The sequence below is a fragment of the Anabrus simplex genome, chromosome 1 (genome assembly GCF_040414725.1).
Source record: "Anabrus simplex isolate iqAnaSimp1 chromosome 1, ASM4041472v1, whole genome shotgun sequence".
Lineage (NCBI taxonomy): Eukaryota > Metazoa > Arthropoda > Insecta > Orthoptera > Tettigoniidae > Anabrus > Anabrus simplex.
Genome location: NC_090265.1, coordinates 611,701,222 through 611,773,310, shown reverse-complemented (window position 1 = coordinate 611,773,310; position 72,089 = coordinate 611,701,222).

Here is a 72,089-nt window from a genome sequence, read left to right as displayed (position 1 = left end):
AAACATGGAAGATTGCGTAGGGCACGTAGTACAAGTGCTGGCAGTATCTACGTTCAAGACACGTTAAAAATATTTAAAGGATAACGCTCTAAAAAAGAACTTCAATGAAAAGTGCTTATTGCCAGTGTAATGGATTGCATGGTTTTATTAACAGGGGCAGTGTCCTACACTTCATACCGAAACTACCTTGATACTTTGGTGACATAACATATGTGGTGGAATCTTACGTGGCCCGATGATAACGCGGCGCAGTTGTAGATCCGTGCCTTACCGACCACTTGTTTGGAACATTACTCACAGTTTTTTGCTTGCCGTTCTACTTCTCGCTTGCCCAAAATTGGGAATGGTCAATCCAACATGCAGCGATTAGTATAATTTTAATACTGCTGGTATGTGCTATTGAGCCAGCCCCGTGGTGTAGGGGTAGCAAGCCTACCTCTTACCCGGAGGCCCCGGGTTCGATTCCCGGCCAGGTGAGGGATTTTACCTGGACCTGAGGGCTGGGGCGAGGTCCACTCAGCCTACGTGATTAGAATTGAGGAGCTATCTGACGGTGAGATAGCGGCCCCGGTCTAGAAAACCAAGAATAACGGCCGAGGGAATTCGTCGTGCTGACCACACGACACCTAGTAATCTGCAGGCCTTCAAGCTGAGCAGCGGTCGCTTGGTAGGCCAAGGCCCTTCAAGGGCTGTAGTGACATGGGGTTTGGTTTGGTTTGGTTTGTGCAATTGAGGGATCTTCTCGTAGGTCGTCGGTTATATCACTAAAATTTCAATGTAGGTTTCAGCATAAAGGGTATCATACTTCTCCTGTAAGAAACATTATTTTTACTTTTTACAATTTCCCTTCCGTCGCGCCGGCACAGATATTCTAATGGCGAGGAAAGGATAGGATAGGATAGGATAGGATAGGATAGGATAGGATAGGATAGGATAGGATAGGATAGGATAGGATAGGATAGGATAGGATAGGATAGGATAGGATAGGGCTGGGAGTTGGAAGTGACCGTGGTCATAATTAAGGTACAGTGTGAAAATGGTAAACCACGGAAAATCATCTGCCGAGCTGCCGACAGTGTGGTTCGAACCCACTATCTCCCGCATGCAAGCTGATAAGTAAGAAACAGACGAACGAATACATATATATGTATGTGTGTGAGTACATAATTAATGTTTGCTGCTAGTTTAACGTCAGGCTAACGCATCGAAAGTTTTCGGCGACGGAGTGGTGGAAAACGACTGGGATTAAGGTACAGACACAGCATTTGCTGATGTGTTCATGGGAACACACTATCTCCCGAATGCAAACTTACATATATTCATTCGTTTTCAATCAATCACTACTGATCTAAATTTATGGCAGTCGCCCAGGCGGCGGATTCCCTATCTGTGGTTTTCCTAGCCTTTTCTTAAATGATTGCAAAGAAATTGGAAATTTTTGAACATCTCCCTTGGTAAGTTATTCCAATCCCTATCTCCCCTTCCTATAAACGAATATTTGCCCCAATTTGTCATCTTGAATTCCAACTTTATCTTTATTTCTTTGCCATACATTTAGTTATCATTTGTATTGTTGTGTCAAGAGATGTGCTTATTCCTAAGGACAATGTTTCAATGCAATGTATGCCAAGTAAGCCCTACCTGGCTAATTGTCATTAATATTGACATTTATTGATCCAGACAGCAACGACTCAGATTAATCTATGTTAATGATATATATATTTGCTTTGTACCACGTTCATTGCAGGTCCCCTTGCCTATTGTCAACTAATGGATTCACATCAATCGAGCATCATTTGTCGATCAATAAAACATTTCTAACTCCAAAATATCTCAAAAATATTATTTAACACTTTCTCCAGGTTAGAGTTAAAAGATATTTTGGGCTTAACTTTCACATCCACAAATAAGTTGGAAAGAAGATTCCCAGTGATTGAAAAAGTGTATACGCCAGCGTATTTAACACAGATTTATTACTGAGCCCTAATTTTGAACCACTCCTCCACACTACAAATTGACTTAGATTTTTTAGCAATATTAGAGGCGTCAAGAATATTTCTCATATCAATTTATAACTGTCTGTTATACCTGGAATTAACTCATTAATTCATATCTATCTTAATATTTTGACCTTCTTCTATACATCGCTTTAAATTCCATGTGTACCGGGGGTACACCTCCACGCCGCTAATTCAAACATTGCGCCAGTTGAAACTCCTCTACTGGAGGAAGCCTGAACTTTAACAACCATGTTAATTCTAAAGTTTCTCAGAAGATGTCGCTATTGTAAATTTTGAAAAGTTCTGAACTGTGTCTTTTTCGATTTATATTTGTTTGCTCTGTAGTAAGTGTGAACATTCTCTTCTAGATGGCACTACTTAAGAACTACAATTGTGCAGCCTAGTGCGAAATGAAGGAACTTTTTTTGAAGAAATTTTGTAGTCATAAGTTTGTTCTTTGTTAAATTTCTTTCAGTTATTTTTTGGGTTGGCAGTATAACACTACTCTTTCCGCTTGTTTTGAATTTAGCCAATCCTGAATTTCTCTAATTAAATTTTGACCAATAACGTATGTCTTCTCCGATATGGAGATGTTGCTTTATGCTACCCAATAAAATTGAGGGGGTGTGGGTTCTCATTCTTGAAAGGTCTCGAATGTTCCACGAGGGTATTTAAACTGCTGATTTTCTGGTCTCCGGGCCACTTCAGTAACATCTATCGTAGTGTGATTATGTAGCAGGGGGCGGGAAGCGCCTCTTTCTTCAGGCAGCAGTTCATCCATCAGGCAATGGCCTTTTAATAACTTCTTTGCTCGCTAGCTCTGCAGTTTAACCCTCGGGGCAGGTTCGAAACTTTTATCATGTAACTTTCCTTTAAAATGTAAAAGACACTTGGTATAAATTCTGTCTCTAACTACAAATTGGGATAGAGAGTGCCTAACCCTCTCGAGCTCCCACTCATATCGTTTTGAGGTGACTACTGTTTTCATAACAGTTTCCCTTCTCTTCGTAATGTAATAAAGTTTTCCTATCGTGTCACCTCCGTAGTATGGGATTAGCCCTTGCATAAGCGGCCTAGTGCCAAACAGGTTTAAAAAAAAAGTGTATTAGGAGTGCAAGTTACGCCTCCACTCAAGTTGGTATTTTGGGGCCATGTAATTGTCCTGTTTCTTTACTGAACAGGCCTCAGTAGGTTGGGTATTTTTACCCCTGTTCTTGTGTGCCTGGAGGGCAGCTTGAAGGTTGAGTTTGGTGTGGCCTTTGAATAGGCTTGAACTTTGTGAGCAGGTTGCCCTTTCTTAAATTTGGTTTCTGTGTGCCTCGAGCAGGCTTAACTGGGTATTTGGGAGCTAGTGCTCCTTGGCATGATTGGGGTTTTCTGCCCCTTTGTTGATCTTGGTACATAGGTAAAGTTGGGCTCATTGCTCAAGGATTGCGTGTCTGGGGGCTCGAAGCCCAAATCCATTACCAAATTGCAATTGTACTTTCTTAATTTGTTGATATGCTACTGTGTACCTGTCATACTTGTTATTTCTTGATCTTTAAAATTTAACAAAGGTTATATTTTCTTTTCAATTAACTTCAATTTCGTAAGTTGAGACCTATTCATCCCAGCACCTTCTTTCACCTCTGCTGTTCCACAGATACCGCGGAACACCATGTATCACTACAGGTTTTTCACATTACAAGCACGACTACATGTAAAATATATATGATGACACATTCCATGTTAACCCGACAAAATTAATTAAAAGCTCAGCCCATAGATTACGTAAGAGGGGTCCATTTCTCTACCACCAGGCATTTTAGGTGGCGTCCATTAAAATGATTACTAGGGCTCGGAACTTGAGAATCTATTAATCGCCTACAAAAAGATCTATAAAAAGACCTATATCAATATAAAAAAGGACCTAATAGCTGTCAAAAAGGACTCAAAATGCGATCTAAATTAATACCTTTAGCTTTAATTATATATTTAATGAAATAATGTTACCTTTTAAAATTAAAATGCTAGTGGTATGCAACATAGAGTGCAAAAGTGAATGAGTGAAATACTTCTTTTAGGCAATATAAATTTTTAGACTAACATAATTGAAGAAAGTAAGTAATTCCAAGATTGTTAAAAAGTACTTGCAGGATTTAGAATGAAATATTTTTCCACTCAGAATGAATTCAGAGAACCCGAAATGGGCATTCTGGAGAAAGAAATTGAAATTAAGTTAGTATAACTGGAATCATATTTGGCTTTTAGATTAACCAAACTAGGGTTACAGAAATCGGAGTTCGGAAACCTTACCTCAGTTGGCTTTGCAGTATATCACAGTAGGAATCTTCACGTTCTTAGGTGTAAAGGACCGAGAAACATCGAGAAACTTCGAGAAACTTCTCCCTTCATCAACGGATGTTAAAGGTTCATACCTGAAGCAAGCGAGATCACCCTCTTCAAAAACACATCAAAATTTTCTCCTTTCAATATTTCACTTCTTCTGCAATAATTTGATACCTCTTGTTTTCAAGCACTAGTTTCATTTCTCATTTAATTTCAAGTATATGTGTTTACTAAAGCAAAAATGTTTAAGAGGTAATGGATGAACTAATGACCAATCGAATTGAGAATGGGCAGTAAAAATGTAGTCTAAAGACAGTGAAGATGCAAAAAAAAATCCGTTAAGATCTACAAAGGCTAAAAAAAGACCTCTAAGTCCAAAAAGCCGACAGAAGCAAAGAGAAAAGGACAAGTAAATCCCACCGTTTTCTGGTCTGCAATGATCGAGAATGAATTGATATTATGCTGGTCCTCGTCTTCGGACACTCGGAAAAATATATCTATACTTTTCCTCAGCTTCTGAGCCCTAATGATTACACACGATCGCCAAGGCCATACGGTTATATAATATAATATAATATAATATAATATAATATAATATAAAAAAACTTAACATGTTACAGAAGTGAAAAATGGTATTTTTTATCTCTATTAAACATAAAGAAACGTGTATTTTTAATTTCCGGAAATACCACTCGGGTGGAAGGGGTGGGGGGTAAAAGTGACTGAAAATGGTGTTGAATTCTTTTAATTAGCCTACTGATATCTCAAAAATGAAGATGTTACAGACGTGAAATTTGATATTTACAATCTGCTTTAAAAGTAAAGAAACACGTATTCTCGGAAAATCCTTTGAAGGCGGGGGGGGGGGGGGTGAAAGAATTGAAAAATTAATTGACTTAATTCTATGAGAATACATACATCTAATAAATATAAAGTTGTTACAGACGTGAAAATTCGTATTTGGATCTCCTTTAAAAACAAAGAAAAACGCATTTGTTGGGGAAACCATCTTGGAGGGCGGGAGTGTAAAGGAGTTGAATTCCTTTGATGAGGACACAAATCAAAAACTCTGAAGAAGTTAGAGTCGTGATAATTGGTATTTAGAAGATCCTTTACTATTAAAGAAACAAGTATTTTTTGAGGGGAAAATTCACTTCGGGGGGAGGGGGGAGTATTGTGAAATGAAGTGAAAAAAGTAAATTATATCTCAAAACTGAAGGTAATAGACGTGAACATTGGTGTTTGGAATCTCACTTAAACATAAAGAAACAAGCATTATTTTAATATTTTTTTTGGGGGGGGGGGTGGCGGTAAATAAACTTAACGGCGGTGGGGTGTAGAAGGAGGTGTATCCAATTGATTTTACTGTTATTAATGTACTTATAAGTATCCTCCGTTGCTCAGGCGGCAGCGCGCCGGCCTCTCACAGCTGGGTGCCGTGGTTCAAATCCTGGTCACTCCATGTGACATTCGTGCTGGACAAAACGGAGGCGGGACAGGTTTTTCTCCGGATACTCCGGTTTTCCCTGTCATCAGCCATTACAGCAACACATAATAGTAATAATAAAAAAAATAATAATAGTATTCCGGACCGTCGTCAAATGTGCGGACCACGCTGGTAACGGCTCCTGGACAAATGACTAAGAATGCAGTCCGGCCGCGGGTTCAGTGCCGCCAAGGCACCCAATATGACACCACGCCGGATCTCCTGAAGGATTTTATCCATATTAAAAATGATTATAGGAAAAGATGGCAAAGATTTACGGATCCAACTGACCGGGAGGAATACCTGAGCCTAGCCCGGGAAGTACGAAATCAATTGCTGGAAAGGAAGATTGAAAAATGGGAGGAAACGTGCCGTGAAATAATAGAAAACCAGTCAGATCGAGAATTTTGGTGGATTCTCGCAGAAAACGAGTCAGTTCGCGAATTTCGGCGGATTATATATCTAAAACAATAAGCATTCAATTATAAATTTCAGTATAATACCGTAGCGAAGCACGGGTATCTTGCTAATATAATATAATATAATATAATATAATATAATATAATATAATATAATATAATATAATATAATATAATATAATATAATATAATATAATATAATATAATATAATATAATATAATATAATATTATTATCATCATTGGAGCCTCCGTGGCTGAGACGGCAGTGATCGGCCTCTCATCGCTGGGTTCCGTGGTTCAAATCCCGATCACTTAATGTGAAATTTGTGCTGGACCAAGCGGAGGCGGGACAGGTTTTTCTCCTGGTACTCCGGTTTTATCTGTCATAATTCATTCCAGCAACACTCTCCAATATCATTTAATTTTATCTGTCATTCATTAATAATTGCCCCAGAGGAGTGAAACAGGCTTCAGCAGCCGGCACAATTCCTATCCTCGTCGCTAGATGGGGGCTTCATTCATTCCATTCCTGACGCGCTCAAATGGCCGGAAACAGGCTGTGAATTTCCATTTTCGTTATTATTATTATTATTATTATTATTATTATTATTATTATTATTATTATTATTTCTCGTGTAAGTCCACTTTTAAGTTTCGAAAATATCAGTCAGTTTCTGACATTGGCCGACAGAGAACAATCAAGATTTTGAAAAGTCATTTCTGTAGCAATACAGGATGTAACAAACTTCCAGGATACATTGATCACAAGTAAAATAAATAAAAAATACGCTATATGGACGTGGCTCCAGAAGCTTTTTATTTCCATGTTATAACTCGTTTCATCCAAATCTACATAGTACATTAATCGTGGCAAACACACAGGAACAGAACGTACCAGCATAGCACGTGAAACCTTCTTAGATGAAATGTTCAAAAATTCCCTCCGTTGGTACTGACACATGCATCAAACCATCCCAGTCGAACCAAGGACATCAAGAGGGACCTAATCTGCAGGCTTTCGGGAAGAACAGGAGTCGCCTAGAAATTCAATGTCCATCAGGGCTGTAGTGCCATGGGGTTTCTTTGTTCGCTAGTAAATTTTAACTACATTCAATTTTTATGGTACGTTCAGAAAGGGAGTGACTTTATAAAATGGCTACAGGAAACTAACGTTGAAACTTGTTAAACATCCAACCAGAAGAACAATCACTCAATTTATTTAGAAGATCATGTTTCTGTGTTTGAGAGAAACATTAAATATAAACCGAATGAGTAAATTTATAATACTAATATAGTTGTTCTGTTATTGGACATTATAAATTTTTCCAGCTAACTCATTCTTGATTGCCAGCGTTTCGCCCCAGTATGCTAAGTTGGGCTCATCAGTTGGTAAACAGCACACCTACCAAGTCGCATGGCTACTTGGAGCCACCGGCAGTGCTATTTACCAACTGATGAGCCCAACTTAGCACACTGGGGCGAAACGCTGGCAACCAGGAATGAGTTAGCTGGAAAATTTATAATGTCCAATAATTATTAATCGAGTTGTACAGATTACATTGTAGCATTCAGGAACACAAGTTGCTAATACAAATGCAATTATCTGAAGTTCTCCAATTCATTGTATTAATTTGTAGAAATGATTCGATCCTGCACGTCACAGATACATTGCCTACAAAATATGACAGATTAATTAAAATCCTCTCAACTGCAAGCTCATAACTGTCTTTCCCCAAAAATGTATTTCAACCTCAGCCAGTGGTTGCCTTTTTTTCCTTTTTTTAAATTCAGATGTACGTAACTTCCATGTCGATACACACTACGAACGAGATCTAAGTTTCGATATGCTATCACTGTCGTATTACAACGAGACATTATATCGGCGTGTACGCTTACAGGATAGATCATCGCTTGTGATTAAAATTAATTGAAAATACCGACAGTTAACCAGTTGCGATGTTGAAGGAAAACTTTGCCATCACTTCAACAACAGTCTCTGTCATACTTTTGTCCTGAATTAGGGGCATTGTTCTACTCCAATGTGTCTCAAACATTTTGACAATTCAGAATGAAAACCGATTTCACAACGATTCGATCCCACAAACCATAAACAGAAAGTATAACCAACTTCACTACTCATTGATCAGCCCAGAAAATATTATTATTATTATTATTATTATTATTATTATTATTATTATTATTATTATTATTATTATTATTCCGGGGTATTTGTGGATCACAGAGGTGAAAGAAGATGCCGGGGTGAATGGGTCTAACTACAATGTCAAGAATTGAATTTAAAACTTAAACTGAAAGTTATATTTTTGATAAACCACAAACTCAACATTTTTTCACTTAGTGAAACAACCATGACATTTCAGGGTACAGATAGCAATTTAGAAACAAGACTTAGAAAAAAACCAAGATTCAGAACCTTAACACTTTGGGCTTTAAGCCCCTAGTTTTACATTTGCTGAGGTACAAGCTCAAAATTTACCAAACAGCACCGATTTATACCAGGGCAGAAGTCCCCTAATTCAAAGAGCACTTGCACCCAACATTACAAAGTCTAGCCTTCAAGAGGATGGGCTTCAAGAGCTAACCGGCTCTCAGTTTCTCCAAGCCTACTCAAGGCAACGTAGCATGAAAAATAATCTCTGGCCTTACAAGGCACTATTTACAAATAAAAATCGAATTATACAGAGGAATCTAGTACCCAACCTGCAGGGCCTTAGTGAAAAAGAACAGGTTAAATAAACGGCCCGAGTACAATTGAATGGAGTCGAAGACCGCACTCCCAAAAAAAATTTGAACCTATAGGGCGCTTGGCCGACGAAGCAGGGGCTATTCCCAAACTACTCGGGCAGCACGAATTGAAATAACTTTAATACATTGCGGAAATGAAAGGTTACAAAAACGTGGCACCTCAAACCAAGATGAAAGGGAGCTCGAGAGGGTATATCACTCTCTATCCCCGATCTACAGATAACGTTTTATGAAGTTTTTACATTAGCCGGCTGAAAGTTACATTTTTAGGGAAACTGGGTTACATAGTTAATGATTCGGACTTTTCCCCTCAGGTTAAACTGCGGAGCTATCAAGAAATAAAGATGTGGCCATTACCTTGTCGACTGCTGGCTGATGAAGGAGGCCTCCCGCCTCCTGCTTTGACACACACACTTAGTAATCTGACGATCAATTGGCCAAGAAACGTGAAAATCCGCAGTTTATAAACCCTCGGGGAAAGTTCGAGACCATTCCAGATAAAACTCTCACGTTTATTAGGTACTTTCAAAGTTACACACAAACACGAAGAAGAAGAAGAAGAAGAAGACGAAGACAGTGATTGGTCGAAAATTAATTACAGAAATAGGGATTGGCAGGATTCAAAACTGACAGAAGGAAAAATAAATATTGCCAACCCAAAAATAAATGAACATCAATTAGAAAAAAATTATGAATACCAAACTTCTTTAAATCAAAAGTTCTTTCACTTCGCACCAGGATGCATGAGCATAGTTTTTAGTAGTGACATCTATGGAAGAATGTCAACACTTCTTGATGAATGGCAAACAAAACAAGTAGAAATACAGTCAGTTCAGGAAACTTCACCATAACAAAATTATATCAGATTTCTGTGGTGACATCTTCTGAGTAAAGTTTTAAGTTGATCTAGTTTAAATTTCCCACTTTCACCAGTAGAGGAGGTTTTTAGGCGCTAGATTTAAATTCGCGGCGTTGGGGTGTACCTCTCGGTACAATTATTATTATTTCTCACGTCAGGTAAGGTATGGGATGGATGTTTTCTACCACCCCAATCCACATGGTGGAGATATGGAACTAGTTTGCTTACAGAGTCTTCTTTCTTTCTTAATCCCGGGTTGGTTTTTCTCTCGGACTCAGCAAGGGATCCCACCTCTACCGCCTCAAGGGCAGTGTCCTGGAGTGAGAAATGTTGGGTTGGGATACAACTGGGGAGGAGAACCAGTACCTCGCCCAGGCGGTCGTGCCTGTTGTGATGAACAAGGGTCTGGTGTGAGGGGATAGGAATATTGTAAGGGATAGATAAGGAATAGAGAAGGAAGCGGCCGTTGCCTTAAGTGAGGAACCATCCCGGAATTTCCCTGGAGGAGAATTGGGAAATCACGGAAAACCACTTCGAGGATAGCTGAGGTGGGAATCGGACCCACCTCTACTCGGTTGACCTTCCAAGGCTGAGTGGACCCCGTTCCAGCAATCTTACCTCTTTCAAATTCCACGGCAGCCCGGGAATCGGACCCGGGCCTCCGGAGGTGACAGCTAATCACGTTAACCTGTAAACCACAGAGGCGGGCTGCTTATAAAGTACATAAATGAATTACATTTATATTGTTTGAATTCGGGAGATAGTGGGTTCGAACGACACTTTCGGCAGCCCTGAAGATGATTTCCCATGGTTTCCTACTTTCTTAGCAGGCAAATGCTGGGGCAGTAAATTAAATCCACAGTTCTTTCTTTTCCACTCCTAGGTCGTTCCCATCCCACCGTTGCCACAAGCGAGCGACGTACAGCAGATTATAATAATAAAAATCTTTAAACAATTATTTATTGTCGATGAAATACTAGGACTAGCAAAAATAGACTCGAATGATCTCTCTTATGTGGAGGCCTTCTGAATTATTCAGATTGAAAAGTGTCTGTTGTAACAGTCTTCCATGTTCTTATTTTATTTCAAACTCTAAAAGTGGAATACACAAAGTTTTATAAAAATCATGGTTGAATTTCAGTATTGAACTACAGGCACCGAAATGTAGATCACTTACTGGCCAATAGGATATAAGGTTCTTACCATTTTTACTGAAAAAAATGTATACAAACCAGCTGCGCCACTGCGATTGCGTACTGAAAGGAAATCGGACATATTTTCTGAAGGACTATTTGGAAATATCCCGGTGACAATGTATCCTGTCACTGAATTATGTTTTGATGTACTGTATAAATGCGGCCTGAAAAGTAGGTTTATTATCTTGAACGTAAATTACTGTAGAGAAAGTTCTGTACTTACGTTGTGCCATTAAATTTTTTCAGCGTTAATCCTAAAAAACGGTTTCCGGAAGGTTAATTTTTTATACAACTGCATGGGAAAAATATGAAGATAAGCAGTTCTTCTTTATCGTCTTCCTGGTATTTTTGCCAACTTATTGGTGTCGATAAATAATTTGGTTTATTTTTACGGGCAGATGCCTTATCTGCCACCAGGGTGGAGGGATGTATACATTAGTTCGAGTTTCTTTGGTGGTCGGTAATGTGGCGCGTTTTATGTAGATGAAAGTGAACTGACAAACACTCAGTCCCTGAACAAAGACATTCAAAGTTCCCAGTTAAAATTCCCGCCCACTGGGGAATCCAACCGGATACAGTCTGAACCGAAGGCCAGTACGCTGACCACTTAATCAACTGGACAATAAAACGTATGCATTTATGATGGAATAAAATTAATTCTGCTGGGCTGAGTGGCTCAGACGGCAGCAGCGCTGGCCTTCTGAGCCTAAACTGAAGGCTTCGTTCCCGACTCAGTCCGGTGGTATTTGAAAGTGCTCAGATATGCCAGCCTTGTGTCGATTCACATATAATTATTGACGTGGGATGAAATTCCGGGACGTCGGCCGTAGATGTAGCTACTTTATCATATATCAAAATGATAGTAGTAATTTACGAATACATTTTCCTCCAAAATAACATCTTATCTATTCAGGTACAAAATAATAAGCAGTAGAAAATCATCTTTATTTTGTCTCCCAAACAGATTGTATAATTAGAAGTTATTTAGTAACCTTCTCCTAGCCAGCTATGGATGTTATACTTCGATGTATGAAGTATCATACTAGTCGATTTCCTTGGAGGAAGATGATGCAATGAAGGATATTGACAAAGCTGACTCTTGGGATGTTGTTCATTTGTGTGTATAGACAGAAATAAACATTGCATTTAATCTGTGTGTTCGAAAGACTGAAAAGCTTTTAAGTTCCATTTCTCTTGGGTTTGTTCTTCTGCCTTTAGACGATGGTGATGAGGGTTGCCAGCATAATGTATGCAGAAATGATGAAGGGGAGTAGGGAGAGATGTCTTGAAGCAGAAAATGGAAGCAAAATACACAATGCACTGAACTTACACACGCTGTTACAGAAAACGACAGTGAGCAACCACTACCTGCAAAGAGTCCACGTCACTGATTATTCAAAATAATTTCATTTTTTTTTTCATCTTCACCTTCTCAATCGTACATTAATCGTTTGCATGTCATTCGTAATTACAAGACTATGTAGCTGAACTTGCTACAAATTGTCGTGTGAAGCTGAAAATTTTACGACCGGGCGAGTGGGCCGTGCGGTTAGGGGCGCGCGGCTTTGAGCTTGCGTCCGGGAGATAGTGGGTCCGATTCCCACTGTCGGCAGCTCTGAAGATAGTTTTCCGTCGTTTCCCATTTTCATGAGGCAAATGCTGGGGCTGTACCTTAATTAAGGCCATGGCCGTTTCCATCCCGTTCCTAGGCCTTTCCTATCCCATCGTCGCCATAAGACCTATCTGTGTCGGTGCGACGTAAAGCGACTAGCAAAATTCTGCGCGTGGAAAAGTACACAAGTGAAACGGAAAGAAGGCTCCTCGGTAAAAATTGAAATAAGACGAAGCAGAACGGCCAGGGCGATACCCATCTTATATGGTCATACATGGTGGTCGGAAACAACATGAACCGGGTATATGAACTTACATGATTTCTAAAGCAGAATTTGTTGAAATATTTAATTCCTTCACAGTGTTAGACTTAAGAGAAGAGCAGCATCAGCATAAGCTATAATAAGTCTTCAATGTTGGTCATACTGACATTGTTTTTAATAATTCGATATCTCACGCCGTTGTGATTTTATCAGCTGTGAATTCGAATGGGATTTGTGAGGCGATGTTGCCGACTCTGCACGTTGCTTACGACTAGCTCGAAAAAAAATCGAAAAAGGAAAACTTCTCCAGGGGAGGAATTTGAACACGGACAGGATCGCGCCATAGTAAGTGCGCTATGGTGACACCGATTAAAACTCTCCGTGTGTGTGTGTTTGCTGCCGAGTTCTCGGTATGGTTCCCAAGCCGATCTTAAGCCACGTGGAGATTTTGCATCACCGTCTCGTAATGCTCATTTGAGTTCTAATTGGCTAACTTCAGCAGCTGAGTAAACTGAAAACGGCTCGAGATCGAATTATTTATTTCAAATTATATATCAGTATGACCAACGCTATAACGCTCATATACCCGTTTCACGTTGCTCCCGACAACCCTGTATAACTAAATTATTTTATTTTCCCCAGTCAAACCTGGATGAGAATTGTACTCTACAGAGTTGGTTCGCACTCCCATTTTGATTGTTCTGATATTTTTCATCAAAGCCTGTGATTACAGGATGGCATATTTCGTACACACTGTAAAGACTTCAATGTTAAAAGATAGGAAATAACTGAATTCTTTCCAAGAATTCAGAAATTGTACTTAACAAAACTGCAACTGCGAATTGCATTAGGTTTTATCGTTAACTACTTCCCCTACCACGACATTAAAGAGATATAAAAGATTTCATGTTCTCGTACGTGTTATAATCACCAGAACCACTGGAGCATTTGATATAAACTATGGCCTATATATTAAGTGCGATTATACTTTGTTTAAAAAATGAAAATTTATTGAAATGCATTGAGCCGTTTGTACATGATTCGCAAACAAACACATATACTCGTTGCATTTCCCGCGTTTGCTTCACGAAAAACGTAGATAAAGAAAAATTCCTTAATTTCTCTAAGTTAAATGGAATGTTAATTTATTCGCATATATCACGCATCCCAGGAAAGAACAAGATAAGTTAAAAAAAAAGTTCTCGGGGAAAAAATTACCGTTTCTTAAACAATATGAAATCGCCGATTAACCAAATGTTGTTAAACCATTCTGCGTCATATGAAACAGCTTTCTAAACAATGGCTTCGGTTTGATTTTGTTTAGTTAAGAATATTAATGAAGTATGTGTTTTGGAACGTGAATGAAAGTGACTTGACCGGGCGAGTTGGCCGTGTTGTTAGGGCCATGTAGCTGTGAGCTTGCATCAGGGAGATAGTGAGTTTGAACCCCACTGTCGGCAGCCCTGAAGATGGTTTTCCGTGGTTTCCCATTTTCACATCAGGCAAATGCTGGGGTTGTACGTTAATTAAAGCCACGGCCGCTTCCTTGCCACTCCTAGATTTTTTCCTATCCCATCGTCGCCATAAAGCCTATCTGCGTCGGTGCGGACGTAAAGCCAATTGTGAAAAGGAAAAAAAAGTGACGTCCTATATTCACCAGGCATTATTTTCCGCTGTCGAACAATCAAAACTAAAGTGGTATAAGTCACATTTGTATATTGTTAGTTGGTAAGATTTAAGTTATCTTTAACAAAGGCAGCTGTGCAAGATCACTACCAGTTATTCCTTTACAAGGTAAACAAGACAATAACGTCCACGTCCATAACAACATCAGAAAATATACTACACACAAGACAAACTGACTTAACTGGTTGATTGAAGCCACTTTTATTAACAATACTCAGAATATGAACAAGATAACTCAGCTTATCTGGTTCTTGTCCGTAATTGTTCTGTATTCTTAAATAATCTGGACCGGGCCAGTTGGCCGTGCGGTTAAGGTCGCGCAGCTGTGAGCTTGCATCCGGGAGGTAGTGGGTTCTAACCCCACTGTCGGCAGCCCTGAACATGGTTTTCCGTGGTTTCCCATTTTTACACCAGGCAAATGCTGGGGTTGTACCTTAATTATGGCCACGGCCGCTTCCTTCCCACTCCTAGCCATTTCCTGTCCCATCGTCACCATAAGGCCTCACTATGTCGGTGCGACGTAAAGGAAATTCTAAAATAATAATAATAATAATATTGAAGTACAATTTGGCTGTTTCTTCAGTATTATGGCGAAATATTGAGGACAAAGGATAGAGAGCATTGACCTAGTAGGTACCCGTAAAATATAAAAAATAAAAAATTACGTGCCTGGTTTTCCCCCGGGATGAATGATTTTATCTCGAAAGCAGTAACATAAAATACGAACTTCGTTCATTTCACTACACACCACGAAGGGCTCGATATACATTCTGTTTAGGGGAATATAATAATCATTTTCATTTCCGTGTTGATTATCTAGTTTAGCTGAAATACCGGGATGTTCCACCAATCAACAAAATAAAGGTACTATATCATAATATTTTAATGAATGAGTACTAGTTCGAAGACGAACACGATTTTAGTGGAACACATCATTTTTGTTATATTACTTATATCATGTGCGTTTGCGAATAATGTTCTTAGCTAATTTGTCATATCAGAAACTTACGACCTTCAAAACTTACAATATTAATATACCGGGCAAGTTGGCCTTGCGGTTACGGGCGCGCAGCTGTGAGCTTGCATCCGAAGACAGTGTGTTCGAACCCCACTGTAGGCAGCTCTGAAGATGGTTTTCTGTGTTTTCCCATTTTCACACCAGACGAATGCTGGGGCTCTACCTTAATTAAGGCCATGGCCGCTTCCTTCCCATTCCTAGGCCTTTTCTATCCCATCGTCGCTATAAGACCTGTCTGTGCCGGTGCGACGTAAAGCAAATAGCAAAAATAAAATTAATACCCAGTTTGACCGGTTCATAGAGACGATATCCGCAAGTATTTTAACAGGCTCTAAACGTCAAAGTGTAACCACGTATGAGTGTATACACCCCATTAGCCTGATGATTACGAAAAAGTGTGATAAACAGTTGCTCAACTTATATCTCAAATTTTGACTTATATCACAGGCCAAGTACCATTTTACTATTTTTCACCGAACACTCGGTAGAATTTTAGTCATGCAATTCTCACCGTGTTTTGGAATTGAACTTATTCAATCGATTAATCACATAGTTTCACAGTATATTTTTGACACTAAGCATGTTCATTTTAAAGACTAATACCATTTTAGTGAAATGTATAATATTTAAAGTTACATCATGTGTATTCTTTTGCGAGGGGTGTTTCTAAATTATTAATTCACGTATTTGTGAGCCGAAGATGGTTCCAAGTTGAGCCGAAAGTAATACTCAATCATTAAAATACTATAATACTACCTTTACTCTGTTGATTGGTGAAACAACCTGGTAATATTTCTGCTAAACTAGGGGAATATCCTTACAAGTTAAAAAATGAGAAGTAATTTGCGATTGCACTGTTCAAGCGTTTTTGGTAATAATCCCCGAGGTGGCAGACAATTGTGGTTGGAGCAGAAGCGTTAAAAAAAAGTGTTACTTTAAATTAAACGGGAGGTGTGGTGCAGTCTCGGAGGAGCTGTACGGCTTGGTGACCACAAGGTTGTTGAGAAGTTGGCCCGAGTGGACGCCAGGGACAGCCTAGTCGGCAACGTGTATGAATGTTAGATACAATAAAGCTTGTCGCTCCTCTGCTCATGAGCAACACGAATTAACAATGCAAAAGCATTTGGGAGTTCAACATAACAGATGAACTTCAAAAATACAAGTGTCGTCTTAACTGATGGTAGTAAGTACGAATTTCAGAAGAATCAAAAGCAAGAAAGATTGGAGTGTTATCTGGTTGTTAATTGTGTCCTGTGATCAGAAGCTATGAGACACCACAAGTGTGCGTAGAACCACATGACTTTCCGTTTCGAAGATCCTACATAAATTGGATGGGTTTCGAAGAACGGCGCCTTAATTTCGGGGAAGGTGGGAGGGGAAAGGACTTTAGGTGTTATTTAAGTATTTGTCTTTCTTTCTTTCTTTCTTTCTTTCTTTCTTCCTTTCTTTCTGTCTTTTCTTTTGTTTCTTTCTTAGTCCGTTTACTTCCCAGGATTGGTTTTCCCCTCTGACTCAGAGAGTTATCCCACCTCTACCGCCTCAAGGACAGTGTCCTGGAACCTGAGACTTTGGGTCGGGGGATACAACACGGGAATAATATTAATTTCGTGTGGCTATTTCTAGCCGAGTGCAGCCCTTGTAAGGCAGACCCTCCGATGAGGAAAACTCGTGTCCTCACCCCGAGATGGCGCAGCTCTTTTCAGGCACACCCCCATTGGAGGTGAGCTGCATGTACCATTTGGACCACATACCAGCCCTCCTGCCAGTCTTAAATTTCTGGCAGTACCGGGAACCGAACCCAGGCCTCCGAGTACGGCAGCTAATAACACTAACCGTTACGCTACGAAGGTGGACAACACGGGAAAGATGATGATGATGATGCTTGTTTTTTAAAGGGGCCTAAAATCTAGGTCATCGGCCCCTGATGGTACAAAATGAGACGAATGCAATGAAAAAATAAAATCCAAAATCCTCCAATGAACAGAATTCAAAGCGCGAGGACGAAAAATGAACGGATGGATATGAATTTAAAACAATCAGTGGAGCCGACCCGCAATGCCTCAGTCTCTGAAACTGACGGAAAACAATAGTAATACTGACCAAGGGACTGCTTCTATAGCTTAATACTGAATCGGTGATGCTTGCATGCTAAAAGGGTCCAAAATATAGGTTATCGACCTCTCATAATGGTACTTATAGCTTGGAACGTAGAACCACGGTATTTGTCATGGTGCGGTACTAATCAAAAGTATCGTAGACTCGCGGTATCCCACACATTATGGTACTACTGACAGGTTATGAAATTCGCACATGTAATACAGACCTATGGTATTCCGCACATAGCGGTACCATTTACAGGCAACGCAAACCTATGGTTTTCATCACATAAGTGTACTGACCACAAGGACACGTACTATCCCGTGGTGTTCCTTATATAGTGGGTACTAATCATAGGCAAGCCAGAACCCTGGTGTCGCCCATACAGTGCTACTAATTACAGGTACCGTAAAAGCATGACCGTGCGGTGCTCCTGCGTGATACTAATCCCAAACCTATTTGGTACCTAACATAGTGGTACTACGCGCAAGTAATAGCGACCCATGGTGTTCCCCGCGTGGTGGTACAAATCACAAGTAGCTTCATGGTTTTAATCCAATCATCCCTTGGTCGCCCCTGTTAGTCGCCTCATACGACAGGCAGAGGATACCGTGGTTGTATTCTTCGTCTGCGTCCCCCACCCACAGGGGGTTGTGTGTTTGTTCCGCGAGAGGTAGCCTATTTTGTTTTCCTCAAGTCCGCCGGCAAGCCGGTTAGGACCTCCCTATCCGCCACCTGGGACGCGCCACGTGGGAGTATCACCTCTCCCCCTGCTACGCCAGCGTAGTAGGTTCTTGGACACGGGAAAGAGGACCAGTACCTCGCCCAGACGGCATCACCTATGCTGAACAGGGGCCTTGTGGGTGATGGGAAGATTGGAAAGAATAGGCAAGGAAGAGGAAAGGAAGCGGCCGTGGCCTTAAGTTACGTACCATGCAGACATTTTCCTGGAGAAAAAGTGATAAACCATGGAAAACCCTGTCTAGGATAGCTGAGATGGGAATCGAACCCGTCCCTACTTAGCTAGCCTCCTGAGGCTGAGCGGAACGCGTTCCAGTCCTGGTACCACTGTTCAAATTTCGTGGCAGAGTCGGCAATTGAACCCGGACTTCAGGGTTGGCACATAATCACACTAACCACTACACCACAGAGGTCGTCTTCTGGCATTTGTTTGGTGTAAATATAGGATACCCGTAAACCCGATAACCGATCGTATTGTGTTGGATGTAGAACGCCGCCTAGCAGAGGCAGTAACGATTGCTGAGTTACACTCCCCGTCAAGAATTCGAAGAATTTGCAAAGGATACTTTCACTTCTAAAACGTCACATCTTCCAAATACAAAGGTAGTCGGGAATAAAGCTAATCACTCTATATCACGTACCGTGACCATAGACAGTTAAAGTATTTACCTTCCACTCATTCATGGGCTTTCATGTCCAGTACAAGAATGGTTTGGCTTTGATTTCATGTGATGGTTATAATAGTGTGTGTATTTTGACTATAGTTATTATGAACGTAGTTGCCCCTGGGCTTCAGAAGGTGTACTAACTTAGTGGAGAGTGCAAAAATTTGGAAAAATCCACATAAAATTAGAGTATTATGTTGTACGTTTTAAAGTGAAAGTTATCAAAACTAGTATTCCATTGGTTGAACAGGAATATCTCATGCTACTAAGGAATGAACTGAAGTAAAAATTTGTGTCAAATTTACCTATGGGAAAATCAGATGATCATAAATTTGTCTTCTGTATCTCTTGGTCATGACCATCCGTCAACGGTTGCCAATTTGAAATGACCGCCTGCCTTAAGACACCGTCTGCACGGTTGCTATGTTACACTTCCGTCACACATTTTGTTACATGACACTATTCCGTTACAAACTTTCTCGGATGAACCCCATTTCTAAGAGATATTTCTGTCAGAATTTCAAAACATTTTTCTTCAATCTTTATAATATGCAAATGTTACGAAAAACCGACCGATGCTTTCGAGATACCCTAACTCCCTCCTTCATTTAAGAATATTTTAATGATTTGCACCCTGTGTTTCTTTTCAGTTATCCACCTACTCAGAAGCCGACATCATGCCAATTATTTCGGAAGATTTGATTTGATTCCTCCACAAACAGATAAGAACAAAGCCGACGGACGATATTGTTCATTGTCTCCTTCGACGATGTGTATAAAGTATGTGACCGAAATCTGAAATGATCAGAGAGAAAAATATTTTTTATTGTACATACATAGTATAGTTATTGCGTTTGCGGCCACAACGTTTCACTGTGGTTTGCTGCGCTGGATAGGTTATACCACAGGGTGGTGCTATTACAGTTCTTCGCTCGCCCCAGCCTGAGGCAGTTGCATGCATACAGTTTAAGCAGATCTACAGTTTCTGTTGTGAAGGGTAGCTGTATTCGAGCGGTGGAACGCTAACAAACAGACAAACGTCACATTCTGTCAAAGATCAGGAAAATCTGCTAGTGGAAAATGTTGATGAAGTAGCCGTGATGTACGAAACAGCGGCAACACAATTCAAAAGTTAAAGTTGTGTTTGAAGTTGGGTTTTGATTGAAAGAGTATTGTGCACATGACGTTCATCCCACAAGGAGCAACTACAAATAGGAAGAGCTATAAGAGATAATTCAATCTTCATGTGATTCAATTCGTCGTAAGCGTCCTGAGCTTTGTTGTAGATAGAACCGGTGTGTGTCGCACAACAACGTCTTTGCAATTCACACTGTGCTCATCCAGGAGGAAATGGCAAGAAAACAGGTCACTGTTTTCTGAAGCCTCCATACTTACCTGATCTAGCCCTATATGATTTCTTTCTTTTCTCCACGTGAATTTCATTTCGCCAAGGAGATCATTACTGACATACAGTATGTACAGTCGTACAAGACCATCCTGCCAATACTTTTCAGCAGTGTTTCCAACATCTGCAGCAAAGTTGTCAGAATTGCATAGCAGACAAGGAGACTATTTTTAGAGACGACGTGAGGTTATGTAAGTGTACGTTATGCTGTGTGCCTACTTACACTCCTAGACGCCAGTCCAAGAATGTATTGGCTGTGGTAGTAGATGAAGGATCATTGAAGTGCAGGAATGTTGGGTTTATGTTTGCTTTTGGTGGAGAGTGTACTTTAATTGCTCCGATAGAAACGACACATCCAAAGATAATTACGACTGTATATCTGCCTATTGGGTTGAATATTGATTAACACTGGGAGAATCCCGGAGGCCTGATCTGGTAATATAGTTGTAGGCGATCAAAAATGACCAAGCCTAATGTCGCCTGCCAAGCTCTGAGCATATTTTGCGAAATTAATTGGAGTTTAATTAGCAATTGGGTCCGCCTACATTGTGACAGTTCATTAGAACTGTTGTTAGGGTTCCGTCCGACGCAGGGGAAACCAAATGAGTGCCTCTTCTCTTACGAACTGTCTAGTGTTTAATATTTTATTTTCTACCCAGATGACCCGTTGTCGCTTCCTGACCCAAGGTTGGTTGATTAAAATCTTCAAATGAGATGAAAAAGGGGTACGTTTATGACAACTCTGAAGTGAAGATAGAATCGAATACCTCTTTCAACAAGACCAGAAATTAATTAGTTGGAAACTTAAAACCAATAACGAAACAAGATTTTGAAAAAGGTTTCTTATTTATCGCGTTCATATTGAGAAGACTGTACTTAACATGGGGGACACAGCCACTTTCTCCCTAATAAAAAATTTAAAAAAGAACCAAACCAAACCCCATGGCGCAATATTCCCCATTACCCAAGACCCACCAAGAGACTGCTGCTGAGGCCGAAGTCCTGCAGATTACGAGGTGCCATTTGGTCAGCACGACGAATCCTCTCGGCCAATATTCTTGGCTTTCTAGACCGGACTTCTCTTCCAGTACCAACTCTGAATAATTTCAAATACCAATATAGGCAACATAACCACAAAAGGTTATCAGGAAAGGGTTTTGTTTCTCTTCGAGAACCTACTCAAGTACATCTGTTGCCATTTCTTGATTGATGCAGAATTTTTGCAACTCTCTGCACATTGCCTACAATAAAATTCAGCTTCTACTGAAGTCAGCCTTATTTATGGCTGTGACAGTTACCGAGGTATATTTTGTGCTGAGTAATGACATTCAGATAAAGTCGAATGTGTTTGGATAAAATATTAACTTTTACTGATAAGGTCGGTTGTACAGCAAAAATCAATGCTTTCTCACTTAGTAAGGAAACTAATAGCAAATTAACTGGTCTTACGAGCACACAGTACATACTAACCAAAACTGAATTTCACGCTGAATATTTTTTTCTGTATCAAGATTACATTTGATGATGATGAGTATGATGATGATGATAGTTTTTTAAAGGGGTCTATCAACTGGGCCATCGGCCCTTAATGATACGAGTTACAACGAAATGAAACAATAATTAAAACTCCATCATGTATCCACTAAATAGAATCTAAAACGAATGATGAAAAAATGACCATTAATACAAAACAATCAGTGGATCCGATGCATAATGCCTTATTTTCTGGGATGATGCTTATTTGCAAAAGGGGGTCCAAAATCCAGGTCACCGGCCCCTCATACTAGTACTAATCACTGGTAAAGCAGAACCATGATGTTTATCCTATAGTAGTACTTATCACATGTAACGAAGTATCAAGGTGTTCCTCCCATGGTGGTACTAATCACAGGTAATGTAGACCCAAGCTATGTCACACATAACGGCACTACTCACAGGCAACACAGACCCATGGAGTTCTTCATATAATGGCACTACTCCCATAGAAATCCTCCCCCAATGATACTTATCACTGACCCAGCTGGAGGCAGTAGCAGCACGTGTTCCTCTAGTAGTAGTGATTATTGCCCTAAGACGGAGCACAACCAAGCACATGTACTACTAATCGCAATAAAGTCAACCCATGGTATTCATCGCGTAATAGTACTAGTCACAGATTGTCTCATGGTTCCAAAAGCATCATCCCTTGATCACCCCTTTTATTCGTCTCTTACGACAGGCAGAGGGCTGTGGGTTTATTCGTCGTCTGCGTCCCTCACCCACAAGGAGTAAGATAATTTCTACTTTCCTCCTCTTTCGCCTTCATAAACTGGGGCCAAAACAAACGTTTTAATAACACAAATGTTGGTTTTTTTTTTGCTAGGGGCTTTACGTCGCACCGACACAGATAGGTCTTATGGCGACGATGGGATAGGAAAGGCCTAGGAGTTAGAAGGAAGCGGCCGTGGCCTTAATTAAGGTACAGCCCCAGCATTTGCCTGGTGTGAAAATGGGAAACCACGGAAAACCATCTTCAGGGCTGCCGATAGTGGGATTCGAACCTACTATCTCCCGGATGCAAGCTCACAGCCACAAATGTTTTATTGATCATTTTTCAATCTAATGCATACATGGAATGAATACTTCCAACAATGGCGATAAAATGGGGGAATGTAAGAAATAGAAGTAAAATTGTTGCCGTGATCATTTTCGTCACAAAAGTTTTTAAAAAAAAGTCGTAAGTGTTGTTAGTTTGTCACCTGGAAAGCTGGCGACCCTAAATGTAGCATTGTTCTTGTTTCTATCTAATGAATTCCTTTTGTTATTGATCACCTGCTAAAAGTAATTTATATTACTACCAAGTGTTGACGGAATATACCTGGAAATAAAAAGAAATACTAAGGGGTTTCCTTTGTCAGTGGTCACAACAACTCGGAGAGGTTTTTCGTGACGATACAATATGAAAGGGACAGGACTGGAAAGCAAGCAGCCATTGCCTTAATTAAGGTATGAAAATTGGAAACCACGGAAATACATCGCCACTGCTGCTAACGATTGGGTTTGAATCCACCATCTACCGTATGCAAGCTTACAGATACGTGGCCCATACTGAGCCAACGCACCGTTTTAAAGTTCAGAAGAATGAATCAATAAGGACAGAAAAGGGGGATAACTTATTATAGGAATATTTGCGGAGTTATTTAATTCAATGTTTTTTTTCGATTTTATAACCTGCATAATTTTTTTCCTAGCTGTTGTAAGTTACAAATTTGGAAGTAAAAACAATATTGATGCAAAAAATATATTCATCGATTATAATACCTTTTCATTATAGACTGCTAACACTTTTAGTGTTCAGTCTTTAAGCGTTTGTGAATTGACTAAACCCCTCAACAATTCTTTGTTTGCAAAAAAGCTTGTGGCATCGCTTAGTTTCAGACCTGTTACTTTCATATAATTTGAAATTGAATATATCCGTCCTCTTGGTATCCTTTTTGTTTTCCTTACCCTCCAAAAGTCCAGTCCGTTCTTCTCCTAGGCAACCTATTTTCCTCGACCCTTTTTACATAGCTTCACCACCGAAACCATCTTCTAGACTAGGGCCTCTCAAACGCCCAAAATCTCACGCGTGCAGATCGAGCCGCAAGAGCTCCGTGCACTGTGCATCGGTGCCGCTCGGCATGGTTCGGATCAACGCTTCGCCTCTGGGCTAGTCGGCTACGCTCGGCTCTACTCGGCTATACTCAGCCCGGATTCGGAGCACTACGGCGCAAGTGGGGCAGCGGGAGACAGGCGGAGCGAGCGAGACAGGTGTGAGGAAAGAGAGAGTAAGCGCTATTGCTCCATATCGAGGAGAGGGGGGCTGCACTCTGGTCAAGCAAGCGAAGTCGTATTTTGCACCGTGCACAGTTCATGCACCACGCACATGCACCCTGAGATGCCCTGTTGTAGACAGACATTTATCCTTCGTGCTCATTTATCTCCTCATTCCGAATATCATCCTGCCATTATTCTAATCCGTTATTAACAGTAATCATTCTAGCTACTTTCATATCTGTTAATTCTAAGTAATTAATTAGGCATTCAGAGTCCATCAGATTTCATCCCTGTGTAACATCGTTGTGAGAACAGAGTAATGTAAAGATATTTTGTCCGAAATCTTACTTCATTTCTTCTTTTACAGAATACCACTTATCGCAACTGCAAACTCACTGTGTTAGCTTTTCGATACCCTGTTTCGTTTTCACTTACAATAATACAAGCCTGGGAGAAAATCATGCCATTTTCCCACGCTATTACACAGAGCTCATGGCCTATATTTAACCTGCTGAAATCCTGTAAAGGAACACTAGCGGTTAGAAGGAAATTTTTTAATAGTAATGAACGACATACGGTATGTTAAGTGAGGATGAGAATGGCTATAGAGTTTTTAGGATGAATGGTATAAGACTAGTAACCTCAGTAAGTTATTATTTTTAAATAGAAATTTATATAGAAGAAAAATTGTAAGATCCTGTAGTGCAGACATAGCGGACTACGGCTACAGAGATAAGTTTGAGCCATGAATCTGTTAGTCAAGAATCTGGCGATAATGGTAATTAATATAGTGAGTATTAGTATTATTATCGTTGTATTGTCGTCGTTGTTATTACACGTTAATGTAATTAATTGTTGAATTGCATGTAATGGGCCAGGGTCCAATAGGTGGAATGTTCTTCCTCAGCTGCAGGCCTTCCTTAACCGTAGGATGGAAACATTCATTCATTCAGAATGGAATATTATCTCCGTAGCTGCTGGGGTTTCGTAGCAATATGTCGAGTGAATTCATACATTCATTTAAACATTGATTCATAAATTCAAGTAATAACATTATTTGCTTTACGACTCACTAACGAGGGAACACATACATGTGTTTCACTCTGATTCGGTTGAAATTTGGTAGGAATATTCGTGGGAGGCAGTAGAATGGTAAGGTGAAAACTGCATGTCCCCAGCGCAAGTTTATACGCCAAAATAGAACAAATAAATAGTCGTAAAATTAGAAGTGCCGCGGGAGTATGTGGGTGTGGCGGAGAGGGAGGGAGGAGCGAAGCAGCGGACGTGAGCAGCGTATAGTCGGGCTGCTCGCTCGAGTCGAATGAATGACCACCCACCCCCACCCTCTCGGCCACTCTTCTTTACTACACCGCACTTCGCACATACCTCGTATCTTCCCGACTAGAAACGTCAAAGACCGAGCTCGATAGCTGCAGTCGCTAAAGTGCGGCCAGCATCCAGTATTCGGGAGATAGTTGGTTCGAACCCCACTGTCGGCAGTCCTGAAAATGGTTTTCCGTGGTTTCTCATTTTCACACCAGGCAAATGCTGGGGCTGTACCTTAATTAAGGCCACGGCCGCTTCCTTCACACTCCTAGCCCTTCCCTGTCCCATCGTCGCTATAAGACCTATCTGTGTCGGTGCGACGTAAAGCAAGTAGCAAAAAAAAGAAACGTCGAAGCAGATCAAGAGGTGCACATTGATTAGTCGTCCGAGGAGACAACGTTCTTACAATCACAGGTAAAATCTGACGTTCTTATAGTCATTTTTATGAATGGTGACTCTGTATTTACTTTAACCATGTATGGTAATAATAGATTTTTTTACACCTAGATAAAAAAAAAGCCCACTACAGAAGTCATTCAATCCATAGAATGTAGTAGTGTGCCTTCAGAATTGTTTTGCAGAGTGTGACAAAAAAGACACCACCATTTTCTGAAGATGAAAGGTATTTGGGATTGGAATTATATCGTAAGTAGATCAATGTATTTATATATATTTACTTTTACGAGAAAAACAAGCGTTCACAGGAACTGCGTTCTTGTCTCCGTTTTACAGGTCTAATTGCCGACAGGGTTTTGGATACCGATATGACAGTGGAACTGGGTGGCACATTGGATATGTCAGATGATGACTTTGATTTCGAGGAAGACAATATTGAAACACCGTTATTTGACCTCGTCTCCAAAAATGTTGCCCCTAATCCTACATCCACAACAACGGCTGAACGATGTCTAATCCCAATAACTTATAAGAAGAAGGTCGTCGAATATTGGAGAAGCAAAGGTGGGAAACAGAGGAGCTTCGCATCAGTGAAACACAGGTTTTGTAAATTAAAGTTCCGGCAAGAGCTTTACAGGTGGGAGCAACACCTGGAATACGGTGGCACAATGGGAGAAAAACAATAAATTTGTTACGAAGAGGACTTATCAAAAGTTCCACGAAAGTAGACAACGAAACAAAATTGTTCACGATATAAATATTAAAAAAATGGGCCTTAAAGTACGCTCGTCTAGTCAACTACGACACGCTTCGAGCGTCACATTCCTGGGTAATGAGTTTTAAAAAGAAATTCAAAACTGGATCAAGAAAAATTTCCAAATTCGTATCTAAACGTACGAATTTGAACAAGAAGATACTAATTGTAACGCGACACTGTTTGTTGAAGAAGTGTCGCAATTAATAGAAAGTCACGGCCCAGAGTGCGTGTTTAATACTGATCAGTCTGGTTTTCATGAAGAGCTCCATTCTGGCAGGACACATGACGAACGAGGAGAAAAAGTCGTATTAGTGGAAGCAAAATCTATGAATTCACTAACTCATAGCTACACAATACAGCCAATAATTTCGGCAGATGGACAACTCCTGCTGAAGTTGGTAGTGGTGTTGAAAGAAAAAAATGGCAAATTTGGTCCTAATATAGAAAAAAACTATTTACCGCGCCAAATGTGTACACTTTGGCTTCAAAGTCTGGAAAACTGACCGCAGAACTTGTACAGAAATGGTACGGGATGTTTATTGTGAGCTAGTACCAGAGTACAGTGTTTTAGTTCTCGATTCCTGGACCGGACAGAAAGAAGAAAATATTTTAAATGCTAAAATTGGGAGTAAGAAAATCAATAATGTTCAAACAATTCCGAAAGGAGCCACTGGACTTATCCAGCCGTTAGATGTTTTGGGCTTCCGCATCTGGAAGCAATTTATACGTATTTTGCACGATTTAATTTTCTTAAACTCGTTAGACATCAAGGTACATTTAAGGAACAACATTTTAAAAGTACAATCTTTGACGCATAACCAGTTCTTCTCTTCGCGTTTTCGTAGCATGCGGCAGTACAGTTGGTACAAATGTGGCTATGTTAACAAAAAGTCTTCAAAATTTGTTAATCCAGTCGATTATTGTTTCAAAGAAGAGCCTTCCTATAATCAATATAATGCTTGTGAAAGAGACAGTGCTGTAAGATGTGCATGGCGCACACAGTATCTGTGCCTTGTACACTTTTTTGTAAACAATCACTATTGCACTAATTACAACAAGTAACAAGAACTCGGGCGTGAATTCTTCAAACCTCATTGGCATCGTTGTTCAAACATCGTCCTTTGTACACTTGTTTCATGTGCTGTTTTCATATTTACGTTTTGCACATCTAATCGGGAAGTTACGGGGAACGCGCTAACTATACGCTGCCTGGCTGCTGGCGCAGCTCGACACAGCCCGATTGGCTCACGACCGCTGCTTCGCTCCTCCCTACCTCTCCGCCAAACCCACATACTCCCGTTGCACTTCTAATTTTACGACTATTTATTTGTTCTATTTTGGCGTTTAAACTTGCGCTGGGGACATGCAGTTTTCACCTTAGCATTCTACTGCCTCCCACGAATATTCCTACCAAATTTCAACCGAATCCGGGTGAAACACATGTATGTGTTCCCTCGTAGTACTTTTATGGTTTTCGGAGACGCCGAGGTGCCGGAATTTTTTCCCGCAGGAGATTTTACGTGCCAGTAAATCTACCGACACGAGGCTGACGAAATTGAGCACCTTCAGATACCACCGGACTGAGGAGGATCCAACCTGCCAAGTTGGTGTTAAAGGCCAGCGCCTCATCCGTATGAATGAATCTGCACATCCATTCATCAATTCATTCAATTAGGAATGATGTCTGCCAAGTTGGTGGTTATCTGTGACTGGGAGAGAAATGTTCATTCATGCATGCATGAATACAATTCAGTCATGCAATCATTCATTCAAATAATTCGTGCTTTGTGTCTGTTGAATGTGGAGGAGAACTCTGTACAGACTTATGACAAAATAAATAAATAAATAAATAAATAAATAAATAAATAAATAAATAAATAAATAAATAAATAAATAAAATAAATAAATAAACCATGAAGTGCCTAGGCATACTTACTGAATAAACCGTGATTTTATAGTGTGACTGAAATGAGTCGGATTGTTTTACAATATATCTAATGTTTTCCTGCGGCACATGCATAGATTCAGTTTCCTTTTAATGTATATTCTCTAGTACGAGACCAACTACTTTGCTGAATGGTCATCATAGTGGCCTTTGATTCAAACGGTCACGGGTTCGGTTCTCGGTCAGTTCGTGGATGTTGATCGCATCTGATTAATTATTCTGGCCCGAGGGCTGGGTGTTGGTGTTCATCGTAACACACAGTACATCAAACTATGAACCACCACAAAGACACGTAATGATGAATATATCACTACACACGGCGTTGGCGTCAGAAAGGCCATCCAGCCGTAAATCTTGGCCAGGGCAACTTAAAGAGACTACCGCAAATCATTGGGAAATAGCCAGGAAGAAGAAATTCATTTAATGTGTGTTTTCTTTCAGGCTATTACGTTTGTGTTACTTATTTTATCACTCAATCGTCTTTGTGTCCAGTGTTGCCTAACGTACAGTGTTACTCTTGTTCTTAGTTCGTGTATACTTTAAAATGTACCCAGAATGTTCCCTTTTTTCAGAAAGCATATCGCGCGTGGCTCGAATCAAAGAGAAACAAAATGTTTTGGAGACTGTGATGAGATTGTGGTGAAGAACTAGAAATAATAAAACAGTACCAGAGAAGTCGGTATGTATAGTAGATGCCATTGGTCCAGAAAAAAATTAAGAGCATTTTAATATCATTAATGTTTTGTTAATCACATTTCCCTCTAATGCATACACGGAGTGAATACATCCAGCAATGGTGTTAAAATGGAGAAATGTAAGAAACAGAATAGATGCGGTGTTTCTCTTCGCTCTGCAAGGTAAAATAAATCATAGTGTTCCTTATTTGTCACATGGAAATCTGGCGACGCTGCATGTATCATTTGTCTTGTTTCTATCCAATGAGTGCATTTTGTTATTAATCCCTGTTGGTAGTATGTTCATTTTTATCACGTCTTGACGAAAAAGCCCGAGTTCGTATCCTACCCCTACCTACGTAGCTTCGAAATAAAACTTCATCGTACCGAATTCTACCACAGCTCCACTCCACATTTCAACAGTGGCTTGTTCCTTTTCGGAATAAATTAGAATATGCATGTGTAATTTGGGACCCGCGTTCAAAGGAATAAATACATTGTACTGAAGTTGTTCAAAATATACTTTTGCGGAATCTGTATTATAAAACAAATAAGAACTTTTTCCTTTTGATACATCAACACGGTATTCAAGAAGTAATTTTAACTTCACGTCGCTGCGTGACAGAAGAATTATTATTTTGTTAATAACATTAAACAAAATTGTAAACAATAAGTTTGATTCCCTAGCGCTGTTGATGTTATCTCCTTTCATGGTCCACAAGTTAGGGTTCACAGGAAAATAGTATTTCACGTTCAAAGACCCATAACATCTCATCACTTGATCTCATCATTTTTACAACACATTTGCTGAAGTAATAGATTCATTTTCAGAATTACAAACTGCATTTAATAAACATTTAAAAGCCTCTTTTTCTAATTTATAAATTCAGATGTTATACTCGTTCGCCCTTGATAATTGGTACTCCTTAAAGTTTTTATTATTTTAGTCACTTATTACTTTAATTCCTTTTTAATTCCTGTATTTTCATAGTATATAAATACCCCTGATGTACTTTGGGTCGTTGTTCTTTCTGTATATGTATTTTCTCCTTTTCATTCTCCTTCCTTGTCCTTATCATCCTTATTTTTATTTTGTACTAGCTGATGTACCCGTGCTTCGCCACGGAATTCTACATTGTATACAGAATTCCAAGTTAGATAGTGTACACGTTGTGAGCAAGATTGTATTAAATTGTATAGCTCTTAACGCTACGCTAGAAACGCGACGGGGAAGTCGCCAAACGGCTTTTCTCATATGAAGACTGGGTTAGGGAATTTTCATTGTAATGGTAGGCCCGCTTGCCTACCATCAGTCAGAATCTGGTTGGGGAGTTTTCATTATAATTGTAGACATTCATTGTCCACCTGCCCCTTTACACCCTCAGAAAGACTGTTTTAATATCTTTCCCAAATGAAAAAAGCATAGGTCATTACAATGACGTCAGTAGGAATGGCGCGATTAAAAGCAATGCATTCATATGAAATACTCGATCAAGTGAAAACCACACATTTTCTCACTTTTAACGAACAGTACTACGCTCCTATTGTAACAGTCCAATGTTCCAAAGCTGGAAAAATGACCAAGCCGCCGACAGTCGTGATACGTGAACACTCCGTCTTCTTTCAGCGGGCGGGGGGAGGGGGTGTCGAATAGTGGAGAGTCCCAGGGCAAAAACTATGCTCTTTTACTAATTCCTTTCCTGGGTGTACCCGATGAGTCGGAAAATCTCAATTCACTACACTGGCGGTCGAATAATCTATCTGACTTGAAGGCATTTTTTTTCCTCCAAGCCAGAGGACAAAACCCCTCTTCACTGCTAATCTGGAATAAAATGAATGATGAATTTAACAAAAGTGAAGAAGAAGAAGCCTTTCTTAAGAAACGGTTCTTTTCAGAGTTTATTTTTGGTTATTTAGTGAATTGTGGTAATATAACTTGGAATAGGTCTAAATTGTAATTCTAGACCAGGACATACTACTACTACTACTACTACTAAGTGAGCCTCGGCCGTAACTGTGCACACTACTCATTCAAAACAGCGCGTCAGAGTAGGGATCGAATAGCTGGAATATTATCATGAACCACTGTGTTACGTACCAGCAGTATCAGAAAATGTATGAACCAGAGGAATAGCATACTAAAGAAGAAAGTTTTCTAATTCTCCAGCTATTTTCCGCCAATATTCAGTCAGGTTGTTATACTCGGTGCGCAGCAGTAATCCCATCTATCGGAGTTGAGCGGCAGCATAAGAGACAAACAATGGTCAATGTAATGTTATTGTTGATCAATGTTATGCGCTTTCGATATTGTAGGCCTTCACATTTATATTTCTTCCGACTCTGAAATACCACTCTTATCATAGTCGGTACAGTAAAACTGAATAAAGCATAAATGATCGCAAAATGTATTCTCTATAACTTTTGTTATGAAGTACTTTTCGATAGGACCAATAACACAGGTATATAAAAATTAAATTATAGACGCCTTCCCCTAAACTACAATTTCATCCAGGGTGAATTAAATTGTTTATAGCGTACACTGTAGTTCCTTATTCCCCGACTCTATATACCGATTTTCATTAAATCCTGTTAACCCATTGCCTCGTGCCTTGGCGTTGATATGGACTTAGCAACAAAAATACTAATTCATAAATATCTGTGTTTAATAATATAAATATTTGAGAATTAAATGTTAGGCCTTACTCTAAACTACCATTTCACTCAGCGTGAATAAAATTATTTATAGCCTAGATTGTAGCAGCTCATCCCCCGACTTCACATACCGACTTACCGGGCGAGTTGGCCGTGCGCGTAGAGGCGCGCGGCTGTGAGCTTGCATCCGGGAGATCGTGGGTTGGAGCCCCACTGTCGGCAGCCCTGAAGATGGTTTTCCGTGGTTTCCCATTTTCACACCAGGCAAATGTTGGGGCTGTACCTTAATTAAGGCCACGGCCGCTTCCTTCCAACTCCTAGGCCTTTCCTATCCCATCGTCGTCATAAGACCTATCTGTGTCGGTGCGACGTAAAGCAACTAGCAAAAAAAAAAAAAAACATACCGACTTTCATTAAATTCCCTTCAGCCGTTTTCTCGCGATGCGTGTACAGACACACAGACAGACAGAAATTACGGAAAATTCAAAAGTGTATTTCCTTGTTCCTGTGCACATGACCGATACAGAAATACTGATTTTTTTTTTCAAATGCTGAGCAATGTACACACAAAAGCCCTATTTTGAGTATATACAGTAGATTTATTTTTATTTACATATGTATTGTAAATATTGGACCTACTGCTTGGGTACTTTCAAAGAGACAAATAAGTAAATGAATTCATTCATTCATTCATTCATTCATTCATTCATTCATTCACTCATTCATTCATTCACTCATTCAAAATTGGCGGTACGCAGTCACTATTGTAAAGGCTGCAGGGTTTGGAAGATTTCGTTGACTTATTTATTCTTCCATCATTCACTTTTCTCGTTCCAATTCTTTCTTTTGCTTGTTATTTGCCGAATTCAAATCATTATCTTCTTATCCATTATGAAATTTGTTATTCTATACAGCTGACCACGATGTATTTAGAACGACAGCTAACCTCCAACTGAATGTGCGAGTCAACACAGCGCCATCGTATAACAGAGTATGAGTGTGAAGTCACATTTAGCATAATTTTTGCCTTATTTTGAAGTGCTATTTCATAAATCTACGTTTCGCATTTTCAATACTTTTTTTTCAACTGGTAGCCTCCTATTTAGTGATACATTAAACATAATTGTAAGTTAAGGTTCCTCGGCGATATACGCATTCTACCCAAACACTAAAAGAGTCTTAAAATTCGTCTTTCCATGTACCCGTTGTCGAGGAACGTAGGTCTACGTTAATAAATAAATAAATAAATACATAAATAAATAAATAAATAAATAAATAAATAAATAAATAAATAAATAAATAAATAAATAAATAAATCTCTCGAATGCACGTGGAATACTAATCTGAAAAGGAGGAGAACCTTCTAATATACATTGTGCCCTGCATGTTTCTATTCAACAACTCATTGCGACAATAGCTGCGACCTGAATATCGACCTCCATGTCTGTTCCAGCTCTTGTTTCCTTTTCCCTTTTTTTTCTTTACGCTAAATTTTCTGACGCAATATACGATTTCAGTCATGCATATTGATCCTAGGTCCTCGTCAATACGTAGATGGTAACATTTCTTTCCGTCACATGCAGATACATAATCAAGCATCGACGATCTTGTGACACCGAGCTCGGTAGATGCAGTCGCTCAAATGTGGCCAGTATCCAGTATTCTGGCGATAGTGGGTTTGAACCCCACTGTCGGCAGCCCTGAATATGGTTCTCCATGGCTTCCAATTTTCACACCAGGCAAATGCTGGGGCTGTATCCTAATTATGGCCATGGTCGCTTCCTTCCCATTCCTAGCACTTCCCTGTCCCATCGTCGCCGTAAGACCTATCTGTGTCGTTGCGACGTAAAGTAACTTGTAACAAAAATAAAGATCTTGTGTCGTTTTATCACTGAAGAAACAAGTTTTCTATCATGCATTTTTTACTATAGATATTCTTATACACTTCGTAAATATCGAAATTATGTTTCCAGTCACTCGTGAAAAGAGACGTTAAGAAATACAGACTTCATAGACACATGGAATGACGTTGATCTTCATTATACAGTAAGTTTCCTACGTACCGCAGTTGTTGGGGATATACTTCACCCTGCATTATAGCTTAACCGTGGTATATCGAAAGATGGCCGGTGTAGTGACACATTAAGGGGCGGAAAAGCACAAGAAAAAAATACAACAACACACTACTCTTGTGAAAAGCTTGCCTTCGACTCCCCGTTCTTCACGTTGTCAATAATTTTGAGTTTAGCACTCACAAAATATGCTTTCCTTCCCTGCTACATTACACACATGCAATGAACTTGGAATTCAACACTCCGTCCGATAATATTGTACTTCCCATGGCAAGAATTCCAAGAATAGTGCTACTTTTTAATGTAAATTTAACAACAACAACAACAACAATAATAATAATAATAATAATAATAATAATAATAATTGATTTTAAGTCCAACTAACTACTTTTAAGATGTTCGGAGACACTGAGATGACGGAACTTTTCCCCGCAGAAGATATTTTACATGCCAGTAAATCTACCGACACGAGGGTAACGTATTTGCGTCCTTTCAGACAACACCGGATTGAACCCGCTAATTTACGCCCAGAAGGCCAGCGCTCTACCGGCTGGGCTACTCAGCCAGCAAATAGGTTTTTTTTTCTTTTCAGAATGCCTGAATGAAGCGAGACATATAGAATTCTAAGTTCCATTCTCCCTTGCAGTTTAGGGTTGAAATTTGAATGTCGAAACAAAGTACGAGGTCTGGAACTTAAATAGTGGCAACACTACTGTGGAGACGCTATGCAACGGATCCTAATATTGTCGCCGACAGCACACCTTGGTTACATACCTACCTTGCCTCAGAGCAAATGGACTCGCCCTTCTCACATCACCCGCGTGCGCACAAGCGAGAGAAACACAGTCACGTGGGAGCTAGCGGTCTAACGTAACGTTGTCACTATGTTTTCCAAACAGGAACAACGGATTTGGATCAAGATTGAATGTGCCAGAAGTCGTACAGCACGACAGTGTCATCAGGTCTTCAAGAGGCTTGCTGGGAATTAGCATTGGCTTACAGAACAGTGGCACGTTGGGTAAAAACCTTCAACGATGGTCGGCAAACTGTGGCGGACATTCATCGGGCAGGTCGTCCTACGAGTGAAGAAGTGCATGCTCTTGCCGCGTTACTGGACAATGATCGAAATCGACGATTCGTGAGCATTCGCTTCAGAACTGTCGCAGAGATTCGACAGGCAGTAGACCGCTCCATTCGCACCATGAACAGAACAGGCTCTGCTAAAGGTATACTACTACTTCGACATCGCTGGCAACGGTTTATACAGAAAACTAGTGACTACATTGAAGGACAGTAGAGGATTCTAACATGTAACTCTTTTGTATCTGTTGTAAATAAATAGTTGCCACGATTTAAGTTCCAACCTTCGTGTATCCTTATACGCAAAGGCGATACTTCTCTATTTTTTGGAAAAAATCATCATTAAAATGTATTGCCTTGATTTCACATGATGCGTATATTGTACATACATACATACATACATACATACATACATAGACTACATAGTTGTCGGCAACTTGAACCAGATATATCAGCGTTGGAGTGTTGGTCATAATGATAAAAAATGTGAAAAAAGTAATTCGATTTCTCGCCCCGTTGTCATTTTGTCAGCATTTGAAATTAGCCAATCAGGTCACTTGGCGGACGAATTCAAATGGGCTTTGTAGGGCGGTGTTACTGTATCTGTACGTCACTTAAAACCGGCTTGAGAGCACCAGTCGAAGAATGAAACTTCGCCAAGGGACCTCCGAGCTGAAAGGAGCACGCCAAAGCAAGTGCGCTACGGTGAAATTGGCTGAAAGCAATGGTGTGTTCGTTCTGATGGTGATTTCTCGGTATAGCTTTCAATCCATTCTTGAGTCTTACGTAGATTTAGCAGCAGTGCCGGGCAAAGCCTATTTGTATTCGCCCACGAAGTGATCAGATTGGCTAAATCCAGCTGCTGGTAAAATGACAATGGTGCGAGATAGTGAATTATTCCTTTCAAATTATTTATCAGTATGACCAACCCTCTAACGCTGATATACCCGGTTAACGTTGTTCCTGACCACCCTATATACGGTATAGTTATAAAAATTAAAAATAATGCTATGTCGTGTTTACTCATACTTAAAGACAAGGATTACTTGATTATGACGCAAGAAGAGTCACAATTTCTTGAAATGCAAATCGTCGTTGAAGAAACCAAACTTCGTATGTCACAATGCTCTTCCTGCCCATTCTGTTCCTTATGAGTGGCCACGCCTCCCAGCCACATGTGGATATGCAGTCCCTCAGAACAATTTTTGTTGTGTTGTTACCGAACCGTACTCTAGGAATGAATGTTTACGTGACGTATTTACGCACTCCTGCAGTAAACTGAACATTGTATTTAAGGTTAATTTTTCTTTACACTTTCGCATAGGAAAATGAACACAACGAACATCAGTCTGATGGACTACATGTCCATATGTGTGTGGGAGGTGTAGCTAGTCTTAAGGAACATGCTGGATAGGAAGTGCATTGCGATATACAGGGTTCGGTTACTTCACAGACAATATTTCGTCGCTGCCGGGACAAAACCTCCTATTTGATAATATTTTTGGGGACATACTGACCCGCAGCACATACATTATGAAGAGCGAGAATTCCTTGAAAATATCACACAATATTGCACCTTAAATGACGGAACCTTACGGGCCAATGTTCTAAGCTAAAATATTTCACATAGGAGGTTTTGTCCCGGCAGGGACGATTTGTTTTTATTTATTATTTAAGAACACTAAATTGATGTCAGTAGGTAGGAAATCCAAGAGAATTGAACATCAGGTTGGTGATACAAAGCTGGAACAGGTAGATAATTTCAATTATTTAGGATGTGTGTTCACCCAGGATGGTAGTAGAGTAAGTGAGTTGAATCAAAGTGCAATAAAGCTAATGCAGTGAGCTCACAGTTGCGATCAGCAGTATTTATTTATTTATTTATTTATTTATTTATTTATTTATTTATTTATTTATTTATTTATTTATTTATTATTTATTTAGAGTATGGCCCATAAAATCAAGCTGAATACAGAAATAAATTATGAACATATTTACATAAGAGGAAAACAATGAACAAGAAAGGACTCCTTACAATTGAATGCCAAGATCATTAATCCACTGTATTGCTTCTGGAGTTGCCATCAGAAAATCCACTTTGCAGCCTGTGTATGCCCACGTTTCACAGTCCCTGACAATGTGGTGTATGGTGTGTCGTGCAGTTCCGCAGTCACACGCGGGTGTCGGTAACTTGTTCCATTTAAACAACATGTCTCTGCGTCTGCCAGGGCCTGTTCTTATTCTGTTCAGAGCAGACCATGTTTTACGTGGTAGTTGGAATCCACTTTGAAGTTTGGCATTCGAGAACATACTGTGCAGATGCATCTCCGTTGCTGCTTCCCACCGTCTGTTCCACTCTGTAGTGAGGTTGTTGGAATCTCTAGCAACCATGTCTGATGCGTTACGTCACGTTGGATGGCGTGAACGTAATCTGTTTTGGTTGGTGGTTCGTAGATCTTCATGTACAGGTGGATCGGGGTTTCTTAAGATTTTATTGATTTCCTTGATGAGAGCGGTGGATCTGCGTAAATCAGATGGCATTATTCCAGACAAAAGCGGGAGCCAATGAGTTGGCGTAGATCGAATTGTACCAGTCATTATGCGCGTAGTGGAATTCACTTAAGTATCAATGTCTCGTGTGATGACTTTTCATCCATATTAGAGCGCAGTACTCAGCACCTCAATAGACCAAGCCTAAAGTTGAAGACCGTAAAACGCTTGTCGAAGAACTCCAGGTAGTTCCATAAAGCTTATGAATGATGATGTTACGTGTTTTCAGTTTCTGTGCGGAGTTTAACATTTGTTCCTTGTAGGGTAGTGTTCCATCCAAGGTTACTCCAAGATATGTTTGGGTTCCAGTTGTGGTGAAGTATCCCGCGGCAGGAACTCACGTTCAATTTAGTATTTGCTAAGTGATTGTTTAAATGGAAACAAGACACCTCCCTTTTATTGGTGCTGGGCTTAAGTCTTCAGTTCCTGAAGTAAGTTTTCCAAAATGGACAAATCCCTTGCTAATATCCCTTCAGATTTCTCCAGTTCTTTGTGTTGCACAGCTAATGCGTAGCAGAATTTCCGTGATGTAACTTCAGGAATATGAACAGGACTGGCGATAGGACTGAACCTTGAGGCAAACCAGTTTTAAACTTCCTCTCCTTGCTCAAATAGTTCTCGATGATAACTTGATGCCTCCTATAACTCAGCGTATTGTTAATAGGTCTTGCTCTCTTTCTGCATGGTATGGCCCGCGGAAGTTTATGGACCATACCTTCCCTCCTCACGGTATTGAATGCAGCAGTGAGATAAACAAAAGCAATAGACCAATAGATTCAATTTTATTTGGAACCCAATTTCTATGAATTTTGTAAGTGCCAAAACTTCACCACAACAGCCGCGACCTGGTCTGAAGCCCCGATCAACGGCATTCTGTAAACAGGAAGTCAGCTCCCGGACGAAATTATCTTTACATCGGTCAGTTTTCAGCTCAACTTTGCTTTACAGGAGGGAAAGCTGCATTGACTAATCTTATTCAAAAGTTAGAAGTAACAGACATTAAAGTAGCGAGAATGATTGGTGGTACAAACAGGTGCAAGGGAAGATCCCAATGTATCGATAACACCAAATAGTTTCTAATCAGTAAAAGAAAATGCCGAATTGAGAACAGAAGCCGTGGTAATCAAAATCTCCAAGAAGCATTCCACAGTAACAACACACAGCGCAGTGGAAACAGTGCTTAATAACATTAAAAAATTAAAGGAGAGTGTGAGGAGGAATAAGGGACATGACGGATGAAAATAGATGAGAAACCATGATAAAATTTGGAAACAGATATATTGAAATAATTAAATCGAAACTCAAGAAATTTATATGAAAAGAAGAATATACAAATATGGAATTTTCCCAACCACATATACAAAATGCAAATTATCACACAAAAATAAGATATCCACGAGAAACAAAGCAAATAAGAGAGAATAAAGCAGGAATGGAAAGGGACAAACAAGGAAAGGATAAATACGACTATAAGAAGAGAAACCCAGAATAACAACAAGAATTAAAAAAAGATGTTCACAGTTACAAAATCAGAGTATACCAGCAGGAAATCTTCGAAATAAAGTTCGAAAGTAATATGCAAGTCATAACACTTCAGTTACCACCCGAATTGACACTATGTAACGTTGTCATGCAGGCAGAAATCACTACATAGTTCAAATGAAGCAGTTTAAAGACATTCAGAAACACAAATGGGGAAGCACTGATTAGATACGAGTGTGTGTAGAAGTCACAGAGTTGCAAATATACCACACGCACAGTTAGAAACAAAGTTGACACTAGGTTCGACAATAGAGATTTTAAATATTGAAAAGACGAGTGAAATCTCGGCCTGGAAATGCCATGCTCCCTGTGAGAATTCAAAGGAAAGTAGCTCCCGATGCAACTAGAAGTATTTACAGAAAAGAAATTAAGCGTTTGTCATACCTCATCATGAAACAGGTGGTACTGCCCGAAAATGGAGACTCCTGGGCACATGTCCCTAAGGACGGAGACGACGTTAGATGTTCTTCCCTCCACACAGGCCAAAGTCCATCTCAAAATATCCAGAGAGAGGCCAGGTATTTATAGAGTGGAGTAGAGGGGATATAATGAGAAAAAATATGTCTGGAAGATTCCAGAGGTTACTGGAGCATGCGCGACAAACCTGGCGATGTCGTATGACGTCAGCTGGCGAGAAGGAAGTCAGTTTATCGCAGATTGTAGAGATGGATAGAGCAGAGTTCATGCAAAGTATGATGTGTCCAAATTCACTGAAGTATGCAAGTCCAGTTGGAGAAAAAGTACGGTTTATATCAAGATGAGGGTAAGTCCACATTAATAGTAGAAAAAAGGTATGTGCATGGCGATTTTCATAGCAATAGGTGCCGGTGACGTGAGGAGTCCGTTACAGTACTCGGAATGAGGAGATAAATGGTAAATTAGGAATGAAGGCTATGGATGAAGCTGTACGCACAAACCGGCTTCGATGATGGGGTCATGTGAGGCGAATGGAGGAGGATAGCTTACCTGGGTGATTAATGGACTCTGTTGTTGAAGGTAAGATACATAGAGGAAGACAAAGACGATGGTTAGACTGAAATTCTAACAATTTGAAGATAACAGGTGTAGAACTAAACGAGGCCACAGCACTAGTTGCAAATAGAGGATTGTGGCGACGTTTAGTAAATTCACGGAGGCTTGCAGACTGAACGCTGAAAGGCATAACGGTCTATAATGATGTATGTATGTATGTACGTATATATGTATGTATGCCCATAACGCGTCCAGGATAGCTGACGTAAAGATATCACTACTAGATCTCAGGTTTCATCATTTTTGTACGTGCATTACTACGCCTTTATTTCTTTATCATAAATATTTTATTTCTGAGTGCTTGTGGGATTCAATCAACGCTGATACGATATATATATATATATATATATATATATATACCTATCATGGGAATTGATGGACGTCTCCATCTGACGTATCATAAAATTACAAGAAAATTGATAATTCTGCAGGTTATATCTAAGTTGATCTGTTTTACTATGAAAAACATCCATGACACGTCATATTAACCTTAATTAATGTCATTTATTCAAGAAAGCAAGAATTAAGTGGATGAGAAATGTAAAATGTGAGAATTAAGTTTAACATTTGATAAATATTCATTCTCATTTGTAATAATCATCTGTGCTCATATAATCGGCAACAATTATGCTATTTGCTTCACCATATTTACAATATATCATAATTGAAATGGATTATTAATTATATCCAATAAAATATCCATTAAATATCTATATATATATATATATATATATATATATATATATATATATATATATATATATATATATATATATATAAATTGAATCTTGACATGGGAAATTTTTAGATGTATCGATCTGCAGGATCATTCTGTACATTATCATATCGTTTTTTGTTCAAGAATCTCCTAAATCTCAACATGTTTTACACTAGTTTTCATTAACTTTGGATAGGACAAGTTTTGTTAACACAGGATTGATATATTATTTCGTAGCATTTGAACATAAGCTTCTGAAAAAGGTAAGTTTCTCACTCGACAGCACAAATCTGCTTCTATTTAAATTAAAATTACCATGTTAACCATTATCACACTTTATATCAATTCATTTTAACTTAAATAATCGTTGGTTGTGTCTATCAAAATGATAAGGTTCTCAAATGTGATCAATTATATTAATAAATGACCTAATGTGCGAGTTATTCTAAGCATCTTTCCTAGGGAAAATCATTTTCAAGACTCTACATAGTATCTACTCTCAATTATATTTATCACACAATATGACAGTAATTATCCTTGTTAATCTCCGTTATGTCATCATTATTTGGGAAAATTTGGATTTTAGAATAGTACTATAGAGTTTAAATATCCAAGTGCATATCCAATTATTCTTATTCTTGTAAGAATTCCTTTTTTATTTTTTTATTTACTCGTGTCAGAAGCATACTTAACCATACAGTTAAAAATAAAGTAACAATTAAACTATTTACAAAAATTAACAGACAAAGGATATTGACCAAATTTACTGTACATCTAGATGGTGTTTTTCCAAAACTGAGCCACACCTAGGGCGTTGTCATCAGCAAGCGTTAAATTTTGCTCTGCGCATGACATTGATACATACGGCTCACTGTTCTTCACCACAGTCGCACTTGTGGTGCCGACACCAGTCCTTAATCGGTTAAGGGATCTTCAAACAGTCCAGTCTTCATTGTAGCGAGCCGGAAGTTGTTCACGTGACTCCATCCATTCTTGTTGCTTAGATTTCCACAAGGAAGGTCTTGCCTTATCTGGTGGTCTTTCAAGGGCTTTGATGATCTCGACCTACAGTGACATTCCAAAAGTATATGTATATATAACCACGTCACCATTAATCTAGGATATGGATTCTCGGACAATATACTGCTACTGTATAATAAATATATATATCAATCACTACCGATCAATCCATACTGATCTGCATTTAGGGCAGTCGCCCAGGTGGCAGATTCCCTATCTGTTCATTTTCCACTCTTTTTCTAAATGATTTCAGAGAAATTGGAAATTTATTGAACATCTCCCTTGGTAAGTTATTCCAATCCCTAACTCCCCTTCTTATAAAATAATATTTGCCCCAGTTTGTCCTCCTGAATTCCAACTTTATCTCCATATTGTAATTTTTCCTACTTTTATCAACACCACTCAAACTTATTCGTCTACTAATGTCATTCCACGCCATCTCTCCGCTGACAGCTCGGAACATACCACTTAGTCGAGCAGCTCGCGTTCTTTCTCTCAATTCTTTCCAGCCTAAACTTTGCAACATTTTTGTAACGCTACTCTTTTGTCGGAAATCACCCAGATCAAATCGGGCTGCTTTTCTTTGGATTTATTTCCGTTCCTGAATCAGGTAATCCAGGTGAGGGTCCCATACACTGGAATCATACTCTAGTTGGAGTCTTACCAGAGAATTATATGCCCTCTCCTTTACATCCTTACTACAACCTCTAAACACCCTCATAACCATGTGCAGAGATCTGTACCCTTTATTTACAATCCCATTTATGTGATTACCCCAATGAAGATCTTTCCTTATATTAACACCTAGATACTTACAATGATCCCCAAAAGGAACTTTCACCCCATCAACGCAGTAATTAAAACTCAGAGGACTTTTCCTATTTTTGAAACTCACAACCTGACTTTTAACCCCGTTTATCAACATACCATTGCTTGCTGTCCATCTCACAACATTATCGAGGTCAAATCCTTTACTCATATAATGTATATATATATATAAGAAAACATGAAGGTCCGATAATACTGCCTTGAGGAATTCCCCTCTTAATTATTACAGGGTCAGATAAAGCTTCGCCTATTCTAAATCTCTGAGATCTATTGTCTAGAAATATAGCAACCCATTCAGTCACTCTTTTGTCGAGTCCAATTGCATTCATTTTTGCCAGTAGTCTCCCATGATCCACCCTATCAAATGCTTTAGACAGGTCAATCGTGATACAATCCATTTGACCTCCTGAATCCAAGATATCTGCTATATCTTGCTGGAATCCTATAAGTTGGGCTTCAGTGAAATAATCTTTCCTAAAACCGAACTGCCTGCTATCCTGCTGTGCGTCAATATTCCTTTCCTTACTCTTCAAATAAATAATTTATATCTAATATCTCGTCGTAGTATTACATATTCATTCAATAAATTTTTCATTCATGACATATAACATTGTTATGTTTTCATCATAACTCATTTTACCTTATAGAACTTCATATTCCTTCAGATATTTCAACTATAACCATATACTATATATATACTATATTTCCATTTACTCCCAGAATCGGATCAATATCCTACCAAATAACGTTAACATGTTTTCAATCTGCCAATATATCCATATTTAATGCATATCTTAATTTATTACGGTGACATATTACCTCTACACATCATAATATTACTTGGCATTGCGTATCTAAGATCCTCAAATTATGCCTCTTATTAACATTTCACACATGGCAATTATATAATTGGGTTCCGTTTAATATTATTTCGAATAATATCAATGTTTCTTTTAGATCTCCAATATGTCTGCAGATACTTCAATTTGTTATAGCAAAGAATGGCTTTAATAGTTGTTAATCGCCTCTAGCGCTGTATAGTGCATATTATTTCTTGAAATAACGGCCTTGTCGTTGCTCTTTTGTTTGCCGCTGCGAATCAGTTTATGTGGCGTATTTTATAACTTTCCGCGTATTTGTTAAATCTTATTATATCATCTTGTGCTGTAGGCTTATATATGTCCTATAAACAGCTATTCTTTATTTCCTTCACTGTTTCTGGGAATTTGACGCGATTTTTCTATTTCTTCGGAATACGTTCCTGTACTTGAGTTATGCTTTCATTTGTATTTTTAAACAGTGTCGTCCTTAACAATTGAAATATCTATTTTGTCTTAGTCACTGCCATCGCGATTTTATTCATTCCGACTTTGCGTTACTCTCAATTTCTTGATAACTGATGTAATTTACTCATTGTGTCTAACTTCATTACTAGTAATCGCGTCCGTCTTAATTCGATTGAGCTTAATTACTGGAATAGTGGAATGGCACATATGTATGTATGTATGTATGTATGTATGTATGTGAAATTGATATGCTACGTTTTAGTTACTGTCTGCTATTACTGTGTGCCGGCCCCGTGGTGTAGGGGTAGCTTGCCTTCCACTTACCCGGAGGCCCCGGGTTCGATTCCCGGCCATGTCAGGGATTTTTACCTGAACCTGAGGGCTGGTTCGAGGTCCACTCAGCGTACGTGATTAGAATTGAGGAGCTATCTGACGGTGAGATAGCGGCTCCGATCCAGAAAGCCAAGAATAACGGGCGACCACACGACACCTCGTAATCTGCAGGCCTTCGGGCTGAGCAGCGGTCGCTTGGTAGGCCAAGGCCCTTCAAGGGCTGTAGTGCCATGGGGTTTGGTTTGTTTTATTACTGTGTAACTATATCATCGGCTATCAACAATCAAATAAATATACAAATTACAAAAGTAAATACATATATAAATATTTTATTACTTAAAAACACATATTTCATAGGAATGACAGATGGTATCTAACAGCTATTAACTACCAGTCTACAGTATACGTTATTACAGAACAAAAGAGGTTAAAATGCACGATGCAACTCACACATCATGTGAAGCTATCCCAGACAGACCCGCGCACAAATGGTTGGATCAGGGTGAGATATAAGCCCTTACTACCAGAGACCATTAAAGTAGAGGGTGATCATTATTGGAGAGACGGGCTGCTCCTTCCATGCCTCTCACGTAACATCACGCCCAGACACAAGTCGCCACCGGATCACTGCAAGAAACATCACACTGTACTTTTTAAAAGGTGCCGAAACCATCATGTTTCGTAATAGCAAAATAGTTTACTTATTAACAGGTCTGGGATGTCTGTGTAAATATATACTTGTTTGTTCATCAGCTACAGTTAAAATTCTGCCGTATCTTTCTGAATTAGGATATTTAGAGTGATTTAAAATTATTTTATTTTCCATCCTTGTTCCTGCTTTGGTACGGGGTTTTACAAACCTGAGGAAATTCTCATATATTTAATTTAAAATTTTAAATACGAGAGTCGAATCATAAGTCATGGCAATTATTTTTTCTCGCAAACAGGAGACAACACGGAAAATCTAAGGTATGTATTTGGAAATATAGGGCAAGTACTTATGCATAGTGCCTGAAGACAAATTCTGACTTCAGGAGATTCTCGTATTAAAGTGAGAGAACAAAGGCCACTGGTACTCATTGTTTTATTATGGTATAGGCAGTAAATACACAAGACTACGTACAAATGACAGGTCTCCACTGGTTACAGACCTTCGACCTTCGAAATAATCGAAAGGTTTCCACTGTGCGTTGCCAGCGGTGGGGCAGGCGCAAATCGGCAGTTGATACTTACCCCGTTTGAACGTCTCCACCCACCTCACCACTGTTCTATAGGGCATGGAATGCACACCTAATGCTTCTCGCAGCTCTGCATGGCATTGGCGTGCATTTCTGCCGCGGAGAACTGCTATTTTAATATACGAGCGTTGCTCCTGCTTGTTGACTTCCATTTTGTGACGCTCTCACTCACACACTGGACTTGGGGGCATGCTTAGACCCACACCGTTGTTTTCATACTTCATCTAGTGGCGTCATACGCAAGTAAATACCATACGTTTCCAAATGCATATCTTACATTTTCCGTGTTGTCTTCTGTTCACGAGGAAATAAATCATTGCCATGACTCGACCTACGTAGCTTTTATATTTTATAATTTCAATGTTCTTCTCCCCAGAAAATAATTTAAAATTAATTTTTCTAGCATCAATAATTCAAGTCTGCATTCTGGTACAGTATTTCTATGAAATATGGAAAGAAACATCTTTTTTTTTTTGCTAGGGGCTTTACGTCGCGCCGACACAGATAGGTCTTTTGGCGACGATGGGATAGGAAAGGCCTAGGAGTTGGAAGGAAGCGGCCGTGGCCTTAATTAAGGTACAGCCCCAGCATTTGCCTGGTGTGAAAATGGGAAACCACGGAAAACCATTTTCAGGGCTGCCGATAGTGGGATTCGAACCTACTATCTCCCGGATGCAAGCTCACAGCCGCGCGCCTCTACGCGCACGGCCAACTCGCCCGGTAAAGAAACATCTGCACTAGGCACATATTTTTTTTCTTTTTCGATGTATTTGGCCTTGTTACTAAACCCACCGCTGTGACCATAACAGAAAGGTCAGACTCTTGTTCTGCGACTTTAATTCTTAGTTTTGAGGCTTTCCTGTTTTAACCAATAAATCATTAACTATATTATTTCTTTATAAGAATTAGAATTTGATACAATGTTATTCCTTATATTATTTTTCACCTACTTTATAAAAGTCCATATTTCACACCATATTTAGAATTTTTTTTAGCCCATTTGTATATACATATTTACCTATTTTGTTACATATAAATCCTAGCTTTGCTTATTACATACCGGGTGTCCACAATTAAAGTTACGGTACTCAGCGCGGTACAGCACGGGATGTAATAGTCATAAGAGTCTGAAATTTCGTAGATATTCTGACTAAGCACTGCGCTCACGAATTATGTCACAAAAGTTATTAGTTCTAAGTTTTTCCACCAGGCGAAAATATGGCACTGTGAGCGGTCAGAACGTGCAATATTCTGTAACTCGGACGTCAAAATGTTCTTCCGTTCGAATTGCCTTGTATCATTTTCTTGGTTGTTGCTTCCTTTTGCAACGTAAGAAAGTTGAACTTTTCTGTGTGAAAAGTAGTGCCTATTGGGAAGAGAGACCGTGCACTAGAAGTGAAGTGGTTTTATCGGTATGACAGCAATAGCAACGCTGCATTGCAGTAATATCGCCGACAGGAACAGTAGAGAAGAGATCCTATGGCGAGTAATGGGCTGAATAAAGTGATTAATAAATTCGCGGAAACAGGTGTGAATTAGGTGTCGTACCCGAGAAAGGACGGCGGGGCATCCACAGGGATGTTTTTGATGAAGTAGCTGTAGCTGTATCTGACCGTGCAGCACACTCTCCCTAGTGTTCGAAGTATGTCACGTGAATTGTCGCTACCCAGGTCAACAGTTCACAAGATTTTTGGGCGTATTTTACACTGGTATCGCTACAAACATCATACTGTTCACAAATTGAAACCTCAAGATGTTGCACAATGCCGTGACCTTGCCCTTCAGTTTCTGGCGGTGGAAGTGGACATCATGTGGCCGGGGAATATTCTGTGGACTGACGAGGCGCATTTTACTCTGGAGGGTGCAGTGAATGCATAGAACTGTCGCATATAGGGTTCGACTACTCCTAACATAGTGCAGGAACAATCACTGCATTTAGCTTACGTGACTGTTTGGTGTGGTTTTACAAGCTGCTTCATTCTCGGTCCGTTTTCCTTTGAGGAGATTACCCCCTCACATATAGTTCTCCGACTGAAAGAATTGCTTCGAGCAATCTTCAGTAATAATCGCATTATCTCTAGGCATTTTCCAGATGCGTGGCCTTCGAGGTCCCCTGACCTAAATCCATGTGAATTCTTGTTGTGGGGATATTTGGAATATCGCGTCTATCAGGGACATGTCCGGTCTCTGCCTGATCTGAAGGCTAGCAAAGGACGACATGTCGCTCTGATTTCACCCGATACGCAGCGGGCAACTGTTGACTATGCCGTGTTATGGATGCAGCACTTTGCTAAGGTCGGAGGCCTTTTTGAAGAGTGTTTGTAACCATAAATGTTAACAAACCTCCCGGAACCACCGTTATCGTGTTTGATATTTCCTGCCTGTTTTTCTGTGACCCCTACCATTGCGCTATAGTCTCGCCTGGAGGAAAAACTTAGAACTAATATTTTTTGTGGCCTAATTCGCGAGAGCGTTGCTTAGTTAGCATCTCTACGAAATTTCAGACTGCTACGATCATAGCCCGTGCTGTACCGCGCTGAATACCATAGCTTTAACTGTGGACAACCCAACTCGATAGCTACAGTCGCTTATGTGCGGCCAGTATCCAGTACTCGGGAGATAGTGAATTCGAACCCCGCTGTCGGCAGTCCTGAAGATGGTTTTCGTGGTTTCCCACTTTCACACCAGAAAAATCTGGGGCTGTACCTTAATAAAGGCCACAGCCGCTTCCTTCCCACTCCAAGCCCTTTCCTATCACAGCGTCGCCATATTAACTGTGCGACCGGGAGAGTTGGCTGTGCGGTTTGGGGCGGGCAGCTGTGACATTGCATCCGGGAGAGAGTGGTTTCGAACCCCACTCTCGACAGCCCTGAAGGTAGATTTCCGTGGTTTCCTATTTCCACACCAGGCAAATGGTGGAACTGTACCTTAATTAAGGCAACGGCCACTTCCTTCCCACTCCTCGGCCTTTCCTATCCCATCGTCGTAAGAAGACCTACATGTCGGTGCGACGTAAAGCAAAATGTAAAAAATTTACTTTGTGTAAGGTGCATCATGCCTCATACCAAATTTTCTTGTTGATACATGGTACTGATTGTTGAACATTGTTCTTCTCTATGAAAAAATGTTTCATTCATATCCAGAGCAGAGCTCGGAAGGCAAGTAAGTGCTTATTTATTTTTTATTTTTTTTATTTTGAGGTTACGCTAGTTCTTTATTGTGCTAAGGAGGCTGTTTATCACCTCCAATGTTCACAGCATTTCCGGTAGGCTGGCTATAATCTCATCACCTGATCGTCGAAGGCTCTAATCGCCCTATGCCCAAGAGGACGTACATTATCTACAAAAGCAGTATTATCTGGAGCTAAGCGGGCGTGTGAACAAGGTGTAAGCTTACTGATGGTCGCACCGTCCCTCACTGCATTATTAAACGGCGGCCGGGGAATGGATCTTAATCTGCAGAGGAGGATTTACAACGGTTGACATCACTCGGGGATTGATCTTCGTTAAATAGCATGCTCTGTATCGATTGTATAACCCAACCAATTACTGGCAGGATACACATCGATTTAAATTAGTATGTCGTTTGCTATTCATGTTACAATACAGGAAGTAGTCAAAGTTGTTAACATCAATGTTTCAAACTCACAAGGCTTTATTCCCATAAAATTCCACAGGCTATCAATCCCTACAAATTGCAACTTCGTTTGTGTTCGTAAGTGTATGACTGAAGCGTTTCAGACATTCTGTCCACCAATTCTAAATGACTTCATCGTGAATGTCTCACCAATCAGCCGTGGTTCAAAACTCTATTGGAGATATTCAGATTTTCAAAATGATATACCATGCCCCAGTGGTTCGAACCCAACGTAAAATTGAAGGTATCATAGCTTCGTCATACAAATGAATAAACTTGCCTTTATATACTTATAATTAGCCTGGCTCCTTGGCTGAATGGTCTGCGCTGAGGCTTTCGGTTCAGAGGGTTCTGGGTTCGATTCCCGGATTTTAATCGAGTCTGATTAAATCCTCTGGCTCGAGGACTGGATAATTATGGTTGTCCCAACACTCTCCTATTCATATTCGGAACAGCAACGCATAAGCACACAATAGTATTTACATCCCTCCATACAGGTTTGGAGTCAGGAAGGGTATCCGGCCGTAAAATAGGGTCACATCTAGATGTGCTACACAGACCTCACCCGCAACCCCACGGGTGTGGGAAAAACTGTAGAAGAAGAAGTTATACAAACTATGTGTTCCTATATAAGTGCGCTAGTGACTTGACATGGATAGAATGAACGGATTGTTTTTTCTTTCATTTTACAATAGATTAAGTGCTGGGTGAGTCCCACAAGGGTTGCCATCCTTATTGCATACAGAATGTCGGTAAACGAGAGCGCGGTCGCCGTTAAACCACTCCCGCATGCCCGTAGAAACTTCAGTGAATAGATAATACAGTAGAACAATAAAACGTACTTCGTTATAATAATAATAATAATAATAATAATAATAATAATAATAATAATAATAATAATAATAATAATAATAATAATAATAATAATTGTTCCGAGGTATCTGTAGAACAGCAGAGGTGAAAGAAGGTGTGGGGGTGAACAGGTCCCAAAATACGAAATTAAAGTTAAGATAAAATTTAACAAGGTTATATTTTCTTTTAAAGATTAAGAAATAACAAATAGAACAGGTACTCAGTAGCCGAAATACAATTCGAAAATGTACAATTACAATGATTACAGGATTTGGGCTCCGAGAGCCAGACACCTAATTCTTGAGCTATAAGCCCAACCTTACGATATACAGAATTCAACAAAGGGGCAGAAGACCCCAATCATGCCCAGGAGCACTTGCTCCCAATTACACAGTACAGCCTCCTCGAGGCGCGCAGAAAACAAAATTTTAGAAAGAGCAACCCGCTCTTAAGTTCCAGCCTATCAAAGGCCACACCAAACTCCACTTTCAAGTTGTCCTCCCAGGACATGAAAACAGGGGTAAAATACCCAACCTACTGAGGCCTATTAAGTAAAGAAACAGGTTAATTACCTGGCCTCTAAAATACCAACTTGAGAGGAGGCGAAGCTGCACTTCTAATACATTTTGTTTAAAACCTACTTGGCACTAGGTCGTTAATGCAAGGGCTAATCCCATACTAAAGAGGTGACTTATATGAGAAGACAATTTACGTTACGCTAGAATGGAAGAAACGGTTGAGAAAATAAGTTCACCTCAAAGCAATATGAGTGGGAGCTCGAGAGGGTTAAGCACTCTCTATCCCAATTTATAGTTTAAACAGATAGAATTGATACCGAGTGTCTTTACATTTTAAGGGAAAGTTACATGGTAAAAAGCTTCGGACCTGCCCCGAGAGTTAAACTGCTGAGCTAGCAAGAAAAGAAGTTATTAAACGGCCATTACCTTGTGGATTAACTGCTGCCCGAATAAAGAGGCGCTTCCCGCCCCCTGCTACGTACTTTACGCACTGAAAGATGTTACTGAAGTGGCCTGGAGACCCGAAAATCAGCAGTTTATAAACCCTCGCGGAAAGTTCGAGGCGTTTCAGGAATGAGAACACCCTCCCACAAGAATTTTATTGGCTAGGGTTAAGCAACATATCCAAGTTGAAGAAGATACACCTGATTGGTCATAAATTAAAGAAATTCGGGATTGGCTAAATTCAAACCTGGCGGAAGGAAGGGGTTAATATTGCCAACATAAACAATAACTGAAAGAAATTTAACAAAGAACAAACTTATGAACAAAAAAATTCTTCATAAACATAGTTCTTTCACTTCGCACTAGGGTGCATAATTGTATTTCTTCAGTAGTGCCATCTGGAAGAGAATGTCCACACTTCTTACTACAGGCAAAACAAAAATACATCGAAAATGACACTGTTCAGAACACTTCAAAATTTACAAGTAGTGACATCTTCTGAAAAACTTGAGAATTAGCGCTGTAGTTAAAGTTCAGGCTTCCTCCAGTAGGAGAGTTTCAACTGGCGCAAATTTTAAATTAGCGGCGCGGAGGTGTACCGCCCGGTACAATAATAATAATAATAATAATAATAATAATAATAATAATAATAATTTTACGTCCCAAGAAATATATTTACGGTTTTCGGAGACGCCGAGGTGCCGGAATTTAGTCCCGCACGAGTTCTTATACGTGCCAGTAAATCTAAACACACTAGGCTGACGTATTTGAGCACCTTCAAATACCACTAAGCCAGGATCTAACCTGCCGAGTAGGGGTCTGAAGGGCAGCAACCGCCTGAGCCACTCAGCCCGGTATACCTCGTTACAGTAAGTGTTTAAAATTCTCTCCCTCAGCCTCTAGAAAAACGCTGTGGTCTGCGATGATATTCCCGTCCACTTTACAATTCACTGTCATTAAGATTCAGGATTTCAGTGCGAATTGCACTTAAAAATCAACAAAAAATACGCAGTTCAACACTTAATTTAGAAGCCATGAAATGCACTAAACCGATCGGTTACTGCTGTATAAGAACCAATCACGCTGTACGGAAGCTTATCGCAGACTAGCTGACTACGAAATCCCTGGGTGAGCTCAATGTGTCAGCTGGATTATGCATCATCCACTCCCACAGACACGGCGCAGTCAGTAACTAGTAACTCCTCTTAGGATCGCACAATAATATTGTTTATTATTTGTTTATGTAATTTAGAAGCAACATTTGAAATTGAATTTCCTCTGCTTGAAAATCTTTAATTTGAGAAATATCTTAGACAAAGTTCGTATCCTCTTCCTTTCCTTCTTCTACCGCGTTTTCTACACTGATGACGTCGCAGGTGCGAACTGTGTCGCGTATGTGGACATGGCGCCCTTCTTCGGCCGAATGCACTTACTGATGCCAACCCTACGTATTTACTATTACGAATTTCTGTGCTGATTGGCATTATTGTGTGCTATGAGAATATGAAGAGTAATGTGTTTGGACGAACACAAACTCCCAGTCCCAAAGCCGTAGGAACTAACCAAACACATTTTAAATCTCCGGCCCTAACGGAAATCGAAGCCGGAGCCCTCTGAACCGACGACCAGTAGATTTATTCATTTATACAAGGAGCCAGACTCAAAATTCGAATGTATATTATATATAATAAATATATTATGTACTTAATTTCCTTTCGTCTGAAACGGTTGATGTTCCTAAAAATAAATTCTCATAACTCAGATTATAAAATCTATTTAAACCCAATGAAGTATTAAAGGGCAGATTTGTCATTCATTGTGCCTTTTTAAGACGAATTGTAGCCTTCATGTCTTTAATGATAAACATCCAAATACTTAAATCTCTAAATAACCTGCCCGTCGCAGTGTTAACACTAGAAAAGTAAAGCACCAGTTTACCCTTCGAACACACGCACTGAGAAGTACAAACCTAATTCTTGCTTTACAAACATGGACCTACCATCAACAATGATGCCTGTACACGAATGCACAGAAATGGTGTTCCGACATAAGCAATCAACACTGCCCCACTCCAGTACTGAAAAGTAGGGCGGGAGTGATAGGGTAGTGTTAAGGGCCACTCCAGTGCGGAAAAGGAGGCGAAGGGTGTGTATTGCTATACGCCCACCATTGTGCCCAATTCGATCACAGCAGTCTTATGCGGGATGTCTACCTGCAGCTATGAGTTAAGAGGGGAGGTTGGAGGAGAGTGTTGGACGACGACATGCATCGTTTGTATCCGGTGAACATTCCTGTGCTTGCGTGTAGATGGTGTCTTATTTATTTCCGTTCCCAGTCAGATTGAGATAAAAAATTCGCCCTCTCTTCCAGCTAACTCTGGTGGAATACAACATGATGGTGGATAATATTTCTGCTTGGTTTCTCGGCTATTGATCCCCTCTTACACTAAATACACAAGTCTATAACCTCAAAAGCTCTCGTTCCAATTTTATCCCTTTTTCTTCCGGCTTTTTCAAGTCACTGAACATCTTCGTGTCCTCCACAATCAGCCCTCAGATATTGCCTTCGCGTCCCCTTAAAAGTTTCCTTTGAAAGGCATTCTAATTTTATGTAAAGTAGATTGTTACAGGGTTTTAGAGATATCCTCACCGATCGACTGAAATGTTCCTTTGAATCTGTTCCGCCGTTATTTCTACACTTGTAAGGATTAATGTGTTCCATTTAGAGGCAATAACGTCCTATTGTGGTTGTATGATGTCGTTATTGTTATTCCTGTGGTTTAGGTTCACCCAGTTATGAAACGAACATGAACATATAGCATCTATTTATTGCAAACGAAATGGGACATATTGAACCACACTCCCTCTAACAGCCATGACCTCCACGAGTTCTTACGAATAATATCCATAATAAAATTCACGTTTTGTGTTTACCTTATAAAAGTAACTTCGTTTGACCTAACAGATATGCCATGCCATATAAAGACCTCAGAGGCCACCGATGAAATTTCTGTTCGTATGCATATATATATATATATATATATATATATATATATATATATATATATATATTATACATCGAGTTGAGCCTCTATGGACTGCGTGGTAATAATAATTTCGTGTGGCTATTTCTAGCCGAGTGCAGCCCTTGTAAGGCAGACCCTCCGACGAGGGTGGGCGGCATCTGCCATGTGTAGGTAACTGCGTGTTATTGTGGTGGAGGATAGTGTTGTGTGTGGTGTGTGAGTTGCAGGGATGTTGAGGACAGCACGAACACCCAGCCCCCGAGCCATTGGAATTAACCAATGAAGGTTAAAATCCCCGACCCGGCCGGGAATCGAACCCGGGACCCTCTGACCCGAAGGCCAGTACGCTGACCATTCAGCCAACGAGTCGGACGACTGCGTGGTAACAACCAACTTCATTTCAGTGTCTAGGTCTTGTTCTTGTTCCGGCTTTGACTTCCTGTCATTATCTTCTGAGCCCAGCGACGAGTGCCTGGTAATGCTCTTCACACAAAAGGTCCTTTCCGTCTTCTGGAAGTTGATGCCATTTGGAAACCTTGATAGTTGTTCAGCAACCTTCTGAATGCGTTCCTGTCAGGAATTTCTTGGTCTGAAATACCAACCTGCCTCAGATCTTTTTCGCATTCCTGGAACCATCTCGGCCTTTTTGCCTTGGATTGAATAAAATTCCATATTCTTTTTTGTTAGACGATCATCAGTCATCCTCAACGGATGACCATAAAATAATAGCCGTCTCTTCTTAATTTACGCTGTGAGGGGTTCTGTCTTGCTGTACAAATCCTCATTTGGTCTCATTCGCCACTGTCGATCAACCCACCTATTACCTAGGATTTTTCTTACTATCCTGCGCAATTTGACAACTTTAGTTGCTTTATTTTATCAAATAAGCATTGTTATAGACAACTAATTCTAAAATATTTAATCATTATCAACGACCAACGAATATTTCACACTAAATTTGACGTACTCTGTTTACTAACTGGTCACTGGAGGGCAGTATAATTCAGAAAGCTGCTTGACATTCAAGGAACTTTGGTCCAAATATCTCAATTTTGGAAAATATCGACACGATGTTCACCTTCTTTAAATTTGCTTTATGTCGGACGAACACAGATAGGTCTTACGGTGACAATGGGATAGGAGAGGGATATGAGTGTGAAGAAAGTGGCCGCGTCCTTAATTAAGGTACCGCTATAGGCCCAGCATTTGCCTGGTGTGAAAATTGGAAAACACGGGAAACCATCTTCAGGGCTGCCGACAGTGGGATTCAAACCCACTATCTCCTGAATGCAAGCGGACAGCTACGTGACTCCTACTGCGCTGCCACCCGTTCGATAATTTCACTCTTAGGTGTCAATATATTAGATGATGGGTTGATTGGTACTGCAATATCACAAGGAAGATCAGGGCTCAGATCTTTTCTGGTTCATATTATGAAAACAGACGTTTCCAGAAATACTTCAAATAAATCTAACATGTAGGAAAGGTGGAAATAGTTCTTTTCTTTTCTCGAATGTAATACTTAATTTAGGTGACTGCAACAGCTTTGACAACTTGTTCTATCATAAACGAAGCAATAACATCACGCTTATTAATTATTGTTAACTGACGTGTACGCTATGGCCCTTTGCTGCCTCACATCTTCTTTAGAACTAGTTTTTCTTATGATGATGATGATGACGATGATGATTTTATCCACCCAATTGAAGCCAAATCCCAAACATATTACTGATCAAGGCACGACACGTGTCTTTGTGTTCCCGTAATGATATTTTTCAGTTCATGTATGTGCATACTGGTGCTTCTAATTTGTGAAGCCACTCCCACTGGCCACCGCAATTCACTGAATACTGTTGAATGCTGCTCTGAGCTCAGAGTATTAGCTTTATTATCAGGTCTTTGTGATACCGGATCTTCTTCAGAGGGTTTCATCACCCATCCCTCCATTTGCCGGTAAACTCCGAGTCTTCATTAACACAGGCGTCATCCGATCTCTACACCTTCATTCTTGCCTTCTAACCTTTCTAGAATAGAAAGAGAGGCCTAGGGTGAAGTAGAGGGTCATGGCTGTGAATGGGCCGGCTTACATGCTACCGGAAGTCCAACAACAACAATAAGGAGGCGATATCAAATTAAAAGCATTCGGATGGGGTCACATCCGTAGGTTTTGACCTAAAGTACATACCGCATAATGGGTATTGTGAAAATTAAATATCTAATAATAATAATAATAATAATAATAATAATAATAATAATAATAATAATAATAATGTTCCGTGCGATCAAGGGCGCGCGGCTGTGAGCTTGCATCCGGGAGATTGTGGGTCCGAATCCCTAAAGATGGTTTTTCGTGGTTTCCCATTTTCACACCAGGCAAATGCTAGGGCTGTACCCAAATTAAGGCTACGGCCGCTTCCTTCCAACTCCTAGGCCTGTCCTATCCCATCGTCGTCATAAGACCTATCTGTGTCGGTGCGACGTAAAGCCACTAGCAAAAAAATTAATAGTTTTACGTCCCACGAACTGATTCTGTGGTTTTCGGAAACGCCTAGGTGCCGGAAGTTCGTCCTTCAGAAGTATATTACGTGCCCGTAAATCTACCGGCACGAGACTGACGTAGTTGAGCACAGTCATCTGCAACCTGACTGAGCCATGACGGAACCCCTCGAGTTGGGCTCAGGTCAGCGAACTACCATCCGATCTACTCAGCCCGGAGTAGTAGGTCATATTCGTGTGTCACCTAGTGGCACGCGTGTCATAGGTTCGCCACCCCTGTGCTCGACTACTTGATATTGTTAACGTCTAGAACAAAATAAAGTAAGTCCGCCTATGTGGTGTAGTGGTTAGTGTGATTAGCTGCCACCCCCCCCCCGGAGGCCGGGGTTCGATTCCCGGCTCTGCCAAAATTTGAAAAGTGATGCGAGGGCCGGAACCGGGTTTACTCAGCCTCGAGAGGTCAACTGAGTAGAGGTGGGTTCGATTCCCACCTCCGCCATCCTGGAAGTGGTTTTTCGAGGTTCCCCACTTCTCGTCCAGGCAAATGCCGGGATGGTACCTAACCTAAGGCCATGACCGCTTACTTCACTCTTCCTTGTCTATCCCTTCCAGTCTTCCCATTCCCTCACAAGGCCCCTGTTCAGCATAGCAGGTTAGGCCGCCTGGGCGAGGTACTGGTCATCTCTCCAGTTGTATCCCCCGACCCAGAGACTGAAGCTCCAGGACACTGCCCTTGAGACAGTAGAGGTTGGATCCCTCGCTTATTCCAAGGGAAAAACCGACCCTGGAGTGTAAACAGATAAAGAAGAAGACAAAATAAATAAATAAAAAGTTTAGTACAGTAATAGTCAAATAATCGTAAGGAGAATGTAATGCATGTATGGAATTTAATGACTTACGATAAACGAATGCTCCCTCCTCGGTTTCAAGCGATCCGGAACTAGAGGGAGGGGGTGTTCTATTCCATGTATTGCATTCTCCACTTTGGGGTGTACTACCACACTCCGATTACTTCTCACATGTTTGAGAACACCCTGTACAACGGCCACTGGTACCCCCGTGTGAGTGGACATGAAACGTTCACTCTGTGAAAGGTTAAGAGTTGCTGTGCCTCTGCGTTTGGAGGCCTCAGCAGTTTGATATAACAAAGCTCTAGCACCTAACGCATTTCGTAGTTCCATGTAACAGTGAAGTGAATTTCTTCCACGGAGAGCTGCATTTTTCATGTATGACTGCTGCTCAACTTTACTTACATCTACCTTGGAGCACGGCTGACTGCACAGTAGCATTTCGTGCGCTTTAACTAGCCAGCAATGTAGGCCTATACAAACGCCATCTGTTAATGGTATAATTTAGAGCAGGGCCTCTCGAACGCCCAAAATCTCACGTGTGCAAATCGAGGCGAAAGAGCTCTGTGCACTGTGCATCGGTTCCCCTCGGCTCGGCTTGGACCAACGCTTCGTCTCTGGGCTACTCGGCTAAGTTCGGCTCAACACGGCTCAACTCGGTTCGGATTTGGAGCGCTATAGAGCAAGTGAGGAAGAGGAAGATAGGGGGAGCGAGCGAGACAATCGTGGGTAAAGAGAGAGACAGCGCTATTGCTTCAAATCGAGGAGTGGGGGTCTGCACTCTGAGCAACCAAGCGAAGTCGTCTTTTGCACCGTGCACAGTTAATGCACCTGGCGCATGCACCCTGAGAGGCCCTGCAATAGACTATCACACAGGTTTTCGAATAATACATACTGGACTTATCGTTATCCCCCTAAAATTGTAAGAGATTACACTTTCACAACTTACAAATCACCCTCGTATAACAGTCAGAGGTATTGGTGGTGGTGATTACTTTTTTAAAGGGGAAGCAAAACTTGGTAACCATCTCTTAATGAAATGAAATGGCGTATGGCTTTTAGTGCCGGGAGTGTCCGAGGACATGTTGGCTCGCCAGGTGCAGGTCTTTCGATTTGACGCCAGTAGGCGACCAGCGCGTCATGATGAGGATGAAATAATGATGAAGACGACATAAACACCCAGTCCCCGTGCCAGAGGAATTAACCAATGATGGTTAAAATTCCCTACCCTGTCGGAAATCGAAGCCGGGACCCCTGTGACCAAATGCCAGCACGCTAACCATTTAGCCATGGAGCCGGACACCATCTCGTCATCACCAAACAGAAATAAGAATGATGTATGGAGAGAACAAAGGCAATGTCCAGAAAGGGCGTGAAAGAGAGAGTAACTAGGCCTATCAGACCTAATACTACCGAAGTTGGAAGATAACCAAAATTGATTAAGGGCATTCGGACAGAAAATATGAAAGGTATACGTATGTGGGAGCAATACTAGAATCATCTAGAGACTCGTGGTCGCCATCCCGCACTCCGCACACTAAGATCCCCTCAGTGTTACCCTTTTAGTCGCTGACAAGTGGCTTTCTGCAGCTCTCACCCATACGAGGCGAGATGATCTTCTTCGTCTACTCTCAAGTTACATTAACTGGCATACAAAGCAGCACACACTAGACCACAATTTTGCGTACTCAATCCACACAGCCGCTAGGGACTAATCCAATGGAGCGTGAGATAACAATCACAGCACCCTATCTTGAAGATTATGTTGTGCTAAATTAGTTCAAAAGTCTTCCTTAGTTGAGCATAACAAATCAAAAATAATTAATAATAATAATAATAATAATAATAATAATAATAATAATAATAATAATAATAATAATAATAATAATAATAATAATAATAATCGTTTTGTGTTCCACCAGGTACTTTCACGACTTTTGGAGACACCACGCTGCCGGAATTTTGTTACTCAGAAGTTATTTTTCGTGCCTGAAAAATCTATCTATAAGAGAAGTGCGTACCATTGAAGTGAGCAGGTGTCGAGCCAGTCAACATGGACGCGGAAGGAGAGAGCTTATCTGAACCACCCATCCCGACAAAGATAATGTGTGCCTTTAATCATTCAGATGGTTGTGAATGTTTGCAAGAATACTCGAAGAGGGCTAGTATGATACAGTTTGTCATAACTCTATCACGATCATTTCCACATCGTATTTAAGGAGAATTATAGCTCTTATATACTGCTAAAAGCCTGTCGTATCAAATGGAGATTACGATATAAGCTCTGAGAGCTCAAGGTGGAAGTACGGTCTCATGAAATCAGAAAGATAATCCTCAATTCCACAGCAGGAAAATAACCAGATATAGTCGTAATATATTTTTTTTCTTTTCCCCAGGCCTTCGCTGAGCATTACAAATCAAAAATAATAATTAATAATAATAACGTTCTACTTTATGACATATAAAGTACAAAATAACACACCAGCATGCAGTATGTAAGTTCATGGAGATCAGGCTATATGGGAAGGGAAATCACTACTCCAATATTCTTTTTTTACGTTTTCACAACAAAATCATCAATGAGCATTCAGTATATAAGACCATACCAGCTACTAATGAAGTTCTTTAGGGACTACTATCATGCAGAGTACTTCGAGTGCTTCACCTTCAAGTGGAATATATGGGGTATCTCGCACTGTACTCTAAGAACACTCAACTGACAGAATCTGTGAATTTTCAAGAAGGCTTGATGAATACTTAGCAAGAAATGCTACGTATCCTTACCAACCCGTCGAATTGTACAGAAATCTACGAGTTGATATTTACAAAAACTTCAAAACACCCCTTATATGACAGGTTCTGAAAATGAATTTAACCCGCAATGAAAGATGGATATTCAGTTGATTTTAAAGAGGGGAAGAGCGGTCGGGTGAGAACCTGAACCTTAGTGCGTTAAAGCCGTTTTGAGGAGAGATTTCTCTCCCTAAAATATGATTTGAAAATGTTAGATATTTGAATATTTTGCCAAATCGATTTCCCCTAAAATCCAAGGTGTGACAATACTAACGTATTCCCATGATCGCTGAAAGGTGGGTGAAGGTAATCTGAAATTATGGCCTTCATTTTAAATAGTTTTTATTAATTCGTTTGGCAAATTAAGTACACGGAAATTACTTTTTAATCAAACTAGTAAAGATGCAAATTCAGTTAATACATTAACTAACATATTTCATAGAATTTTAAATTGACAGTAAATACGAAACCTCAGTGTGTACGCTAAACTTTAGGTCGATAATGATAACATTCAGAATCTAACTTTATACTGACATTCTATGGCATAAAATATCTTTATGTATCTAAATGGTAATTCATTTATTTCATTGAAATAAGAAGTGATAAATAAGTAGATCAGAGATTGAAGTGATTCTAATAACTTACACTGGTTTTCCCGTGAAGAAGCTAACGATTTTCTTGTTCTACGATACTGACGAGACCAGCTCTGTGGTATAGTGGTTAGTGTGATTATCCGCCACCCCCGGAGGCCCGGTTCGTTTCCCGGCTCCGCCACAAAAGTTGAAAAGTGGTACGAGGGCTGGAACGGGGTCCACTCAACCTCGGGAGGTCAACTGAGTAGAGGTGGGTTCCACTCCCTCCTCAGTCATCCTCAAGTCCTCCAGGCAAATGCTCGGATAGTACCTAACTTAAGGCCATGGACGCTTCCCTCCCATTTCCTTGTACATTCCTTCCAATCTTCCCATTCTCCATAAAGGGCCCTGTGCAGCATAGCAGTGGAGGCCACCTGGGCGGGGTGCTGGTCATCCTGCCCAGTTGTATACTCCGACCCAATGTCTCGCGCTCAGGACACTGCCCTTGAGGCAGTAGAGGTAGGATCCCTGGAGGGTAAATAGATTCTGAATGAAAGAAAGATGTATTTTTGAAATGCACAAATTCATTCCGTAATTATACAAATAAGTGGACATTCGCTATACAGTATACCGTATGGTTTAGCTCAACCTATTCACTCACTTTCGCAGTTTTTATCAAACCCGCGGATATAGTCTTACCTATAGATATTGACCTTGGCTATTCTGGTCTTATTACGATTTCTAAAATTTGTTCGTTCTTGCCAACCAAATGAGCATTAACGATAAAATACCAAATGATGTCCCAGAATCGTGAAAAACCTATGTCACTTAAACGTAAAAGTCGTGTACAGGGATCGAACGGCAGGCTGAATAACTAAAAGTACTACTGATAAAATACAGTTCCTTGGTAACTCGTGATTGCCAAATGTGCTAAAAGCTGGAGTAGTAAAACAAGTAGTCCTTGGCCGGAGGTTCGAATCCGACGTACGAGGAATATTATTTCGTAGTGAGGGTTCGTGTGAATTGCATTGATGAAGACAAATGTAAATCTTGGCCAGTTATCATATTGCAGGCCAAGTCTTCCTTGAGCAACCGAGGAGTGAAGTCCCGTGGTGCAGTGCGTGCCGTCAACATGGTGGGTATTGAGCAGTACCGGGCCGCGATTGGGAAATGGCACTTGAAGCAGAGGAAGGAGGCCAAGAATGGGCTGGTGAGAAAAGAAGAAGTTAAAATGGGTGAAGCGGTGCCGGTGGTGACAGTGATAGCTGTGTTGCTGGTGATTGGGGGGATGGAATTAAACCCAGGCCCAAATTCCAGCGGAAAATTCAGCATGGAGGACTTGGCAGCACTTAAGGTGGTAGTGAGAGAAGTATTACAAGAAAATTGACAATGGGATAAGGTACAAGAAATAAGGGACATGATGGAAGAGCAGAGAGAGGAGTTAGGGAACATGAAGGAATGGTTAGAAACGAAGACGGAGGAATCGAACAGGAGAGTGGGCAACAATGAGAAGGAAATGGAGTTATTAAGAGGGAAAGCGATACATCTAGGAGAGGAGGTGTTGATGCTGAAGAGAGAAGCAGAGGTGTATAGGCAGGAGAGAATGAAGAAAGCCATATTTATATATGGTTTGGAAGAAGGTGAGAGGAAAGGCAAGATTGAACTAATTCACAAGGTGGCAGAGGTCATACGAGATAGGATGAAGATGAACTTCAGTGAAGTGGACATAGACGATGTGGAGATAGTGGGAAAAACTAAAGGGCGGAGGCCTATTAGGGTAAAATTTTTCTCTACCCTAATGGCAGAAATTGTGATAAGAAATGGTAAAAATTTCCAAGGCCAGAAAGTAGGAGTGAAAAGAGACTTGGGAATAGAAAGCAGTGAAATTATGAAGATATTGAGTAGACACCTTTGGAGAGCGAGACAACAGGGTCTTAAGGCCCGAATAAGAGGTCAGAGGCTAGTTGTGACGAATGGAAGATGGGTAAGATAGTACTCAGTGGCGAAGCTGAAAGAGATGGACGAAAGCGTGAGTGCTGAGGGGGGAGAGATGGCAGTGCAAGATAGAAGGAAGGAAGAAGGATCAATGCGGAGTGGAGTGGAGGGAGGAGAGGAGATCAACCCAGATGGATCTGGACAGTGTCGTGTGGATACAGAAGATCAGAGCAATGAAGGGGTGAGTGAGGGTGAACAACAAGAAACGGCAGGAGCTGAGCGCAGTGTTTTAGTGAACAAGAAAGGACATGGGAAGAGTGATCGACAGGAAGGTTATGAGCAAAGTAAGAAGTAGGAGTTTGAAAGACTTATGGGGTAAAGTAACTAGGGGGATGGAGGATATGGAGGGCATGGAAAGGCAAAGGTTGAAAAAAAGGAGGAATGGAGATAGGGGATGAGGGGACGAGAACTACATGGAGTAAGAATAGGGGAGGAAATTTAGAAGGGAGGGAGGGAAAGTTATAACTATATTGGAAAATAGGATGTGTGAATATTGAGGGACTTATAAGCAAACTAGGAAATAAGAAGGTTCGGGAAGTCGTAGAAAGTTTCGACGTTGTGGCACTCTTGGAGACGTAGCTGGATACAGGGAAAGAGATTACATGGAAGGGGTTTCTGATTAAATATAAATATAGAAGGAAGGAGAGGACTAAGGGACGAGCCCCAGGAGGGATCGTAGTATTAATTAGGGAAGAAATTAGTGAACTTGGAGGACATCGTGGCAGATATGGAAGAAACCATATGGGTGAGATTTAGTATGGGATGGGAAGAGGGAAGGAAGACAATAAATATAGCGTTCGTTTATTGTCACCCTAGTAGTTCAGCGTATGCTAATAAGTATCTTTTTTGAAGAGCTATTGGTGGAGGAAGAGGAAGAGGACCGAGCTCGATAGCTGCAGTCGCTTAAGTGCGGCCAGTATCCAGTAATCGGGAGATCGTGGGTTCCAGCCCCACTGTCGGCAGCCCTGAAGATGGTTTTCCGTGATTTCCCATTTTCACACCAGGCAAATGCCGGGGCTGTACCTTAATTAAGGTCACGGCCGCTTCTTTCCAATTCCTAGGCCTTTCCTATCCCATCGTCGCCGTAAGACATATCTGTGTCGGTGCGACGTAAAGCAAATAGCAAAAAAAAAGAGGAAGAGGATATGTTGCTTGGAACGCGAGAATAGGGGAACAGTGCCCAGTATATAGAAGGGAAGATGGGAAGTATTTTTTGAAAAGTAGAAGAAGTTAAAATTGTAAACTATGGAGAGAAGCTCCTAGAGATGTGCGCGGCGGGAAAATTGTATATTCTGAATGGATGGAAGGAGGGTTACAGTAGGGGAAATTGACCAATGTTACAGATAAGGGAGGTAGTGTGATAGGTATGGTTTCAAGCTCGGAGGGAGTGTTGGAGGATATTGCAAGGATGGAAATAGGAGACTGGATTGAATCTCACCATTTTCCAGTATGGGTTATGTTAAAAAGAGGAGAGCAGCACCATATAATGAAGGAAATTAAGATGAACGATGAACAAGGGAGTGGATATAAGAAGTACAAATGGTCGGAGAAAGTGGAAAGGGACTGGGATAGGGTAGCAAAACAGGAATTACAAATTCTGAAATATGGATGGGAAGGAGCGTTAGAGGAGAATAATATTGATAAAGCCTTGGAATCACCTCAATATCCAATAAAGATGATAGCCCGGGAGGTAAAGGGTAGAGAGAGGAAAAAGAAAGAGGTGAAGAATGGTTTAATTGGGAGTGTGAAGGTATGCGAAAGAGGGTGCTGGGGGCGTTAGGTGAGTATAGAAAAACGTGGGAGTACAGAAAGGGAGGTCTTCTGTAAGTTGAGGAGAAAGTATAAAAAGAAAATTTGTGAGGTAAAGAAGGAATGGTTAGAGGAACAAACTGAAGCCATAAATAAAGGATGTAAGACTAACAACATTGGAAAGGTTTGGGAAAGGATTAACAGAATAATAAAGGGTGGAAGGAGTCTAGTAGTAAAGAGCATTGAAGATGTACAGTGGGTGAGCTACTTTAATGAATTACTCGGGGGTAAGGAGGAAGAATGCTGGAGGAAGATGGGGGGAGAAGTAATCTGGAGGAATAGAAGAGTGGCAGATTACGATCTGGACAAGGAAATTACGAGGGAGGAAACCTTAATAGTGATAAGAAGAATCAGGGACAGATCGGCGGGGGGTTGTAATCGGATCAATAATAAGTTTTCGAAAGAAATTAGCAAACATGAGACAATGATAAGAGGGCATAGTGAAACTATTTAATAAGATCTTTGATCAGGGGAAGTACCCGAAGGAATGGGAAACAGGAATTGTATGTCCATTGTATAAGGGAAACAGTTTGAATAATTATAGAGAAATATCTCTGTTAGATTCCTTAAGTAACATTTACACAGGGGTGTTGGCGAATAGGTTGAGTGAATGGGCAGAAAAAATGAAGTATTGTCTGATTTCCAAGGAGGATTTAGAAGAAAGAAAAGAACAGTGGATAATATAATGATAGTAATGGCAGTTCTGGAAATGTATAGGAGCCTGTCAAGAAGGAAGGTGTATGTGGCGGCAATTGATTTTGAAAAGGCGTTCGATAAGGTGGATAGAAAAGCTCTATTAGAGAAACTGGAAAGGTTGGGGTTTACGGAAATGATGATGAGGGCAGTAGAGGGGATATATAGGGTAGTCAGGTTCTGTGCAAAATTGGGAGACGATAGGTTGAGCAGACCATTAGAGTCCAAGGTGGGTTTGAAGCACGGGTGCAAATTATCGCCAATTTTGTTTATTTTGTTTATTTTATTTATTAACGATATCTTGGAGGGGTATGGGGCAAGCAATTGGGCAGTGCCGGTAATTAATGGGGTGGAGGTACCAGAATTGATTTTTGCTGATTTGATTTTGATGAATCTAACCCCAGGAGGGATGCAGAAGACTTTAAATGCAGTATCGGATTTTGCGAAGAAATGCGCCTTGAAAATTAATGGGAATAAATCTAAAGTGCTAATAGCCCAGGCACACAATGGAAGAAGGGATGACGGGAAATAGTTTGTGCAGGGAGAAGGTTGGAACCGGTAAGCAAGTTAGAATACCTAGGAGTCATTATTAATAGTAAAGGCACCTGGAATGATCATATTAGGAGGGCGAGGAGCAGAGGGTGGCCCGCCCTAGCCTCAGTCAAAAACTTGCTAGCAAAATATCTGGGTATCAATTATAAAACCCTGAGGTTAGTTCTAAGATCCGTGATTTTCGGGAGGGTATTATATGGCGCGGAAATATGGGGGTTGGATGACAAAAGAGTTGAATTAAGACGAATTATTAGTAATTTCGGTAAGATGGTGATGGGGCTCCCGAACTGCACAGCCAATGCAGGGGTGGAATTAATGTGTGGGGTGGATTTGGAATCTTAGCGTGTGAAAAGAATAGTTAGATATTGGGTGAATTTGAAAAGACAGGAAGGAGGGAGGGTATTACAGGCGGCGTACGAACAACAACGTAAGAGTACGTATAAGGGATGCTGGCTAGATAAAATTAAGGGATACTTGGAGATGATAGGCCTGGCGTACATGTGAGAAGAGGTGTGGACGAAGACGGAAGCTAGAGGGATGAAGGTACTGGTAAGGAGGATTAGAGATTTGGGTAGGCAGAAGATATTGGCCGAAAGTAGATTAAGAAGTTACCTTAGTGTTTTTAACAAAGTTGAGGAAGTAACGGGGGTAAATATTAGATACGTTGATAGGTTGAGAAGGAGAGGGTTGGTATGGTAGTTGTTGGGGATACATACGAATAGGGGTTGGCTAAAAGGTAGAGACAAGGCAGTATGTATACTTTGTGGGGTGGAGAACGATGATTTTCACTTGTTAGGTGTGAAGAAACGAGTAAGATTAGAAATAGTTTACTGAGTGCCAAATATCGTAAAATTTTAGGTAAAGGGGATGAGCAGGGTATTATAAGGTGGATTATTAAGGAATGGGAAAACGGAGAACTGAACAGGTATTTATGTGCGGTAAAAAGTTCCTGTATGAAAAAATGGAAGAGGAAAGGGCATAGGACGATAAGTCAGGATGAAAGGAGAAGTGGTTAAGAGTATGAGGATATTCAGTCGATGGAGTTAGAAAATTTAGAAGCCAGTGAAGTGTGGGTGATATGGATATAGTGAAGTAGTTTGAATTCGGGACTAGAGGCTAAGTAGGACCTAGTGATAACGAAGGTCGTTGAGGTGGCGAGGTAGTTGAGTGAGTAAATGTTATGGTATCTTGGAAATGTAGATGCCTTAACGAGTGCGATACTGAGGTTTGTACGCAATTTTTGTCATTTGGATTACTTGAATGCAAAGGAATTAGGTCATGGAACAAAGAATGCGGACTAATCAGTAGTGATTACAAGGGAGTGAGCCGAAACTGTTGTAAAGTACAGTCAATGGTTCTTGCAGCATAATCTGTTGTAAAGGTCATGTGGAGTGTACAGTCATGTGGTGAATGCAAGGTCAGGGCAGGGCCAGATTAGTTGTTTTGAGGTAGATTTTTGTTTATTATTATTATTATTATTATTATTATTATTATTATTATTATTATTATTATTGGTACTTGGTTGTATACATTAGGGCATGTGCTTTTATCTCACTATTCACGCATGGTAGGAGCTGGTAAGGAATGATGGGCAAGGGAGAGTAGGACATACCCGTAAGAAGACGGGGTAGGACGGGCCCACTCCAAATAAGTAAAAGAGAGAAATGTGAGAGGTAGGTTATGGGAGGAGAGCGGCTCCAGTTTCACGTGGCAGGCCGCAATGGAATGGTGAGAGAAACGCATTGTCATCTGGTGGTATTGTTGGGGTCTTCCTTAGGGCTCCACAGATAGGGCCGGTCGTGTCATCATCGGGAGGGCGGCCTTCTTCTCACCAGGGGTGATGACACGGCCGGACAGTAGCAGTAGTCACCAATATTATTCCTTGCTTTATTTTATTATCTTTATTGTTCATTTTTATTTTGTGTCTTAATATTAAGTGGAGACGATGTGCGTGGCATGAGAGACTGAGGATGACTGCCGTGGTGATTGTACCTTAGGGGTGTCACGTTTCTGGAGTATCCAATGAACCTCATGGCATGCCCAGGGAATCCGGTATTTCTTTCCTTTTATTTTGACGTGAGTTGTCCAAATGAGCATGTATCAGGGAAAATTCGCCTGTTATGTTCAATGAATATCTATCATCTTGCAGGTATTCTGTGTTTGTTTTTAAGTAGCTCTTAAAAGTTGTTTGCAGTAAAGTAAGCTTTTACCGACGGAGGTGTAATGGGCTTGTGTACGGTCATTCGATTAAGAAGCGAATTTATAAAGTGACTGTCTCCTTCGTTAAAATAAATCTGAGCATCGTGGACGAGATACAACACATGTGGTGCAAGCTGCCTGCAGGCTTCCATATATCGAGTCAAACATGCATTCTTACTTTGGTTGAATTAATGTGACATAACGTTGACAGTAAGTGCAGTGCGCTTCGTTCATTATAGCCGTTTACCGTATGAAAAACACAAGTTACTCTTCCTTTCTTACGTATGCTTTCCTTGTAAAGGTGAAAAATGGCATTTGAGACTTACGAAGTTAAACCTTAATTACGAGTGCCTACACGAGTATAATATAACACAAATATAATACACTTGGAACTAGATTCGAACTTAGAATCCCTGGACAACACATATGTTGGCTGCGATTATTAACCACGAAGCCATACAAAGCGACCAGAGCAGTTCTCATAATGATGTGCTTACGGAATTATCTCTGCTATCGCTTCGAACCTAATCTTGAATGTTACGAGTTGTGAACTCGAATATGCTGCAAACACCTCAGTGTGCTGAAGAATCTTAACACCAGATAGTCGCAACAATTCCTTACGCGTGAAGTATGTGCCCATTAGTAGTAGTAGTAGTAGTAGTAGTAGTAGTAGTAGTAGTAGTAGTAGTAGTAGTAGTAGTAGTATTTTCAATGCGTTTGTCCGTAGTCTCTGCTTACGTGGCGATATTTATTATTTACATTTATTATAACTTCCTTGTAAGGATAGGCCTACTTCAGAAAAGTCTTCGTAAAGGATCCTTACCAGAGTACGAAATGAAATGAAAATGGTGGGGATGAAGGAAGGTTTGAATCCTCATTCCTGCGAGCAGCGAGATATAGGTAAGATATACCACGCGTCTACTTGAAGCGTTTAAGAGCAAGCAATTTAACAGCATTCACGAGGAGAGCGAGTTTTCGCTTCCGAAGCTTACTGACGTGTTAAAACCTTATGGCGTGGTTGTAAGCATATATTGTACGTCTGTGATTTCTGAAGCCATCCATTTTCGGTTTGGACTCAATGTATAACTGTTAGGTTCTTCAGTCTGACAAAGCAAATTTCGAATAAATATATAAACTACCCACAAAGGAAACCTATCTTAACAGAATTATTGAACGCTCTAACGATATAAATTACAAGGCGTAAGCTGCCCTATCTACTGTATAGCATTTACGTGCGACAGATCATAAAATAATGAAGCTTCTGTGGCTCAGGTGGCAGCGCGTTGGCCTCTCACACTGGGTTCCGTGGTTCAAATCGCGGTAACTCCATGTGAGGTTTGTGCTGGGCAAAGCGGAGGCGGGACAGGTTTTTCTCCGGGTACTACGGTTTTCCCCGTCACCTTTCATTCCATCAACACTCTCCGGTATGATTTAATTTCATCTGTCAGTCATTAATCTTTGCCCCAGTGAGTGCGACAGGCCTTGGCAGCCGGCACAATTCCTATCCTCGCCACTATATGGGGGTTCATTCATTCCATCCCTGACCCGGTCACTGACTGGAAAACAGGTTGTATATAGATATATATCAATTTCGATGTGATGAGACTGTACAAAATGGTCCTAACCATGTTTGTATTGCAATTTGTTTTACATCGCTCCGACACAGATAGGTCTTATGGCAACGATAGGATAGGGAAGAGTTAGGAGGCGGAAGGAAACGGCCGTGGTCTTAATTGAGGTACACCTCCAGCATTTGCCTCGTGTGAAAATGAGAAACCACGGAAAACCATCTTCAGGGCTACTGAGAGTGGGGTTCGAATCCACTATCTCCCAAATGCAAGCTCACAGCTGCGCGAACCTATCCGCACGGCCAAATTGCTCGGTGGTTCTCACCTGTCGCGTTTTCTATCATATCGCTACCGTCCTTTCTAAAAAAAAAATGGCCTCTTAGGCCAATGTGGTGCACAATTCTGTACCGATAGCTATAAGGATGGATATGATACAGTACAACAGGGCCTCTCAAACGCCAAAAATTTCACGCTATCAAACCGAGGCGCAGAGGTTCTGTGCACTGTGCATCGGTCCGACTCGGCTCAACTCGGCTTGATTCGGACGGTCTACTGCGCTGAGGGAGATGAAGCGTTCGGTGGCAGATGGCTTGTTTTTCAGTGAAATATATAAGCGCAAGATAACATAATAATGGAGCAACCTGTTTCGAAGAAAGCAAAGACTTCCAAAAGTCCATTTCAATCGAACTGGAAGCATTCCTACTGTTTAACAGTCGCGAGGATGAAACCAAAGCTTAACCTGTGGAACAATAATTACGTGCGTAAGAAAATCGTCTACTGAAAAACAATACAACAGACTACATTCGGAAAATTATGATGAAATCATAGGAAACACCAGAGAGAAATAATAAAGGAAGTTGAAACATCTTGAAGAGGATTCTATATCCACAAATGAGGTTTGTTCCAGTACTGTAGCATTAGCTCCAGCATACAGCAGAATACCATTGTCCGTTATGACAATAACTCGGCGAATCAGCGACATTGCAGGAAATTTGCATGAGCAATTGGCAGCCAAACTGCAAACATCTTAGCATACCCGATCGCGCTTGATAAGACAACGGCTCAGAAGATTGAGGCGCTGGCAGGTTCGATCCTGGCTCAGTCCGGTGGTATTTGAAGGTGCTCAATTAAGTCAGCCTCGTGTTGGTAGATTTACTGGGACGTCAAAGAACTCCTGCGGGACTAAATTCCGGCACCTCGGCGTCTCCGTAAACCGTAAAAGTTGTTAGTGGGACGTAAAACAAATAACGTTATTATTATTATAAGTCAACGGATATCAGCGACACGTCCCAGTTAGCCATTTTTTACGTGGCGTAGATGACGACCTACGCGTAACAGAAAAGCTCCTAGATTTTCCTAAGCTGCATCGAGAAGCAGATTGTTTCTATGTTTGGTTCGACATGCATACAGTATGTGAAAGGTTTCTTTCTCCTGTTTTGACTTGTACGAAAACTACATTGCGTGCGAGTATTTCCGATCGTAATTCAAAGTATGCTGTCAGAATTGCTGTCAGTCGATCCCGTGTTCCAGACAGTACTGGTATAAATGCACAGAAAAGGAAAAGAAGAGCTAGAGGAGATCCATTGTCTGCTCAAATCAAACTGAAAGAATAGGTTTTTGAACACCGGTAACCTTGTCCCGTACAAATGACCGTCTCCGCTCACCGCTCGTAAACATTTTGCAGTGAGGAGAGAAACGGCGGGGAACGTGAGGTTGGCGGAGACAGTCCGAGCGTGTGAGACAGGTGTAAAGGAGGAGTGGGGGTTTGCAGTCTGGTCAACCTAATGAAGTCGTCTCGTGCACCTTGCACCGTGCAGTGCACTGGCGCATGCACCCTGAGAGGCCCTGAAGTACAGTAACACGTTGAAAAAATGATTATAGAACCGGACTCCGCTCTACATAAAAGGGTACTGTGTTTTTGTGATAGGCCTCACTTACTGCCTCTTGTACGGTTTCGGCACTGTGCGGAGAAGCGTATATCTGAATAAGCGTACATAACATTGCTGTAAGATATTGCGGACGATAACACTAAGAGATATTTAATTTCTAGCAGGTTGAATTTGTTCGATAAAAAACAGGCGCAACTTTACCACCCGATATAAATCAGCGCCATCTGGACTGTGCTGAAATAATGAACATTGAAGTTAAAGCAGATATGTGACCTGATTTGTATAAATGAAATCAAGAGAAAAATACAACAGGCTATTATTTACAAAACTTGAAGACGAAGTAGGAGATGATGAAGCAGTACTACCTTAGAGATGCTTGAAGTAACATCAACAGGATGAAACACCAATACAGTCA